The sequence below is a fragment of the Hypanus sabinus genome, chromosome 28 (assembly GCF_030144855.1).
Source record: "Hypanus sabinus isolate sHypSab1 chromosome 28, sHypSab1.hap1, whole genome shotgun sequence".
Classification (NCBI taxonomy): domain Eukaryota; kingdom Metazoa; phylum Chordata; class Chondrichthyes; order Myliobatiformes; family Dasyatidae; genus Hypanus; species Hypanus sabinus.
In genome coordinates this window covers 17,318,908-17,390,996 of record NC_082733.1, presented here as the reverse complement: position 1 = coordinate 17,390,996, position 72,089 = coordinate 17,318,908, and the positions used below count along the sequence as shown (strand labels likewise).

General features: G+C 41.0%; 1 protein-coding gene across 1 annotated transcript; it reads right to left on the bottom strand.

The window, feature by feature from the left end:
* Positions 1–43,910: 43,910 nt before the first annotated feature.
* On the bottom strand, positions 43,911–71,833 carry idh2 (isocitrate dehydrogenase (NADP(+)) 2). Its single transcript, XM_059952668.1, has 11 exons — positions 71,592–71,833; positions 63,818–63,909; positions 61,036–61,201; positions 56,683–56,843; positions 55,136–55,279; positions 53,816–53,952; positions 49,659–49,810; positions 47,435–47,547; positions 46,706–46,803; positions 45,009–45,101; positions 43,911–44,274 (listed from the first exon to the last, which is right to left on the bottom strand). Exons 1-11 carry the CDS (start codon positions 71,695–71,697, stop codon positions 44,187–44,189), a joined length of 1,350 nt encoding a protein of 449 aa, XP_059808651.1. The 5' UTR covers positions 71,698–71,833; the 3' UTR covers positions 43,911–44,186.
* Positions 71,834–72,089: the final 256 nt, after the last annotated feature.

Below are 72,089 nucleotides of genomic sequence, written 5' to 3'. Positions count from 1 at the left end.
ATGCGCCCAAGACTTTTGCGCAGTACTATATGTACTTTGATAACAAAGTTACTTTGTACTTTGCTCCTATCACTGTGAATGTAATAACAAGTTAATTTCCATTTCTGACCCCATTTGATTGGCTGTCCACAAAGAAGTACCATGCTTGGATCTACTAAATCTGAATTAATCTTTAAAAGACTGTAAGTGTTCATGCTTAATTACTGCTGGAGTGAAACCCACTCGCTATTGGGGATAGCTCAATAACTTTTCCCATCGATTCATCTTTGTGTGATAAGGGTCAAAACATCAAACACCTTCACCTAAGAGGACAAATAACCATATAACTATATAACAATTACAGCTCGGAAACAGGCCATTTCGGCCCTTCTAGTCCATGCCGACGCTTACACTCACCTAGTCCCACTGGCCTGCACTCAGCCCATAACCCTCCATTCCTTTCCTATCCATATACCTATCCAATTTTACTTTAAATGACAATACTGAACCCGCCTCTACCACTTCTACTGGAAGCTCATTCCACACAGCTACCACTCTCTGAATAAAGAAATTCCCCCTCGTGTTAACCTTACACTTTTGCTCCCTAACTCTCAAATCATGTCCTCTTGTTTGAATCTCCCTACTCTCAATGGAAAAAGCCTGTCCACGTCAACTTGATCTAACCCCCTCATTATTTTAAATACCTCTATCAAGTCCTCTCTCAACCTTCTACACTCCAAAGAATAAAGATCTAACTTGTTCAACCTTTCCCTGTAACTTAGGTGCTGAAACCCAGGTAACATTCTAGTAAATCTTCTCTGTGCTCTCTCTATTTTGTTGATATCTTTCCTATAATTTGGTGACCAGAACTGTACACAATACTCCAAATTCGGCCTTACCAATGCCTTGTACAATTTTAACATTACATCCCAACTCCTGTACTCAATGCTCTGATTTATAAAGGCCAGCATACCAAAAGCTTTCTTCACCACCCTATCCACATGAGATTCCACCTTCAGGGAACTATGCACCATTATTCCTAGATCACTCTGTTCTACTGCATTCTTCAATGCCCTACCATTTACCATGTATGTCCTATTTGGATTAGTCCTACCAAAATGTACCACCTCACACTTAACAGCATTAAACTCCATCTGCCATCTTTCAGCCCACTCTTCTAACTGGCCTAAATCTCTCTGCAAGCTTTGAAAACCTGCTTCATTATCCACAACGCCTCCTACCTTAGTATCATCTGCATACTTACTAATCCAATTTACCACTCCATCATCCAGATCATTAATGTATATGACAAGCAACATTGGACCCAGTACAGATCCCTGAGGCACACCACTCGTCACCGACTCTCTGGCATCTCCCATCTAGCCACTGTTGAATCCATTTTACTACTTCAATATTAATACCTAATGATTGAACCTTCCTAACTAATCTTTCATGCGGAACTTTGTCAAAGGCCTTACTAAAGTCCATATAGACAACATCCACTGCTTTACCCTCGTCAACTTGCCTCGTAACTTCTTCAAAAAATTCAATAGGATTTGTCAAACAAGACCTTCCACGCACAAATCCATGCTGACTATTCCTAATCAGACCCTGTCTATCCAGATAATTATATATACCATCTCTAAGAATACTTTCCATTAATTTACCCACCAATGACATCAAACTGACAGGCCTATAATTGCTAGGTTTACTCTTACAACCCTTTTTAAACAATGGAAACACATGAGCAATGCACCAATCCTCCAGCACCATCCCCATTTCTAATGACATTTGAAATATTTCTGTCAGAGCCCCTGCTATTTCTACACAAACTTCCCTCAAGGTCCTAAGGAATATTCTTTTTTATTATTATTTTTTTAAATTAGTTTTTCAAAACATTTTACAAATTAAAAACCCCAAATCCCAATGAGGAACATTAAAACAGTGCAAAATTAAGCATACAATAACAATATACTACAAAGGAAGAGAGTTTAGCAAAAAAAAAGCACCTGAATTAAAGACAAGTAAGCTTAGTGTCCTCCCCAAGCCCCACAACACAAGAAAAAACAACAGCAACTCCAGACCAACCACAACACAATATAGAGAGTAGAAGTCAGGACAGCCAAACTCCCAGATTGTGAATACACTCAGCAACAGAGGATAATAATGCCTTCTACCAGAAAAAAAAAGGAACTGAAAGCAAGGGACCGAAAAGAAAAAAAAACCCTAGTCAAGATGAAGGTTATGAAAGTACTCGATAAAAGGACCCCAGACCTTATGGAACTTTAGATCCGAATTGAGAACTGAATAATGAATTTTTTCGAGGTCCAAACAGGCCATGATGTCGTTAAGCCATTGAGCATGAGTGGGCGGGGCAACATCTCTCCATCTGAGGAGGATCAAGCGTCTAGCCAGGAGAGAGGCAAAGGATAATATTCGGCACTTGGTCGGACCCAGACATAAATCTGTCTCGCCCCAAAAACCAAACAGAGCAATTAAGGGGTTTGGTTCTAGGTGCTGATTCAGAATACATGATAACGTAGTGAAGACATCTTTCCAGAATTTCTCCAAGCTAGGACAGAACCAGTACATATGGATGAGAGAGGCCACGCCCCTCTTGCATTTATCACAGAGCGGACTAACGCTAAGGTAGAATCGAGATAGTTTAGATTTGGACAAATGGGCTCTATGAACAATCTTAAACTGTAAAAGGCAGTGGTGAGCACAAAGAGAGGTTGAGTTAACCAATTTGAGAACTGAATCCCAGCTCTCCTCAGATAAGGAGATATTTAAATCCTGCTCCCAGGCCATTTTGATTTTATCCATGGGGGCCCGTCGTAAGGCTGCTAGTTTATCTCGGATGATTGATATTAAGCCTTTACCTATTGGATTCATGGAAAGAAATAGGTCCATAGCATTTTTCGCAGGCATTTCAGGAAAGTTAGGAATTAAAGGAGCAATAAAGTGTCGGATTTGGAGATATCTGAAAAAATGAGCATTGGGCAGATTGAACTTAACAGAGAGCTGCTGAAAAGAAGCGAAGCGATTATCAATGAAAAGATCTTCAAAATGTCTAATGCCCTTCCTATACCAAACCTGGAATGCTGAATCGTATGTAGTAGGTAAAAAAAGGTGATTATGAGCAACAGGGCTGGAAACGGAAAACCCCTGGAAACCATAGCATTTCCTGATCTGAGCCTATATACGCAAAGTGTGTCTAACAAGAGGATTAGTTATTGATCTGGGCAGACTACTAGGGAGTGCAGAGCCAAGAAGTGCAGAGATAGATAATTCTTTAGTGGAGCTCAGCTCCATCGCCACCCAGTTAGGGCACTCGGGTTGGCCATGGAAGAAAGACCAGAAGGTAGCACAACGTATATTTGCTGCCCAATAATATAAACGAAAGTTAGGTAAAGCCATGCCACCCTCTTTTTTAGATTTTTGGAGATGGATTTTATTAATTCTAGAGCGCTTATTCTGCCACAGATATGACAAAATAATAGAGTCTAAGGAATCAAAAAAAGATTTAGGAATAAAAATTGGGATAGATTGAAATAGGTATAAAAATTTGGGGAGAACATACATTTTAATAATATTAATACGACCTACCAAAGACGTAGATAGAGGTGACCATTGTACCAGACTCTGTTTTATAGCATATGAAAGATTGGCAAAGTTTTCACGAAAGAGATCTTTAAACTTCCTTGTGACTGTAATTCCAAGATAAGTAAATTGATTATGGACTACTTTAAAAGGGAGATCATGAAATGTTAGTTCTTGTGCTTCTATATTAATTGGGAGAAGTTCACTCTTATGTAAATTAAGTTTATAGCCAGAGATCTGGCCAAACTGGTCAAGAAGTGAAAACATTAGAGGTAAGGATGTAGACGGATTTGAGAGAAAGAGTAATAAGTCATCAGCATAGAGAGAAACTTTATGCTCAACACCCCCTCTCCAAATCCCGGTCAATTCAGGGCAGTTTCGAAATGCTATCGCCAGAGGTTCCATAGCCAAATCAAAGAGAAAGGGACTTAAGGGGCATCCCTGGCGGGTGCCACATTTGAGATTAAATACTTGGGATTTCTGAAAATTGGTTAAAACAGAGGCAGTAGCCTAGGGAATATTCTGTCAGGACCCGGAGATTTATCCACCTTTATATTCTTTAAAAGCGCCAGTACTTCCTCCTCTTTAATTGTCATAGTTTCCATAACTTCCCTACTTGTTTCCCTCACCTTATACAATTCAATATCCTTCTTAGTGAATACCGAAGAAAAGAAATTGTTCAAAATCTCCCCCATCTCTTTCGGCTCCACACATAGCTGACCACTCTGATTCTCTAAGGGGCCAATTTTATCCCTCTCTATCCTTTTGCTATTAATATAACTGTAGAAACCCTTTGGATTTATTTTCACCTTACTTGCCATAGCAACCTCATATCTTCTTTTAGCTTTTCTAATTTCTTTCTTAAGATTCTTTTTACATTCTTTATATTCCTCAAGCACCTCATTTACTCTATGCTGCCTATATTTATTGTAGATCTCCCTCTTTTTCCAAACCGTTTCCAATATCCCTTGAAATGCATGGCGCTCTCAAACTTTTAACCTTTCCTTTCAACCTAACAGGTACATAAAGGTTCTGTACCCTCAAAATTTCACCTTTTAATGACCTCCATTTCTCTGTTACATCCTTCCCATAAAACAAATTGTCCCAATCCACTCCTAAATCCTTTCGCATCTCCTCGAAGTTAGCCTTTCTCCAATCAAAAATCTCAACCCTGGGTCCAGTCCTATCCTTCTCCATAATTATATTGAAACTAATGGTATTGTGATCACTGGACCCGAAGTGCTCCCCAACACATACGTCCATCACCTGACCTATCTCATTCCCTAACAGAAGATCTAACACTGCCCTTTCTCTAGTCGGTACCTCTATGTATTGCTGCAAAAAACTATCCTGCACACATTTTACAAACTCCAAACCATCCAGCCCTTTTACAGTATGGGCTTCCCAGTCTACGTGTGGAAAATTAAAATCTCCCACAATCACAACCTTGTGCTTACTACAAATATCTGCTATCTCCTTACAAATTTGCTCCTCCAATTCTCGCTCCCCATTAGGTGGTCTATAATACACCCCTATAAGTGTTACTACACCTTTCCCATTCCTCAATTCCACCCAAATAGTCTCCTTAGATGATTCCTCTAATCTATCCTGCCAGAGCACCACTGTAATATTTTCTCATACAAGCAATGCAACAACTCCTCCTCTTGCCCCTCCGTTTCTGTCACACCTGAAGCAACGAAATCCAATCACACCCCTCCTGCAGCCATGTTTCACTAATAGCTACAACTTCATATTTCCAGGTATCAATCCATGCTCTAAGTTCTAAATAACTAAATCACTGACACAGGAGAGAGGAGAAAGAAAAGACTGAGCTGAAAATAGTACAATTGGTGTTGAGGGATGGGGCGGAGTGAAGTTTATGCCAATCAAATCGTCACAGTCATAGAAAAGTACAGCACAGAAGCAGGTCCCTTGGCCCATCTAGCCCACGCCGATCCATTTAACCTACCTACTGCCATCAACCTTTACCGGGACCATATCTCTACTGTCCATGTACTGTACCTATCCAACTTCTCTTCCATGTTGTAAACAAAGGAAGGTCAGAGTAGCCCTTAGCAGAAAGTAAGGAAGAAGTAGGGATAATCGATCTCCAGTACGCAAGTACAAACTCCTTCCAGTGACTAAAGTCAAAATCAAAGTTTTTTGTCGTCTGATATGTACACTAGCAGGAGTTACTTTTTAACTCATCTATAGCTGAAGTGCTCTGTATCCAGGCAGGGTTTAAAGTTAAACGCTGCTTGCAAGACAATTGCAATGGGGCAACAGCCTATACAGGTGGAAACGAGATATCTTTGGAGTGAGTTACGTTCAGTCATAATTATGGAGAGGCACTGTACATATGAACTGAGAATTAAGCTTTCACGGAACTTGAAATATAATGGTGCATGGAGTTTTGTAGTTTATGCTAAATAATATTTGTTATTTCTTTGTAACAGCTTGCTTTTATTTGCAGTGCTTGAATTTATATTATTTTGTTTGTAACATTTATTCAATATAAAAAAATTATTTAAAAGAATTCTGGGCTATTCTATTCTGAGGTCCTAGATGGGTTGAGGACAAGATAACCATCTCCAGATTTGGTACTCAATATGAGACCTGACAGGGGAAAGGAATGTAGGGTAAAGCAGTATTCTGGTGAGAAATTGTTGCTCTTAACTTGGAATGTAGCCTCATGTGTAACAGGTTGTCAAAGGCTTTCCAAAAGTCCAAATATACAACATTTGCTGCATCCCATTTATCTATCCTCTGGGTAATCTCAAAGAGTTCCAACAGGTTCAATAGGCAAGATTTTCCCTTAAGGATGCCATGCTGACTTTGTCCTATCTTGTCCTGTTTGTCCAAGTACTCCATAACCTCATACTTCACAATGGACTCCAACATCTTCCCAACCACTGAGGTCAGGCTAACTGGTCTATAATTTTCTTTCTGCTGCCTTTCTCCTTTCTTAAAGAGTGGAGTGACATTTGCAATTTTCCAGTCCACTGGCACCATGCAAGAGTCCAATGCTTTTTGAAAGATAATTATTAATGCCTCTACCATCTCTACCACTAACTCTTTCAGAACCCTAGGGTGCAGTTCATCTGGTCTGGGTGACTTATGTACCCTTAGGTCTTTCAGCCTTTTCAGCACCTTCTCCCTAGTAATAGTAACTGCACTCACTTCTCTTCCCTCACACCCTTCAACATCTGGCACACTGCTAGTGTCTTCCACAGTGAAGGCTGATGCAAAATACGCATTTAATTCATCTGCCATCTCCTTGGCCTCCGTTATTATTGGCCTCATTTTCTAGCAAACTATATCCACTCTCATCTCTCTTTTATTTTTTACATACTTGAAATAGCTTTTATTATCCACTTTGATACTGTTTGCTAGCTTGCTTTCATATTTCATCTTTTCCCTCCTAATGATTCTTTCAGCTGCTCTCTGTAGGTTTTTAAAAGCTTTCCAATCCTTTATCTTCCCAGTTTTTTTTTGCTTTGATCTATGCCCTCTCTTTTGCTTTTACATTAACTTTGACTTCCCTTGTCAGCCACAGTTGTACTATTTTTCCATTTGAGTATTTCTTTGTTTTTGGAATACATCTGTCCTGCACCTTCCTCATTTTCCCAGAAACTCAAGCTATTGATGCTCTGCTGCCATCCCTGCCAGCATCTCCTTCCAATTTACTTAGGCCAACTCCTCTCTCATACCATCGCAATTTCCTTTACTCTGTCAAAATATTGCTATGTCAGACTTTACTTCCTCCCTATCGAGTTTCAAGTTGAATTCAATCATATTGTGATCACAGCCTCCAAAGGATACTTTTATCTTAAACTCCCTAATCACCTCCATGGAGTGTCACCTTGTCAAGATGGAGAAGCTTGTGTGGTCTTGAGATCCCGAGAGCGACGCCGTCTGGAGCTACACTCCTGGTAGGGTCACCCATGGCGGTAAGGTCAAGGGTGAGGTCCCTGGCAAAGAGCAATCCAACCAAGACTGCAATGGTAGGACCGGCGGACGAAGTTACTCCGAACTCAATGGCTGTGAAGGCGGATGAAGGCTGCAACAAATCTATCAACTCCAATCATTGTGGTTTCCATGCCAATGGAATCAGTTGGTTGATTTGTGAAGTATCGTGTGCTTCTTGGAGTACAACATCAAGTACACGTTAAACAAATACACACACAGGCGTCTTCGCTCTGTGGGCCAATACGGAAGAACTGTCAAAGCCAAGATTGGACTCATAAGCCACTTGAGAGCCGATAAATAGATCAACAGAACGAAGACCATCATCCTCGACCTTGAGAGATAGCCAAGATGACGATTACATCACACCCAATCCAGTATAGCTGATCTTCTAGTAGGCTCAACGACAAACTCCTCTAAAAAACCCATCTCATAGGCATTCAACAAATTCGCTCCCAAGTTCCATTGCCAACCTGATTTTCCCAATTGACCTGCACATTAAAATCTCCCATGCCTATCACAACATTGCCCTTTTGACACGGCTTTTATATTTCCTGTTGTAATCTGTGGTCCACATCCCAGCCACTGTTGGGAAGCCTGTACATAATTCAAGGGTCCACTTAATGTCAGAGAAATGTATACAATATACATCCTGAAATACTTTTTCTTTGCAAACATCCATGAAAACAGAGGAGTGCTTCAATAGCAATTAAAGGTTAGAACACCAAAGCAACCCCCCCACAGCTGCCCCTCCCATGCTTAAGCAGCAACAAAGCAATGATCCCTCCTCCCCCACCAGCAAAAAGGCATCAGCGCCCCCGCACCGAGCACTCAAGCGTGCAGCAAAGCATCAATAATGACACAGACTTGCAGTGCCCCAAAGACGACTCATTCACCCGGTATTCGACATACCACAGGCTCTCTCCTTATTGAGGGAAAAAGAGGTGTCTCCGTTTCACAACGAGAGGGAAGACAACAAACAACTCACTGATTTACGATGTTAAAAGTCTGTTGCGTTGCTTTTTCCTAGCTCTGTGCCCAAAGAACTCAGGTCTCTGGGCACGCAGCCAGAGATCTTCCGTCTCCCGCGACACATTGGTTTGCTGCAGAGGCACTGACCTCAAGTCCACCCACCTCCAAAGCCACCAAATCCCTGTGGCCATCATACTGGGCAAGGGAGAGCAGTACAGTTCTTGAGGGGGATGGACAGATTCTGAAAGAATCCTGCTAAAGGTTCAAGATATGATTGCCCAACTCTTAGAAAAGGTGATTATTCAGGCTGCAGGTAATTGCAACACCACTCATGGTGGAGGTACGCTGAGGGAGGGGTAACATTAGCTGAAATTCTCTGAGCAATGATAAGGCTCTAACACTCAAAATCTCAATCCCTGTATGATAGCCACAGTAGATTGACAAATAAACCTGATTGTAGGAGGAAAAGAGGGAAGGATCAAGGTACAGAGGCATTACAGATGTTAATCTATTTCAGCTAAAAAAAAAACAAACACCAGGTGTCGGGAGGATTTATGAGAGATATACTGTCCAAGAACCACTCTGGATGAAAGTAAAGCCATGGAAAAGTTGTGATGGGGTCAGAGGGGCAAAGGCTTAAAGAATGAAAACAAATGATTAAAAAAAATAGATTTATTTGATCATTGCTTGTGAAATCACTGGGTCAGTGAATCTACGTGGGAGAAAGATATGCGGCCATTCCAGCATTTTGTAAAAGAAGCCCAGAGTGGTGTTCAGGGGAAGAGTGTTTGCCCAATACCAACAGGATCGGGGTTGAATACTGGGAGAAGTAGAAGTAGAATCTGCGAAAACCCTTAAGGAAATGGAAAGAGATTTAGTAATGGTAAATTCACCTCAAGCAAATTTATTGGTTTGACCCATTGAGAAACTAGTTGGATCACAGTGAATGGCAATTGCATTAAGCAGACAACAGTACAATATCTCCAACAGACTTAGTTTAAGTAACATCAGAAAGGAAGATCAGGATAATTTTGTTTTTACCTTTATAAACTGCAGTGTGTTCTATTGGAGAAGCAAGAAAAGACAATTGGAGAAGCCCTATGAACAAACTGCGAAGAACATCACCCTATTGGCCAATAGGGTGATGCTAGAACCATGTAAGCAGCAAGCAAGGGGCAAATGTGGAGATATGCTGGTAGGACTGTTTGCAGCACTCTGAAAGGGATCACAGAAAATGATAAACCTATGGATTATATTGTACAACAACCCATGAAAGTAAAATGGATTCACATCAACAGATAATGCTGTAAGCATTAGATAAGTAATAGATTTCAAAGGAAGCCCATCAAATAATAAAAACAGAGGCCTAATGAAGATGTTGAATGGCAGTACAGGCAAGCTTTGTATTACTGGAGGGAGGGGCAGTGTTCCTAGAAAAACATTTTTGCATAATGCCCCCCCCCCCCCATTTCTTATTGAATCCCATGTAATAAGTAGAGATGCATTTTTTACGGATGTTTTTTATTCACATGGGTCCATGATCTACAGGCAAGGGAAATCTGAAACTGGAAAGTTGTAATCACTTTTTTTCCCCTGGCCTGGACAGTTTATTTAATATAGAAGAAGAGGGAAGGGGCGGGGAAATTTTAAAAATATCACCAGAAGGAGAAATCAATGTTCATGCTATCAGGTTGGAGGCTACCCAGATGGCATTGCTTTGAGGTGATGCTCTTCCAACCTAAGAGTGGCCTCCTCATGCCAGAAGAGGAGGCAATGAATCAAATCCCCCTTCCCCCTTCTTCTAATCACCTATCAGGCCTCTTATCTCTTCTCCTTACCTGCCTATCACCTCCCCTGGTGCAATTCCTCCTTCTCTTTCTCGAATGGTACTCTCTCCTCTCCAGCTCACTGCCTTTTCCGCTTAATCATCTCCCCGCTTCTTATTTCATTCCCCCTCCTCCACCCACCTGGCTTCACCAATCACCTTCTAACTTGTACTCCTTCACCTCCCACCCCGCCCCCCCCCCCCACAATCTCCCTCCTTCCTTTTCAGTCTTCACGAAGGGTCTGAGGCAGAAACGTTGACTGTTTATTCAAATACACTCAAAAACTTCTATGGGTGTACCGTGGAGAGCATTCTGACAGGCTGCATCACTGTCTGGTATGGAGGGGCTACTGCACAGGACCGAAAGAAGCTGCAGAGGGTTGTAAATCTAGTCAGCTCCATCTTGGTTACTAGCCTACAAGTACCCAGGACATCTTCAGGGAGTGGTGTCTCAGAAAGGCAGCGTCTATTATTAAGGACCCCCAGCACCCAGGGCATGCCCCTTTCTCACTGTTACCATCAGGTAGGAGGTACAAAAGCCTGAAGGCACACACTCAGTGATTCAGGAACAGCTTCTTCTCCTCTGCCATCTGATTCCTAAACAGACATTGACCCTGTGAACACTACCTCACTTTTTTAAAATATACAGTATTTCTGTTCTGGCACATTTTTAAAAATCTATTCAATATATGTATACAGTAATTGATTTACTTATTTTTTAAATTTTTTTCTCTCTGCTAGTTTATGTATTGCATTGAACTGCTGCTGCTAAGTTAACAAATTTCACGTCACATGCTGGTGATAGTAAACCTGATTCTGGTTTCCTGCCTGACATGCTGAGTTCCTCCTGTATTTTGTGGGTGTCCCTCTGGATTTCATGTGTTCAGAATCTCTAGTGTTCAGTTTATATTAAATTTATTTTTCAGTATACACTTTGTTGTATTTCTTTATATTAAAATAAAAATCAAATTTCCTGATCAGACATAACCAAGCTGATTAAAATGATGTTATTAAAATATGAGACTTATTTAGATTGGTAAATCAAAGCACCACGGTTCCTAAAACCAGATTCACATAAACAAAAAACGGCAGACAACTGGCTGATAATGGATTAAAACGCATGGAATTCACGACTTTGCTTACAAACACAGGTTACCTCCACAGAATTCCAAATGCCCTTAAAAATGAGATGAATAGTTCGAACAATTCATAGGGAATCCAGATTGAATGTAGGCAGAGGAGGAGTGTTGTTTTAATTAACTAGAAATTATCAATAGAAGGGGCTACCTTGTCAGTTCCAAAGCAAATCTCTGATGTGATTCTCTTCCCCTGTGGTATTTTTAGACAAGTACGTCACAGAAAAGGGCCTTTTGGCCCAACTAGTCCATGCCAAACCAATTGAACTGCCTAGTCCCATTGACCTGCACCCAGACCAGAGCCAGCCATTCTTCAGCTATTTATGTACCTATCCAAATTTCTCTTAAAGATTGAAATCGAACTCATGTGCACCACTTGTGCTGGCAGCTCATTCCTCACTCTCACAACACTCTGAGTGAAGAAGTTCCCCCTCATGTTCCCTTTAAACTTTTCACCTTTCACCTTTATCTCATGACCTCTCGTTGTAGGCCCACCCAACCTCAGTGGAAAAAGCCTGCTTGCATTTACCCTGTCTATACCCCTCATAATTTTGTATACCTCTATCAAATCTCCCCTGGATCTTCTGCATTCCAAGGAATAATTCCTGGCCTATTCAGTCTTCCCTTATAACTCAGATCCTTCAGTCCCAGCAACATCCTTGTAAATTTTCTCTGGACTTTTTCAACCTCACTTCCATCATTGCTGTAGATAGGTGACCAAAACTGCACACAATTCCCCAAATAAGACCTCATCAATGTCTTATACAACTTTGACATAACATCCCATGTCCTGTACTCAGTACTTTGATTTATGGAGGCCAAAGTGCAAAAAGCTTTATGACCATATCTACCTGTGACACTGCTTTCAATTAATTATGGACCTATATTCCCAGATCCCTTTGTTCCAACGCAACCCTCAGTGCTCAACAATGACCTACCCTGGCTGGTTCTACTGCAGTGCAAAACCTATCACTTGAAAGCACTAAGTTCTATCTGCATTTTTCCAGCAGGCCCAGATCCCGCTGCAGGCTCTGTTTGTCTTCCATGCTGTCCACTACACCCCTGACCTTGGGGTCATTCACAGTTTTGCTGATCCAGTTTACCACATTACCGTCCAGATCACTGATATAGATGACAAGCAACAATCGGCCCAGCACCCATCCCTAAGGCACACCACTAGTTGTAGGCCTCCAGTCAGAGAGGCAACCGTCTGCTACCTCTGTCTGGCTTCTCCAACAAAGTCAATGTCTGATCCAATTTACTACCGCATCTTGAATGCCGAGCGACTGAACCTTCCTGACCAACCTCCCATGCAGGACCTTGTCAAGTGCCTTGCTAAAGTCCAATTAGACAATACATCTGTTGCCTTGTCTTCATCAACTTTCCCGGTACCTTCATCGAAAAACTAATGTTACATACCCGTGGGTATCTTATACTTGTCACGTGACAGTGGTGATGAAGATATGCTGGACCTAAGGTAGTGGTCTTGTGGTGGTGGAGTGATGACATTTTCCCACCAGTACAGGTCATGTGACAGTTTTTTTTTTACAGGGTGTAAAAGAAGGACCCCTCCCTGTGAGGAGGGGCAGTTCATGGCTGGATTTGCCATTTTGGCTCCATGCCACTGTGTGGTCCAATATTATGACGCCGTTTGGTTGAAAGGTGGAGTTTTATTTAATGCCTAAAGTTTAAAAGGTCATTGCCGGCAGTTTCTTTATAATACTGCCATTTAAAAATCAGTGGAGAGTGAAGATCAGAGTTCGGGAGCTAAAAGATCGAGGAAAGTCGATTTCGACGGAGAAACAGGTTCAACCCTGTTTGATCCTCATTCAGAAGGAGTTTGTTGGCTGTGCCCATGTTAACCCCCACAAATAATAGTAGAAAGGTTGGGTACAGTTTTGTAAAGGAAAGGTCAGTGCCTTTAAGCCGTTTCATTTTCATCTTCGTAAATTCTCTGGGAAAAGTATAGTTCGACTGGGAACCGCAACAACACGATGTGAAAGAGAATTTAAATCGTCTAAAAAGTCTCTCCTTTAATGGACTGTAAGCATTTTGAACTTTTGCAGTACTACTTTGAAGAACTGTTTTTGCAACATCACTTTAAGAACTGTTTAAGCTTCATTGCTTTAAGAACTGTTTAAGCTGCCGCACAGCAGCTGATTTCCGGTTATGTTAGTTGTTTGTTTACTTTTGGAGGTTTGTTTTTCAGTGTTTAATAAATGTTTTATTTGTTATAAAAAAAACCCTGCCTCACTTATATATTTATTGTTGCTGAATCCGTAATACTAAACTGTATAAAATTGGTTAGACATGACCTACCATGCTAACTATCCCTAATCAGTCCCTGTCTATCCAATTACTCATATATCTGGTTCCTTAGAATACCTTCCAATAACTTACCCACTACTGACATCAGGCTCACTGTCTATAATTGCCAGGTTCATTTTTAAAGCCTTTCTTAAACAATGGAACAACATTAGCCGTCCTCCTATCCTCTGGTACCTCACCTGTCACTAAGGATGATTTAAATATCTCTGCTACTGTCCCTGTAATTTCTGCACTTACTTTCCCAGGGTCCAAGGGTACCCCATGTCAGGCCCTGGGATTTATCCACACTGATTTTCCTCAAGACAGCAAACACCTCCTTCTCTGTAATCTATACAGGGTCCATGGCCTCCTTTGCCTCTCTTCTATAGACTGTCTGTCTCCCAAGTAAATACAGAAGATCTCCCCTAACTCTTTTGGCTCCATCAGATTATCATTCTGATTTTCCAGAGAACCAATTTTGCCCCTTGCAGTCCTTTTGCTCTTAACATATAGAATCACTTAGGATTCTCCTTTGCCTTGTCTGCTCAGGCAAACTCATACTTTCTTTTAGGCCTCCAGATTTCTTTTCTAAGTGTTCTTTCGCATTTCTTATGCTCCATTAAGTACCTCATTTGTTCCTACCTGCCTTTACCTGCTGTGCACCTCCATTTTTTTCCTAACCAGGGTCTCATTATGTCTTGAAATCCATGGTTCCTCAAACCTGTTATATTTACCTTTTAATCTGACAGGCGCTTTTAAGTTTGGTACTCTCAGAACTTCACTTTTGAAGGCCTCTGACTTACCAGGTACACCTTTGCCAGAAAACAGCCTGTCCCAAACTGCATTTACCAAATCCTTTCTCCAGTTTTACAATCTCAACCCACGGACCAGACCTATCCTTTTCCATACTTAATTTTTTTTTAACCTGTTCCATAGATATTTTATTTCAATGAATAAGTTGACATGATGCACCAGTAAGACTGATATTGTTTCCAGTACCAGTTCCTTCAGGAAAAGAGTATATCTAATTGGTCTGTATGGCTCCTGTTCTAGATCTGATGTTTAAACAACTTGCGATTCTTTGTCCATACTTAATTTGAAACTAATGGCATTGCGGTCACTGGATGCACGCTTCTGTCATCGGCCCTGTCTCATTCCCTAGTAGCAGATCAAGTATCGCACATACTCTATTGGGACTTCTGTGTCCTGATTAAGGAAACTTTCCTGAACATGTATGACAAACTCTAATCCCATCTTGTCCTTTTATAGTATTGGAGTTCCTATCAATATGTTGAAAGTTAAAATCGCCTACCATAACAATAGTCCTGCCAAAGGGTCTCAGCCCAAAACATCAACTGTACTTTTTTCCATAGGTGCTGCTTGGTCTGCTGAACTCCTCCAGCATTTGTGTGCGTTGCTTGGATTTCCAGCATCTGCAAATTTTCTCCTTACTATGAGGGTTGATTGATAAGTTTGTGGCCTAGGGTAGAAGGACTCAATTTTAGAAAGCCTAGCACATTTATTTTCCAATATAGTCCCCTCCTACATTTACACACTTAGTCCAGCAGGCATGGAGCATACGGATCTTGGACCTCCAGAAAGTGTCCACAGCAGGGGTGATTGATAAGTCTGAAGCCTAAGGGAGAAGGAGATCAACTTCAATCTTTCTGCATGATCACTGAAAGAGTTGAACTGCATGTGCATGTAAGGAAAGCTGTGTAACTCATCTCCTTCTACCTTAGGCTATGAACTTATCAATCACCCATCTGTGGACACTTTCTGGAAGTCCAAGATCCGTATGCTCCAGGACCGCTGGACCAAGTGTGTAAATGTAGGAGGGGACTATGTTGAAAAATAAATGTGCTAGGTTTTCTAAAATTGACTCCTTCTACCTTAGGCCACGAACATATCAATCACCCCTCATATAACAATCTTATGTTTTTTGCAACAATCTACGATCTGTCTACAAAAACGTTACTCTAAATCCCAAGGATTTTTGGATGGTCTATAAAATAGCCCCATTAACGTGGCCACACTTCTCTTTTTCCTCAGTTCCACCCATAAACCCTCTCTAGATGAGTTCTCCAATTTGTCTCGATTGAGTGCTGCCATGACATTTTCCCTGAGTAGTAACACCACCCCCCGCCTTTTAATCCCTCTTGCTTTGTTGTGCATAAAACAATGGAACCCCAAAATACTGAGCAGCCAGTTCTGCCCCTTCTGCAACTAAGCCTAACTAATGACTATACCATAATCATCTGTTTATTCATGCCCTGACTTCATCTGTCTTTCCTACAGTACTTCTTGCATTGAAATATGCGCTGCTCAGAACATTAGTCGCACCTTACTCGACCTTTTGATTTCTGACTTCGTCTGAGGTCTTACAACATCAGTCTCCATAAGCTCTCCACTATCTGTTCTGACACTCCAGTTCCCATCCCCCTGCAAGTCTAGTTTAACCTCTCCCTCTGTGCAACACTAGCAAATCTTCCTGTTAAACTTTCCTGTCAAAACTTTCTCTTCTGTACAGGTCACACCTTCCCTGGAAGAAAGTCCAGTGATCCAAAAATCTGACACTCTCCCTCCTACACCAACTCCTTAGCCACATGTTAAACTGGATGATCTTCCTTTTGTCAGGCCTCACTAGTGCCAAGTAGCAATCCTGAGATCACAATCCTAGCTTGAGCTCCTGTCCTTTAACTTAGCACCTAACTCTCTAATCACTTTGCAGAACCTCATCACTCTTCCTCCCTGTGTCATTGGTATTTACATGGACCACAACCTCTGGTTTCTCACCCTCCCACTTAAGAAAGCTGAAGACTCGATCTGAGATGGTCTTGGCACCCGGTGGGGGGAATCATACCATCCGGGAATCTCATTATTGTATACAGAACCTCCTTTCTGTTCCCTTAACTAACGAATCCCCTATCACCACTGTTTGCCTCTTCTCCCCCATTCCCTTCTGAGTCACAGAGTTAGACTCAGTGCCAGAGACCTGACTCCCTTGACTTCCCTCTGCTAGGTCATCCCCACTGTCAACAGTATCCAAAGCCCTATTGTTGAGGGGGATGGCCACAGGGGTGTTCTGCACTGGCTGTTTAAACCCTTTCCCCTTCCTGACTGTCACCCAGTTTCCCGTGTCCTGCACTTTGGCTGTAACTACCTGTCATGTCTATCACCCCCTCGGCCTTCCAAATGACCTGTTCATCCGGTTTCAGTTCGAACTCCTCAGCAGGGAGTGCTTTGAATGTACTTCTTGCAGATGAAATCGTCAGGGCTACTGGAGGCCTCTCTGCCACCCCGCATGCCTAGCATCCAGACTGCTCTAACTGAGCAGATATAAAGAAGGGAACAATAATACAACTGGGGAAAAATCTACCTACAGCTTTTTTGCCTTTTCTCACTCAAACCTCTTCTTGCTGAAGCCTCAAATAATCACTTTATAACACTGTCCGCTCTAACAATGGCTGCTCCACTTAGCCCTGTCTTGTTTATATTTGTTCTTACCAATCAATCCCAATCGATGACTGGCTGCTGTTCAAACATCAAACTACCGTGAATCAGACCTGAGTGAGTTACACCTTCTCACATTTCTGATTGCCAATTGACCATTGCTCAAATTACTGCTGGGAGGCTGCAAGTCACAAAATATATTTTGTGTTTATTTTTCACACATACATTCCATGAAAGTAATTTTTTTATTCCATGCCTTGAACATGTTATATACCCATATAGCCCCACTCTCTCAGGGAATGGGCCAGAGAAAGGCCACAACGAGTCATATAAATGGAACCAAAATGGAGCAATTTTGGTTCCTTCCATTTGTATGGGGAAGAATGGAATAACATCCCTCTTATGAATAGTGTGGAGGGCGATGCTAATGGTTGGAGCTAATTAGTTCTCATTACCTGAGGAGAGTGACTTTTTCAGTCATCTCTTAATCTAGCACTAGAGCCATTATCACTGTTTATTTTGTTGTCCATTTTGTATATATATAGTTTTAGTTATGTACAATTTATGTTAATTTAAGTTTATGTTGGCTTATTTTTGCCCTTGTCATGTAATGTACTGTGATGCTGCAGCAAAAAGCTAATTTTCAAGGTATTTACACCCTAGAATGTATGTCCATGACAATAAATAAATATGAACTTGAACTAAGGGTTGTATGTCACATATCATTATAAGAATAACTGAGCTGTTTTTGGCAGAGTGGAACCGGGAATCAAAAGTCCCCAAAATGTTTTTTTTTACATGGAGTTTATTAGGTGGGTTTCAAACTGAAATGATGGCAATTCCTTCTTCTCCCTCCACTGAGGTTGCTTGACCAACAAATTGTTTGTTGCTGCTCTTTTAAAGGTAAAGATAAACTTATTTGTCCCACGTACATTGAAACACCGTGAAATGTGTTTTGCATCAACAAGCAACACAGTCCAACAGCTGCAAGTGTCGCCATGCTTCAAATGCTAACATGGCATTCCCACAACTCTCTTATCCTAACTGAATGTCTTTGGAATTGATAATGTAAGAGGCTGCAGACCTGTTTCCCTTGTTTGGTGGTGAGACAGGCGACGAGGCAGCTGCATGGCCTCAGTTGTAATGAGGACTAGGCCTCAAGCCACAGGATTGCCTGCTGCTGCAGTCCAGGAGAGAAGATGCTGGTGATGGTGTAGTATGGCGCCCATGCTCTGTTGGGTGCTGGCCTCTCCCATTGGTGCTGCCCTCTAGGGTTCAACAACGGAATGACAGGCTGGACTGCCAGGAGTTGTACCATCAATTTGCATCTCACCCTGCGTCTTGGACTATACATGTGTTTTCTTGTGTAACGATGTGTGTGTGTGTGTGTTTATTTTTCTCACTATTTTGAATCTATGTTATGCACCTTGGCCCCACATATGGTTCGACTGATAATTAAACTTGATTCGATTTAATCTGTTACGATATGGGAGGAACCCCACACATTCAAGTGGAGAAAGTACAAACTTCTTACAGATGGTGGTGGGAACAGAGCCCCCTGTGGTGATCACTGGTACTGCAAAGCTATTTCGCTAACCGCTATGCTACCATGCTGACCTTTTAACAGTGAGGTCAGCTCTAGGAAAGGGAAAACAAGTGTCGGGAACTTAGCTTTAGTATAAATGATAGAAGTGAAAGGAGGAAATTTGTTTTTTTTTAATAAAATTTGTGGTTTTATATTATACGGGGAAAGCCACCAGCATGGATTTGCTTAATATTGAAATGCTGCAGATAAAATACAAATAAGGTTGTGAGTGGAAACAGCAGTATCTACGAGATTGATTGAAACCGGGTCAAAGAGGCAACTTTGTGTTTTGCTGACCGGATAAAAGCAGATGGTGTGAAGGTAGATACTATCGTGGGCATTTGGTATTACGATAGCAGGAAAGCAAAACATCAAACCAGGGCAAAGTATCTGTTAGTAGTTACATCAAAGGAAGCGATTCTGGGTGATATGGTGGCACATCAAATAGAGTTGCTGCCTCACAGCTTCGTAGACCTGGGCAGTGCCCACGTGGAGTCTGCATGCTCTGCCAGTTTTGCTCCTGCCACCCTAAGGAGTGCTGGGTGGAAGGTTGTCCTCGGTGGGGCAGGGTAAGTGGAGGGCTGGGAGGGATTCGTAGGCATTTGAGGGAGAGGAGGTTACAGGAGAGTTAAGTAGGGGAATGTGATTGGAAGGAATGTTCAGAGAGCTAGCACAGACTTGATGGAACTAACAGCCTCCCATTATCATCAGGCAATATAATAAATAAAATACCCCTAGTGTGTGGGAGAATCTGGGAGAAGTTGAAGGGATGGTGGGGAGAATAATTGGATCATTTTTAAGTGGCTGCTTGAAGGTCAATGCAGACGTGATGGGCTGAAGGCCCCACATTCATGCTGTATCCCTCCATGAATCCGAAAACCAACAAAATTCTTGATACTCTTCAAAACACATACTTGGACCTTAAATGGCCTTGTATTAATCCTAATCAATCAGACATTCTATCCAGAATGGCTTTATCTTTCAGTTCCATATTAAATTTGACTGTAACAAAATGGCTGAGTTGCTTCAAAAGACATCAAAATGCGGAAACAATTGGTTAAAGAGTTTTGGGGAAACACACGAAATTCGTGGGAATTCAGAACTTTGGAAAATCAGTTTGAAGAAGTGGATAGATCATAGATTTCACCGCCTGCTGTGGTCACAGACCAAAGCCCATAAGGGAACAGGAAGTGAAGAAGTTTGAATAATGGTATATAGATGAGAGCAAGCATAGCAGGAATGGGTTAAAATGAAATAGATGTAGTAGCAACAAAAAGTGAATTAAAGAAAGCAAAGCAGCAGGTTAAAAGTACCATACCAAAGCAATAGTTTAACACAGCAAGTTTCATATGTAGACATTAAAATAGCTTAACAATTTTACAAAGTTTACACACCCTATTTTGGACATGGCTAGAAAGTTGAACCATCACAATAACCAAGGTGGAAATGCAGTTCTGGGGCATTTAAAAGTTCTAAGTTCAAAGTAAGCTTATTATCAAAGCAAGCAAATGTTTCCTTATACTACTTTGAGATTAATTTCTTGCAGGAATTTACAGAGAAAAAGAAGGACAATAGAATTTTACGAAAAACCATACATGAACGAGGACTGTCAGACAACCACTGTGCAAAATAAGTCAAGCTGTGTGAATAAAAATAATATTGAGGACATGAGTTGTAAAGTCCTTGAAAGTGAGTGTAGGATCCGTTCCGAGTCATGGGGAATGAAGTTATCTATGTCGGTTTAGGGGTCTGAAGGTCATAGGGTCATGACTGTTTTTAAACCTGGAGGCAAGTGACTTAAGGATTCTGCACCTCCTACCCGATAGCGGTAATCAGATGAGGGCAAGGCCTGGTTGATGGGTAGACTGTGATGAAGAATGCTGATTTCTTGCGGTAGCACTCCATTTAGATATATAGATACTATATTGATCCCAAAGGAAATCACAGTTTCACAGCGACATAACAAGTGCACAGATATACAAATATTAGAAGAGAAGTAAGAAAGAATAAAAAATAAGTTACCTCAAACACTAACATGGGGGGGTGGGGGGTCATCACTTGCCCAGCTATAGGTTGACTCATTATAGACCCTGTTGGCTGAGGATAAGAATGACTTCATTTAGCGCTCTTTGGTGCAGCGCGGTTGTCTTAGTCCTCTTCACCCAAAGTGGAGTGCAGAGGGTGAGAAACATTGTCCAGAATTGCCAGGATTTTCTGTAGGGCCCTTTGTTCTACCACAGCCTCCAGAGTGTACAGTTTGACTCCTGTAACAGAGTCAGCCTTTCTAATCAGTTTATTGAGCCTGTTGGCATCACCCGTGTTGATGCCATTGCCCCAGCACACCACAGCATAGTAGATTGTACTGGTGACAACACTTTGGCAGAATGTGTGAAGGAGAGGCCTGCATACTCCAAAGAATCTCAGCCTCCTCAGAAAGTAGAGGCGACTCTGGCCCTTCTTGTACACAGCCTCTGAGTTGGTGCTCCACTCACGTCTGTCGTCCAGGTGCACCCCCAGGTACTTGTAGGTCCTCACCACATCCACATCCTCACCATCAATAGTAACAGGGAGCAGGGCAGGCTTAGTCTTCCTAAGGACCATCACCGTCTCTTATTGATGTTGAGCTGCAGATGATTCAGCTTGCACCATATGTCTCCACCAGGCCTTAAATTCATCCTCCCGTCCTCCCTTTACACACTCAACTATTGCTGAGTCATCAGAGAACTTCTGCCCATGACATGACTCTGCAAACTAATAACCATGGAGGATCTGCAGGCAAATTCTCTGGAAGGAAAACAAATTTTGTCTCGCAATCTATATCAGGGAAATACAGAGTTGTTAATTCAGCTTACAGGGAAACAGGAAGTACACAGTAACCACAACTGCAAAATATTTTATCTATGGAAGTAATCTTGACATGCTCAGTGTACATCCAATATTTATAATGTGCCCACTCAGGTAATAGGACATGGAGTCTTACAGCCTGTTACAAAGGACATAGATATTGATGTAATTGACTATTTTGAACCGAAGTATTTGGCAAAGAGAGTATTTGCAAATTTGAATAATTTACAGACCTTCTGGAACCTGGAGCCCAGGCCAAAGTGACCAAACTCCAGAATGACTTCAATGTCACCCAGCATGACTGGTGAGAATTAAAAGAAAGGCTAATTTGCAAAAGCCAACTTCTGACATTTTGGCAACTGCCATGTACTCAGAACACAATAGCTGAGAGAGAAATTCCTGAATGAGAATATTTGTCTCAAGTGCTGGCTGGGATCCAAATGGCCGTCGTGATCTGTTTGCTGTATCCAGCTGTCACGATGTTGAAAAGATGAACCGAGGTCAGTGAGAGAGGACATGATTCAGCACGACTAGGAGCAGTTCCATTAAATGTAACCAAGTTAGGACATCAGTCCCTTGAAGATAGATTCCTGTAACAAGGTTTCAAGTACACAATTTATTCATGATAAAAACTGACAACATTCCATTTCCTTACTTGCCATGAGGAACTACAGGACTCATGAATACACTTTCGGACTCTGAGCTGAAGGAAATGAACTCGCTCTCTCTCTCTCCTGTGAACCATTGTGACTTGGTTGGCCACCAGTCTTATGAATCTACAGAGATAATTCAAGCAGGTTTGTATTCATCCCCAAAGTCCATAAGACCATAAGATATAGGAGCAGAAGTAGGCCATTCAGCCCATCAAGTCTGCTCTGCCATTCAATCATGGGCTGATCCAATTCTTCCAGTCATCCTCACTCCCCTGCCTTCTCCCCATACCCTTTGATGCCCTGACTAATCAGGAAGCTATCTATCTCTGCCTTAAATGCACACAAGGACTTGGCTTCCACAGCCATTCGTGGCAACAAATTCCACAGATTTACCACCCTTTTACTAAGGTCTTTGGCAATATTTTATTTCCCAGAAAATTTCAGGTTGTTTATTTCTCCCTGCTTCTGCTAATTTCTTCCGAACTATGGATGTCGTCACTTCATGTAACAAGAGACATCAATGTTTTACAGCATTTTACATCTGGCAGTTTATTCGAATATTTTGTACTCGTATTTGTATGTATTTATATTAGTTCAACTGTAGACTTCACTTAGTCTCAAACTTTTTAAGAATGTTTAGGGTTGGATGCTCCGTGAGACTTGACTAGTTACATTACACTGGATCAATTCAAACTCAACCCAAAATACAGTACCTATCATGTAACCTCTCAAAAGCGCTTTTACTAAAATTAGTAGCTGAAACTTTGGCTTTCATTTCCATGTCACGTCACTAAAAAATATGAATTTGGAACAGAAGCCAAGCCCCTCAGGAGTAAGGTAAGCAGGGAGGGTGTTTTTAACTTGCATACAGCTCTGTGAGATGAGGGGTAGAAGTGAATGGAGAATCGATGGTTTAAGACACAGCAGAGTGAGGAGTACCTTCTGTAGTGTTCTCGCTCGGTGTGTTAAGATAATGCTGAGCTAAACACCGAGTTAAACCTTTGTCAATGATGAAAGGATCCCAGTAAGATTAACCGTTTACTGTTCACTCTTCCACATTAATGTATGGTGAAAACTGTTGATAAAACAATACAAGATTTGTACAGCATTTGTTTCCTTCTTGATATTACATTACATCATAAATACTTGCAAGGTAAAACTACAACAACTACATTACATTAAAGTGCAGCGTACAGTCAGAATCTACCTATGTCATTGACTGCTTTAAATACTCTTCAACGCAAACTATCCACAACTCTTTAACTAACGAAAACATAAACATTAACGACCGTTGTTACTTTTAACAGGATCGGCATTAACATGTTAATTCAACATATCGATTATCTCATAACTCACAGCGTTGCCTTCACAATGTTTCTGGTGCGTAGAGAGAAACCATTGCTGCTGCTGCTTGTGCTCACACATGTCTCGACCCCCACCTTCCCATTTCTCCAAACCGGTATTTTCCCGCAGGACGCGGTGAAACCGGATGTGACGTCGTCGCATGCCGCAATATCTCACAATGAATTTACTATAAACAATCCTAGCTTTAACTAGAACGCTAACAAACGAATTACTAAGTGAAAATATTATAAAGTAAATAACTGCCATAAAGGCAACACGCTCCCCACTTGACCTCCGTAAGGTCACAATGAGCATAAGACAAAACTTTAGTCTCTAATCAGTCCTTAGGTAGAAGTAGAATGACTTCTGTAACAGGCCTTTGGTATATTTTCACATCACCTTAGTCGGTAGTTTTCAACTCAACCCTTCTGACATGTCCGTCCCTGCCAGGGAATGTAGTGAGACCAGAACCGATTTGCTAGAGCCTGGACCTGTCTCCACTGCTTTAAGTACAAATCCTTATCGGAGAAGTCCCCTGGTGGAGGGGGAGCTCCTGCCTTCTGCGTAAGGAGCATTGATGACGAGAGTATGAAGGGGTTTTCCGGGTCAGAAGACACAGGCAGGAGTGGTCGTGCATTTATAATGGCTGTGACCTCTGCCATTAGCGCACACAGTACCTCGTGGGTCAATCGGGTGTGTTGCTGCATCTCAGGTTTCCTTTTCAGGGTTTTTTGCAAGGGTGTGAACCGCTTGACTGCCTGCTCTTTGTTGTTTGGCAAGCACTGGCGTGGTTCTCTGAAAGGCAATGGGGCGACCCCATTATTTGCTTCATCTCTGAAGACCTTGGTGCCCTTTGTTTTTAAGAAAATGGCATCTTGAGCTGATTGAGCAAGTTTATTATCATGCTCAGTTTGAGCGAAGACTGACTGACCCAGCGTCTCGTCAGTTACTTTACGTTTGTTAAAGCCTTGTCATGCTTCCTTAATACACGGGACACTTGTGCGGGGTTGAAAAATTGAATGGCGGCCACTCTCTAGCACATTGGTCTTGAGTGTGCTAACCGTCGGTTTGTGTACATTGCCAGGGCACACCTCTCCTATCACCACCCAGCCTAGATCCAGGCGTTGCGCAAAGGGGGCGTCGTGCGGCCCATTGACCTGCTGCCTAACCTTGTGCACCCGAAGAACATATTTTCCTAATAGCAGGAGTATTTCTGCTGTTGGATCCAGTTCTGGGATGTGTTTGGCGATGTGGTGGAGATGCGGCTGGTGTAGCTCCGCACTTGGCGTCGGGATCTCAGTGCGGTTATTCAAAATTTCATTGCACTCTAAGAGTGGAGGGAGACAGATGACAACTTTACCATCCAGGGACTCGAGCTGGAAGCCTTCTGCCTTCCTTCCTTGAGTTTCCACGTTGCCTGAGCAAGTTCTAAGGTAGTATGGGAACTGCTCACTCTCAATGTTGAACAATTTAAAGAACTCTGGACTGACTAGTGAGCGATTGCTCTGATCGTCCAGAATTACATAGGTTTTGATGGCCTTGTCTTTGGCTCCTTTAGGGTACACCTTAGTGAGGCAGATCTTTGAACAAGAACGGCTTGACTGAGCTTGACCACAAACTTCTGTACAGCTCGAGCTGACAACAGTTGTCCTGGAGTGAGCCTCTCTCTCCCCGCCGTCCTGTTGTGGGGGTGAAGGAGCGTTGTCGGTTTGCGGTAACAGGCCAGGATGCATGGCCCCATCGTGATTAGTGCTATCACATTCCGGACACTTCATGGCGATCGTACACTCTCTAGCAAAGTGAGAGGTGGAGGAACAGCATTTAAAACATATTCTTTTCTCCTTGAGAAGGGCCATCCTCTCTTCAAGGGGTTTTTCCCTAAACATTCTGCATTTTCTGAGGGGGTGGGGTTTGTTATGCAATGGGCAATTCTTGCTAGGGTCGTGGTTAGTTGTAAAGACTTCAGTCTTAAGCACTGAGATGGGTTTATCAATGTTGAAATTATTCGAAGAGGATTTATCTGGCTTGGTGTAAACTGTACTGCTTTCTTGACCCATGAGGCTAGGGTCGTTTCGCTTCTTCGCCTCCCTGCACACAAATCTAGTGAAATACTCAAAGGGAGGAAATCGACCATTGTGGTCTTCTTTGTACTCTGAGGCAACAGACACCCACCTGTCCTGCAGCCCAAATGGAAGTTTGTCCACGATTTGTCTAATCCAGGTTGGAGTATCTAGGTATACTAGCCCAGTTGAGTAGCCATCTTCTTTGGCGCCTTGAATCTCCATGAGTAAATCTCCGAGCTCCCTTAACTTAATGTGATCTTTGGTTGACACCTTAGGAAAGTTTTCCAGATGTCGGTATAGCGCCGCTTCAATAATTTCGGGGGCCGCAGAGCCCTCCCGAAGTCTCTCCTATGCTTTGCGTAAGGCTAGCTCGGGGTTGTTGATGTACACTGAACGTATGTGTGTCACCTGTTCGCATGATTCTTTCCCCAGCCATTTCGCCATAAGATCCAACTCTTGGGTTGCTCTGAGCTGGACTCCGTCGATAGCGTTGGTGAATGTGGAGTACCATGCACGGTAATTTTCAGGTTTATCGTCGAACTGGTACAGTCCTGAAGTGACGAGATCTCGTCGTGCTAAATACTGTGCCAGGGGTTCAATTGCAAGTGGCCTGCAGCCTGGGGAAGTATGTCGGTGGGTATATGACCGAGGGAGTACCTCTGTTATGGACTTTGCTGTTCTGAATTCAGCCTTTGCCTCTCTTCTCGCCAAATCTTGTAAGTTTGGTGTTAAGAAGTATTTGTCATCAGCCCTTTCATTCTTGACTTCATCGCGGAGTTGCAAGGGTAAATTGTCTTCCTCGGATGGATGTGATGCAATTGGGTCTCTCTGAGACTCCTCATGACGTGGGGCGTTATCAAATAAGTATGGAGTGGAAGAACGAATCTTCCAGTCTGTTTGAGATTGGACATAGTCACTTGTGCGTTCCAATCTGGTCTTTTCTGAAGTAGATTTTACGTCAACCAGATCTTGCATTTCTTCAGCATCTTCTATGAATTCTGCTTCCACCCTGGCAGCTTCTGCTTCTCGTTCCAGCATCAGCATTTCTAACTCTGACGCTATCCTTGCCCTTTCCAACTGGTTTTGGGCTTCTCTGGCAGCCGCTTCCTTCTGGTTTTCGGCTTCTCTGGCAGCCGCTTCCAATTTCAATTCTGCTTCTTGTTTGGCGTAGCGCAGTCGCACCTTGGCGGCTTCTGCCTTAGCTCTTGCATGGGCGTCCTTACTTGATGATGTCCTACTGCCCCCCTCGCTGGGTGACAACGACTTGACGCTGGATTGAGTTGTCATTGCAGCACTTGAAACACCTGATAATGCCGCTTTTTCACTGTAGTGTTCTCGCTCGGCATGTTAAGATAATGCTGAGCTAAACACCGAGTTAAACCTTTGTCAATGACGACAGGATCCCAGTAAGATTAACCGTTTACTGTTCACTCTTCCACATTAACGTATGGTGAAAACTGTTGATAAAACAATACAAGATTTGTACAGCATTTGTTTCCTTCTTGATATTACATTACATCATAAATACTTGCAAGGTAAAACTACAACAACTACATTACATTAAAGTGCAGCATACAGTCAGAATCTACTTATGCCATTGACTGCTTTAAATACACTTCAACGCAAACTATCCACAACTCTTTGACTAACGAAAACATAAACATTAACGACTGTCGTTACTTTTAACAGGATCGGCATTAACAATTTAATTCAACACATCGATTATCTCATAACTCACAGCGTTGCCTTCACAATGTTTCTGGTGCGTAGAGAGAAACCATTGCTGCTGCTGCTTGTGCTCACACATGTCTCGACCCCCACCTTCCCATTTCTCCAAACCGGTATTTTCCCACAGGACGCGGTGAAACCGGATGTGACATCATCGCTTGCCGCGATATCTCACAATGAATTTACTTTAAACAATCCTAACTTTAACTAGAACGCTTACAAACGGATTACTAAGCGAAAGTATTATAAACTAAATAACTGCCATAAAGGCAACACACCTTCACTTCTTTATTTATCTATCTATCTATCTATTTATTTATTTACTTACTTACCCACCCATTGCAAAACTTTGTTTTCTTGCAGGAACAATTATGATGAGCTACGTTGACCTTCATTAGGATTTTCCATTTTTTTGCTTATCCACTTATAAACAATGCCAGCCAGAGTTACTGTATTAATCAGTAGATTCCCCATTGAACTCTGCAACAGAAGTCATGTCTTGTGTGTTAACAACCAGCTTATTTTCCCCTTCCAGGTTCATTATGGCCTTTGTTTTCTGTTCCCTCAAAAACTTGCACTTCAGAAGTACCTTCACTTCTGAAGTCGTTCAATGCAAACTTGCTAGCTGTGCAAGCTCAACGGGATGAGAAGCAACCTGCTGAACATTAGAAAGTGTAACCTTTTGTAGGAAGAAAGACAAGTAGATTTCATAAGACTCCTGTATCTAGTCAGAATCTTTTCGGACAGGGGTTCCCAATCTTTCTGATGCCATGGAGCCTTATCATTAACAGAGGGGTCTGTGGACCCCGTGCTAGGAACCCTTTGTTTTAGGAGCTATTTTATTAGGGGATTGTTGCCTGCTCCCTCTCCAGCCACCCAAGTGCTCTGAATTGAATTCAATTGACTTTCTTACATCCTTCATGTCCATGAGGAGTAAAATTCTTCATGTTACATCTCCGTCTGAATGTTCAATTTATAGTAATTTGTAATAAACACTATGTACAGTCAATATAGCATAGAAATACAATTGTATCAGAGTGAAGTAACCAGTCTGATGGCCTGGTGGAAGAAGCTGTCCCGGAACCTGTTGGTCCTGGCTTTAATGCTGCGATACTGTTTCCCGGATGGTAGCAGCTGGAACAGTTTGTAGTTGGGGTGACTTGTGCCCCAGTGATCCTTCTTTTTATCGATCTGTACCTGTAAATGTCCTGCATAGTGGGAAGTTCACATCTACAGATGCGCTGGGCTGTCCGCACCACTCTCTGCAGAGTCCTGTGATTAAGGGAAGTACAGTTCCCATACCGGGTGGTGATGCAGCCAGTCATGATGCTCTCATTTGTGCCCCTATCAAAAGTCCTTAGGATTTGGAGACTCATGTCAATCTTCTTCAACTTTCTGAGATGGAAGCAGCGCTGTTGTGCTTTTTTCACGACACCACTGGTATGTATGACATTGTTGGCTGTGGCGTATTTGAAATATGGAAGAAAATGTCGAACTCGAAAGAGTCAAGGACAGTGGAAGCAGACAGATCGATTGTCTTTGTTCTTGCTATGTGCTTAGAGATGGAGGCTGCCATTTTGTAGAACTGTTTTGCATGCTCCATTTTGTGTGTTAGTTCTTTGGCTTGATCAGTGCTTTGAAGAAGACACAATAATGCTTCAGGAAATCTGCTGGACTAGATAGAGATAATTTCTGAATAAGAAGTTATTTGTGAGATGTTCTTTGGCTGGATATAACATGCAGATTTTTGACAGTTGGAGTCAATATCTGTTTAGCATGAATCAAGCTCGTTGCTGATTGAGAACAAAGAGGCATGAATTACTGATTGCCACTTGCTGGGAAGAGGGCATTAATGGATGCTGGCTTGAAGCAGGGGCAATAAAAAGGTGTTAAAGGCCAGATACATGAGCCACAACTAATGACGCTGGATTGCTGCCTTTGAATTGTTAAGAAATTAATATAAAAGTGGTCACTTTGATTGCGCTATCAGCGATAACTCCAGAGAATCACCATCGCCAGGAAGAACCCCCATGCCAGGAGCTGGGAGAAGAAGGGATCAATCATCTTGCCAATGGAGATCCCTTATTTCAGTGTTATAAATTGGAAAAGTGGTTTGAGTGAGTGTTGGTTCAAAAGGAACAGTAGAATTCATGTACTAAGTTGTTGGCCTGGGGTCAACATAGTTCCATTGTTGTTTGTGCAGAGACAATAAAGTACGAGCTTCCATTAATTACGAGTCGCATACAGGTATCCCCCGCTTTATGAAAGTTCACTTTACACCACTTGGCTTTTACAAAGGACCCACATTAGTAACTGTTTTCGCTAACCGAAAGAAATCCACAGAGGATTTTCACTTCTACGAAAAAAGGCGAAAATAGCGTTCAGCGTTTGTTTTGCAGTGAGCCGTTATAGAGGCAGTGTGCACCCCGAGCAGCGAGAGTGGCGCCGCCAAGCGCCTTCCCCGGGAACTACACTCAGCATCAAGCTGCATAGCTTTGAACTGCCTGAGATTTTCACTACGATTGACAGAGCTGCGATGATTGCAGAAAAGTATGACTTCAATTTTGAAAGGGCATGTAGGTTTAAGACAGGTTTGCAAAATGTGTTGAGTGCTTACGAAGAACTGCACGCTAGAAAAATATGTGAACCTTCCAGTGTGCTCGCTGTCTTCCTGATTCTGATGTGAAACTACACTGTACATATATTATTTCTACTTTATATAGGCTGTGTATTTATCATATCATTCAGATTTAGATTCAGTTTATTGTCATTTATAAACCACATATACAATGCAGTTAAAAAATGAGACAAGGTGCTGCGGAATGATATCACAAAAAAGCACAAAACAGACCACACAAGAAAAACCACATAACGTTTGGTAATCCCCAATCCAGGGTCCGGAGAGGCTTGCTTTTACTATATGTTCGTGTTATTTTAGGCTTTATGTGTTATTTGGTATGATTTGGTAGGTTATTTTTTGGGCCTGAGAACACTTAAAAGTTTTTCCCATATAAATGAATGGTAATTGCTTCTTCGCTTCACGACATTTCGGCTTACGGAAGGTTTCATAGGAACGCTCTACCTTTGGATAGCAGGGGAAACCAGCAGTGAGTTTCCTAACCTAGCTCCACTGACAAATGGTCAACAATGTGTCATTTCCTGGACTGGGTATGCACTAACCACTTTGATGTACCATCAATAACTCTCTGAGACATGAGGCAAGATATCAGCTTTTATTGACTGGAAGAAAGAACAAGCAGCAATTGACCACCATACTACATCCTGGAGACTGAGGACAGGGCTCAGGCCTCAATCGCCTTTATACCGGGGTCTATGGGAGGAGCCACAGGAGCAGTCAATGGGGGTGGGGGGGGCGTGTCCAGACAGGTATATGTAGTTCACCACACACTTTCACATTGCAGTCCACATCTTCCATTGCCTGCTAGCTTTCTTGAAGTCTGGGCAATTATCCAGAAACTGCCCAGCTAAATAGTCACATGTCGTGACAAAGGGTCTCGGCCCAAAACGTCGACAGCGCTTCTCCCTATAGATGCTGCCTGGCTTGCTGTGTTCCACCAGCATGTTGTGTGTGAAGGTGGTCAAGTTATAGGGAGAAGGAAGGAAAATGGGGTTAAAATATTAATGATGATTGACTGGTGGAGCAGATTCAATGGACTGAATGGCTCAATTCTACTCGTATCTTATGGCTTGAGATGTCTACTGTGTTGCAAATTTCTGGTAGATGATTAATGGTAGCTGGCATTCTAATGACGAAACACCAAATTCAAGTTGAAATGTTACATTTGCCTGTCATAATTTGCTCCAAAGGCTGTTACAGAGATTGTTAGAATACATCGGTTGTGTGAAGAGCTCCATCTGCTGGCGGTTATGTTTGAACCTTCATTTCCAGGCAGAACATATTACTTCCCCAGATTGGTCTGTGACCAATCATGTGATTAGAGCAATAGGCTTTTGGGTGTACTGTACATGTTACAAAAATATCTAGTTATTTGAAAGTGTAACAAAGTCTATAAATGGCAGAACACTGCATGTTCTTCCACATATACTTGGCCCAAATCGTAAACACAAGAAATACTGCAGATGCTGGAAATCTTCAAAGTTCAAAGTAAATTTTTATGATCAAAGTACATATATGTCATCATATACAACTCTGAGATTCATTTACTTGTGGGCATACTCAATAACTCCATAATAATCATATTAGAATCAATGAAAGACTGTACCAACGAGTGTTCAGCTGGCGTGCAAAAGACAACAAACTGCAAATACAAAAAGATGAAAATAATAATTAATAAATAAGCAATAGATATCAAAAACATGAGCTGAAGAGTCCTTGAAAGTGAGCCCACATGTGTTGTGAGAACATTTCAATGGTGGGGCAAGTGAAGTTGAGTGGTTCAATAGATCATAGATTCAATTTAAAGTCACAGAAATGTATGTAATATACATCCTGAAATTCTTCTTCTTCGCAAACATCCACAAAAACAGAGGAATGAATAACGGTTAAATGTTAGAACCTCAAAGCCCCTCCTGCTCCCCCTCCCATGCATAAACAGCAGCAAAGAGACAATACCCCTCCCTCCCTCACCAGCAAAAAAGCATCTGCACCTCCACCGAGCCCTCAAGCGTGCAGCAAATCATCAGTAAAGACACGGACTTGCAGTACTCCAAAGATTACTCGTTCACCTGGTAATTTGACATACCACAGACCCGCTCTCTCTCCCTAATAAGGGAAAAAGAGGTGTCTCCGTTTCACAGCGAGAGGAGAGACATAACAAAACAACTTGCCGATTTATGGTGTTAAAAGTCTGTTGCGTCGCTTTTTCCCAGCTCTGTGCCCAAAGAACTCTGGTCTCTGGGCACACACCCAGCAGCCAGCTCACTGTTTTCGATTTTCCGTCTCCCACAACGCACCAGGTGGTGGCACTGACCGTGTCCGCCTACCTCCAGAGCCAGTAAAATCCGGCACCCTGAAGGCGTGTTAGTCTTCTAGGCCGTGTCCTTGGCATATCGAAAAACGGCCGGTCGTAAGTCCCTGAGAGTGGGTCCCATTCCTGTAAAGTCAACGTGTAACTCCCAATCAGGGTCTTCAAAAGAACTCTGAAAAGGAAAAAAAGATTAGAAATAGAGATGTTTCTGAAGATGCAAGCGAAGCAGTTGCCATTAGGCGTCATCATCCTAAGCTCTTTGATTCAAGAGCCCGATGGTTGAGAGGCTCCAACAGCTTCTTCCTGATGGCAGCAACGAGAAGAGAGCATGTCCTGGGTGGTGGGGGTCCCTGCTTTTCTGTAACAACAGTGTGTAGATGTGTTCAATGGGGTGGGGTGCTTTGCTGCATCCGCTACTTTTTGAAGGATTTTCCATTCCATGGCATTGGTGTTTACAAACCAGACTGTGATGCAGCTCGTCAACATACTCTCCACCACTCATCTATAGAAGTTAGTCAAAGTTTTAGATCTCATGCTGAATCTTCTCAAATTCCTAAGGAAGCAGAGATCCTGCAGTGCTTTGTTCATAATTGCACTTTCCTGCTTGACCCAGGACAGGTCCTACGAAATGACATCATTGAGGAATTTAAAGTTGATGACCCTCTCCACCTCTGATGAGGACTGACTCATGGACATCTGGATTCCTGCTCCTGAAGTCAGTAATCAGCTCCTTGTTCTTGCCGACATTGAGTGAGATGTTGTTGTTATGGCACCACTCAGCCAGATTTTCAATCTGATTTGTCACCACCTTTGATTTGGCCTACGACAGAGGTGTCATCAACAAGTTTGAATATGGCATTGGAGCTGTGCTTCACCTCACAGTCTTAACTGTAAAGTGGGTAGAGCACAGGCTAAACACGTGGCCTTGTGGCATATCTGTGCTGATGGTGATCATGGAGGAGATGTTGAGCAACACACTCAAAATTCTGGTGGAACTCTGCAAGCCAGGCAGCATCTATGGAGGGAATAACAACCAATGTTTCAGGCTGAGATCTTCCATCACAACAGCCCTGAAGAGGCTTTCAACCTGAAACATTGACTGTTTATTCTCTTCCACTAACGACCTCTGGCTCGTTGAGCTGCTTCACCATTTAGTGGCGTGCCCCACACCAGTGAGCTGCTGAATCTCTGTATGCAGAAGAGTGCACTGAAGTATCATTTTTAGTCTTTGTTACACTGTCAACCAATGAGATATTGTTTATGAGCATGAGCTACTGATTCACAAATCTAGCAAACTAGTTTCAAAACTGGCATTGAGTGAGCGGAGAGTGTGTGGATTTCCCATTGTGCTGGTTAATGGTAATTTATGGTTGCCCATTCATCAAAATGTGGATGGGTGACAGAATTAAGGCAGGGAACTTATTGGGCACAAGAGAGGGGTTACTGGGGAAAGAAGGCGAAATGGAACTGAAACCTGAGACAATAACTCTTTCACTTCCCATAGATGCTGCCTGGCCTGCTGGGTATTTTCAGTATTTTCTGTCCTTATTTTAGATTTTGAACATCTTCAGTTTTTTTTTTCAATTTGTATTTCCAGAACTTAGTGCGTTGTAATTTGTAACTGCAAGACTTTGACTTTTACCAAAAAATGCAATACAAATTTGGAAGAACTCAACAGGCCAGGTAGCATCTTTGGAGGGAAATAAATTGTTGTTTTGGTTGTGTCCCTTTATCTGGACTGAAAAAAAAAATGGAGGGAAAGAGTGGGGAAAGAGCTGGCAGGTGAGAGGTGGATCCAGCAGGTGGGAGAGGGTGTGATGAGGGGGAGAATGACATCAGGAACTGGGAGGGGATAGGTGGAAACAGGTGGGGGGGGGTGATATGAGGAGGTGAATGATGTCACGGTCTGGGACATGTGATGGGTGAATGTGTTAAAGAGCTGAAGATGGTGGAATGTGATACAAAAGGGAAGGTGGAACATGGAAGAGAGTTGTTGAAGGAAAATAGAAACAGAAAACCCACAGCGTAATACAGGCCCTTCGGCCCACAAAGCTGTGTTGAACATATCCTTACCTTAGAACTACTTAGGCTAACCCATAGCCCTCTATTTCTCTAAGCTCCACGTACCTATCCAGGAGTCAAAGGTAAGAGTGAGAGGCTGCATTGTTCAACAGGAGAGAGAAGAGAGAAAAAGGGATAAAGGGACAGAGGCGGAAGTGGTTACCATAAGCTTGAGAATTCAGTGTTCTTGCCACCCTTTTGAAGATGACTCAGGCATATTGAGGTATTGTTCCCTGAATTTATATTTGGTCTTAGGTGGGAGGATAGGGACAGATGTATCACTGTGGGAGCGGGAAGTGGAACTGAAATAGCAGACCTCCAGGTGATCCCAGTCAGCATGCTTATGGGGCACATATGCTTCATGAAGCAAGAACCTAATCTACACCCAGACTCCTTGACAGAGGCCACAACTGGAGCAGTGTCACTGCGAGATTCACGTGAAATATGGTCTCAGTTAGAAGTGCTATTTAGGGCTCTGGATGGTGGTGAGGGAGGTGTAACACTTCTGCTGGTTACAGGGGTAAGTGCCTGGGGAGGGAGGATAAACATTGAAAAATCAGTGCAAGATAGATTCAGAAATCAGAATAAAAGGAAACTTCAAGGATTTGAGGAAGAGACTAGTTAGAATGAGTTAAAACAATGGTGGATTAACTAGGAACAATGACATGGGATCATAAGACAGGAGCAGAGATAGGCCATTCAGCCCATCAAGTCTGCTCTGCAATTCCATCATGGCTGATCCCAGATCTCACTCAACTCCATACACCTGCCTTCTCACCATATACTTTGATGCCCTGACCGTTCAGGAAACGATCAATTTCCTCTTTAAGTATACCCATGGAATTTGCCTCCACCGTAGTCTGTTCCGCAGAGCGTTCCAGATTCACTCTCTGGCTAAAATAAATTCATCCTTAACTCGATTCCAAAAGGTCACCCCTCAATTTTGAGGCTGCGTCCTCTAGCTCTGGATACCCCTACCCATCCAACAAGTCCTTTCAACATTTGGTAAGCTTCAATGAGATCCCCATGCATTCTTTTAAATTCCAGCAAGTACAGGACCAAAGCTGTCAAATGCTCCTCATATGTTAACCCCTTTATTCCCAGAATCATCCTTGTGAACATCCTCTGGACTCTCTCCAATGACAACACATCCTTCCTGAGATACGGAGCCCAAAAATGTTGACAATAGTCCAAGTGTGGCCTGACGAGCATCTTAAAGGCTCAGCATAATCTCCTTGTTTTCATATTCTATTCCCCTTGAAATAAATGCCAATATTGCATTTGCTTTCTTTTACACAGACTCAACCTGTAAATTAACGTTCTGGGAGTCTTGCACAAGAACACCCAGGTCTATCTGGACCTCTGATGTTTGAACTTTCTTCCCATTTAGATAATAGTTTGCACTATTGTTTCTTTTACCAAAATTCCCCAACACTTTATTCCATCTGCCCCAAAACTTCCAATTTAAGTCCTGCTGAAAACACATTGCTTCCTCTGCAAACTTTGCCACAAAGCCATCAATTCCATTATCCAAATCACTGATAAACAATGTTGTGGTCCCAATACTGACTCCAGAGGAATATCACTAGTCACTGGCAGCCAACCAGGAAAGGCCCCTTTTATTCCCACTTGCTGCCTCCTGCCTGTCAGCCATTCCTCTATTCATGCCAGTATATTTCCTGTAACACCATAGCACTTTATCTTGTTAGACAACTTCGTGTGGCACGTTATCAAATGTTTTCTGAAAATCCAAGTAGATGCCATCCAGTGCTTCTCCTTTGCCCACCCTGCTTGTTACTTCCTCAAAGACATACTTGTCAGACAAGATTTCCCTTTACAGAAACTATGTTGACTTTGACTTTTTTTTAAATCATTAGTCTCCAATTACCCTCAAACCTCATTCTTAATAATAGACTCCAACACTTTCCGTACCACTGAAGTTAGGTTAATTGCCTATAATGTTCTTTCTTTTGCCTTCCTCCCTTCTTAAAGAGTGACATTTGCAATCTTTCAATCCTTCAAGGCCATGCAAAAATCAATTGATTTTTGAAAGATCATGCATCCGTTATCTCTTCAGCAAGTTCTCTCAGGACTCTGGGATTTAGTCTTTCTGGCCCAGGTAACTTATCTATCTTAAGACCTTTGAGTTTACCCAACACTTTTCCCTTTGTAATAGCAATAGCACTCATTCCTGCTCCCTGACACTCGAGGACCCAAGGCATACAGCTAGCATCTTCCATAGTGAAGACCGACACAAAGTACCCATTATGTTAATCCGCCATTCCTTTGTCCCCCATACTACCTCACCAGCATCATTTTTCTGTGATCCAGTATCAATTCCAACCTCCTTTTTAACTCTTTATAAAACTCTAAAACCTTATGGTATCCTGATTTATTATTGGCTAGTTTGTCATCATATTTCAACTTTTTCCTTATAGCTTTTGCCTTTTGTTGGATTTTAAAAGCTTCCCAGTCATCCAACTTCCCATTCACTTTTACTACCTTATCTGCCCTTTCCCTGGTTTGTATTCAGTCCTTCACTTCCCTTGTCAGCCACGGTTGCCTACCCCTGCCATTTGAGAACTACTTCTGTGGGACACATCAATCCTGCTCCTTGTGAACTAATCCCAGAAACTTCAGCCATCTTTGCTCTGTCTTCATCCACACCAGTATCCTCCTCCAATCCACCTGGGCAAGCTTCTCTCTCATGACCTCTAACTTCCTTTATTCCATTGCAATACTGAAACATGTCTTCCCCGTGGATTGTCACCTTGTCATGGTGGAGGAGCTTGTGTGGACCTGAGATCCTGAGAGTGATGCCATCTTGAGCTATGCTCCTGGTAGGGTCACCCATGGTGGCAAGGTCAGGGGTGAGGTCTCGGACAAAGAACAATCCAACCAAGACCTCAATGGTGGAACAGGCGGATGAAGTTATTTCAGACTCAACGGCTGTGAAGCCGGATGAAGGCTGCAACAAATCCAACAGCTCCAGTCATCATGGTTTCCATGCCATTGCAATCAGTTGGTTGATTTGTGAAGTATTGTGTGCTTCTTGGAGTGCAACGTCAAATACACACAAACAGGTGTTTTCACTCTGTGGGCCAATATGGAAGAACTTTCAAAGCCAAGATTGGACTCATAAGCCACTTGAGAACCCATAAATATAATATCAGATCTTGGAGGCTTAACGCTACTTTGCTTCAAGACCCAGAATTTATCACCTACATAAAACAGCAAATTGACTTGTTTTTCTCAACAAACTATACTGAAGAAATCGACAGAGGAATACTTTGGGACTCTTTTAAGGCTTTTATCCGTGGACAAATTATCTCATATTCTGTTGGTAAAAGAAAACAAAGATATTTAGATATTGCTTTATTAGTGGATAAAATCAAGGAAATTGATAAGATTTATTCCGTGACTCCTACCAAAGAACTTTATAAGAAGAGAGTTGAGCTTCAAATGGAACATAGTTTACTATTATCTTCTTCAATTGAAAATCAATTAATTAGGACCAGGGCTCAATTCTATATTCACAGTGATCGAACTGGCAAACTGTTAGCTAATCAATTAAAAGCTATTTCGACTAAGCGACAAATTATTAAAATTCGCAAACAAGACGGTAATTTAACTACTGATCATAAAGAAATTAATAATACTTTTCAAGATTTTTATAAATCTTTATATCAATCAGAATTTGATGGTGACCAGTCCATGATAGATAATTTTTTTAACAATTTGAATATTCCTAAACTGATTGATGAAGACCATAGCCTGTTAGATGCTCCTATCTCTATGGTGGAAATAGGAGAGGCTATCTCATCAATGAATTCAGGGAAAGCTCCTGGTCCTGATGGTTATATAGTAGAATTTTTTAAAACTTTTTCTTCTTTGCTCTCTCCTTGGTTATGTGAAATTTTTAATGATGCGTTTGCTAAGAAGAGATTACCTCAATCTTTTTATGAAGCTAATATCTCTCTAATTCTTAAAAAAGATAAAGATCCTACTTTATGTACATCTTATCGCCCTATATCACTATTAAATGTAGATTCTAAGATTCTTACAAAAATTTTAGCCATTAGATTAGAAAAAGTACTATCACAGATTATTTCAGAAGATCAAACTGGTTTTATGAGGAATCGGTATTCCTTTTTTAATGTTAGAAAATTGATTAATATAATTCATACTTCACCACCCACAATCCCAGAACGTGTTATTTCATTAGATGCTGAAAAAGCTTTTGATAGAGTTGAATGGATATATTTATTTAATACATTGAGAAATTTTAATTTTAGTCCTAACTTTATATCATGGATTAAATTAATATATCATAAACCTGTTGCTTCTGTTCTTACAAATAACTATAGATCCTCTTTTTTTCAATTATCTCGTGGTACGAGACAAGGCTGTCCCTTAAGTCCTTTATTATTTAATATTGCATTAGAACCTTTAGCTATTGCTATTCGTGAATCTCCTAATATTTTTGGTATTACCCGTAATGAGAAGTTATACAAATTATCACTTTATGCTGATGATTTGCTGTTATATATTTCTGACCCTGATAGGTCTATTCCCGCTATTTTATCCTTGTTGGTTCAATTTGGTATTTTTTCTGGTTATAAACTAAATTTAGATAAGAGTGAATTATTTCCTTTAAATGCACAAACTTTATTGAGTGATAGGATACCATTTAAAGTTGTTACTGATAACTTTACCTATTTAGGTATAAAAATTACCAAGAAATATAAAGATTTATTTAGACTGAATTTTTTACCTATGCTTCATCAAATTCATCAACTTACTACAAGATGGTCTCCTTTATTTTTATCATTAATTGGTCGGATTAATGCTATTAAAATGATGATTTTACCGAAATTTTTATACTTATTTCAAGCCTTACCAATTTTTATTTCTAAATCTTTTTTTGATAACATTGATTCAAAAATTTCCTCATTTGTGTGGCAAAATAAAAACCCTAGGTTAAGTAAAAAGCAATTACAAAAATCTAAAAAAGATGGTGGTTTAGCTTTACCTAACATTAGATTTTATTATTGGGCAAATTATATTCGTAATTTAATGTATTGGAAACTAGATTTGGATTCACCATTGTGCCCACAGTGGGTAAATTTGGAATGTAATGAGGTAAAGGGATATTCTCTATTCTCTGTTCTCGGTTCTTGTCTTCCTGCTGATTTAGTTAAATTTAATAAACAAATATCTAATCCTGTTATTAAACATACATTACGAATTTGGTTTCAATTTCGTAAGTTTTTTTACTTTGAAAAACTTTGTTCTTGATAGCCCTATCTTACTTAATTTCTTTTTCAAACCCTCTTGGACAGATCAAGCTTTTAACATATGGAAAAGGAAAGGTATAAAATGTTTTCGTGATCTTTTCTTTGAAGATACTTTGATGTCATTTGACCAACTTTCCAACAAATTTGAATTACCTAAATCTAATTTTTTCAGATATTTACAAATTAGAAATTTCTTACATAAAGTTTTACCATCTTTTCCTAATTCAACTTTAGTGGATTTTACAGATTTGATTTTTACCTTAAACCCTTGTCAGAAGGGATTAGTAGCTTTTATTTATAATATGATTATGAAGATACAACCAGAAATATCAGTTAGAATTAAACAAGAATGGGAAAAAGAACTTCGATATAATATATCAACAGATAAATGGGAAAAAATTTTGCAAATGGTTAATTCCTCTTCTATATGTGCTAAATATGCTTTAATACAATTTAAAATTGTACATAGAGCTCATATGTCTAAAGATAAACTCGCTCGATTCTATTCTCATATTAACCCTCAATGTGACAGATGTCATTCAGAAGTGGCCTCATTGACCCATATGTTTTGGTCATGTCCCACTTTACATAACTATTGGAAGGACATATTTACTACTATTTCCTCAATTTGGAATATAGATTTACAACCTCATTTTATTACTGCAATTTTTGGCATACCAAATGAAGATGGTAATCAGTTTTCCCCTTCAATCAGACGAATGATTGCTTTTGTAACATTAATGGCCAGAAGGTCTATATTACAAAATTGGAAAGAAGTAAATCCTCCTACCACGTTTCAGTGGCTTTCTCAAACTATTTCTTATCTGAGCCTGGAAAAAATTAGAAGCACTATTTTTGACTCATCAATTAAATTTGAAGAAACTTGGAGACCGTTTATTCGACATTTTCATATGAATTAATTTGGCCTTTTCCAGACCTTCTTTCTGCTTATTCATGTTCAGGTATGGAGTTCTGGAGCTTTTTTTGACACTATCATATACTTGTAAGCTATTACTATTGCCCATGTTAGTTTAGTTTAGTGTTTTATTTTTCTTAATATATACTTTTTTCACATATTTTCAAATTTTTTCTTCTTTTAATGGTTATTTTTGTTTTTTTTCATATATAATCATATGGACGATTGATTAAGGTATTTTTTTCTGCTGATGTTTAATAGGATATTGTTATCTTATTATCAACGTGACTTCAAGTCTATTGTATTCATAATTTACTCATTATTATGTTATTTTTTTTATATGTATATATGAAAATCAATAAAAAAATTGAAAAAGAAAGAGAACCCATAAATAGATCAATAGAATGAAGACCATCATCCTCGACCTTGAGAGATAGCCACGATGGCGATTACATTACACCCAATCCAGTATAGCTGATCTTCTAGTAGGCTCAACAACAAACTGCTCTAAAAAAAAACATCTCATAGACATTCAACAAATTCACTCTCAAGATCCATTGCCAACCTGATTTTCCCAATTGACCTGGAAATGGAACAAAGACCATCATCCTCCACCTGGAGGGATAGCCACGACGACGACTGATACATGTGACTTATCATCACGCCATTTGAACCCAAGTTGTCCATCATTCCAGACAAAGTTTCACGACACTGCATTAGGGTCTAACTTGGCAGTCAGGTCCAAATTGCCACAAGAATGAGCATCAGGAAGAATTCACAGATCTTAACATTTTAATATCAGAATTCAAATTCAGATTTATCACACGTACATCAAAGCATGGAGCGACACATCCAGAATGTCCTGGGGCAGCCCGCGAGCTTTACCACACATTCTAGCACCAACATAGCATGCCCACAATGCTTGGCAGAACTACACAGAACACACCAAGCAACAAAAATGAAGCAAACGCTGTTTGTTCCTGCCAGCCACACACTTCTATACATATATCCCAGGTCAGGCCATCTTCAGCAGTCTTATGGATTCACAGACCCAGGCTGTGCTCTTTGGATCTCAATCTAGGCTCCCAATCAACCTTTGGCCTTGATATTCAGCATCAACTCAGGACTCGCAGATGATAAAGATTGAGGAGAACATTGAATAAGGGCCTAGACTCCAGGCTCAAATGGTGGTCTAGTTGATGATGTGAGCATGTACACTCTGGTTCTGTCAGTCTGACATCTGACCACATTCTTGCCTCTGGTCTTCAAATGCAGAGTGAAGGCTTAGACTCTGGCCTGTGCTCTAATTGTTCCCACAACCCTGCCCCTAAACTCTAGCCTGGTCCAACTCTCCTCTTGGCCCCCAAAATCTCTTTTTAAAAAAAAAGATAGATCTGAGTGCAACCTCAACTGAGACTGCAGCTTGATGACATCTTGAGGAATACCATGTAGCAAGAATCACACTTAACTGAGTCTATTATCAGACATAACCCTCAATTTAATAAACAGGCAATTCAATAGCTACCTTTCTTTGTTCCAGGACCTCAGCTGCACACACTTGCATAAATGCAAATTCATGTACCTCAGTGCAGTTCTGAATCCACCCTTGTAGGTGTGATAGAAACTGAGTGTGTATGTAGGCAGAGCTAACAATTAGACAGATACATGTGACTTATCATCATGCCATTTGAACCCAAGTTGTTCATCATTCCAGACAAAGTTTCACGACACTGCATTAGGGTCTGACTTGGCAGTCAGGTCCAAATTGCCAGAAGAATGAGCATCAGGAAGCATCTGTCTCTTAGACAGAGACAAGAGAGAGGGAGAAAAAAAAAAGTAGTTTAGAATAAAGCACTTTTACTGGATTTCACAAAACACAATTGCCATTAAGCATGCTTCTTACCTAGATCTTCTCAATCTTGTTTCAACACCTCCTCCAAAACATTCACTTTACAAGTTATCATGCCTTTTTCATCAATCATTGAGATCTATCAAGCTCCAAATTGCCACTGTTTTCAGGGAATTCAGTTCTTCAGGAAAATTAATGGATGTTTGCTGGGTGCCTACACAGCACAGTACTCAATTCCATTTACAAAATGTAGCAATAGCAATCCACACCCACATCTAGCAAGAACTATATGTTTAGACATGGAATTTTAACTGGCAGGACATATTAGGTAAACAGTCAGCAATGCAAAATCTATACACCAGCCCTTTATTTATGTATATGACCAAATAATCCCTCTATCAACATTCTAAAGGTTAGCATTACCTTTAAGCTCAACTGGATCAGCTACATAAACACTGCAGATCAGAGCTTGGAGGGCTTGCAGCAGGTCACTCACTTCCCAAGACTTAAAAGCTTTTTTCATCTACAAGGTGCAGACTAGAGAGCAACAAAATACTTTTTTTTTGCCAGAATGAGTGCAACACCATTAAGGACACAGCAGCCAATTTGACTGGCACCTTCAAGCATCCTGAACAAATATTTCTTCCACTACCATTACAACTGTGAAGTGTACCATCTATAAATTACACTGCAATTACTTACCAGTTTTCCTCCCACAGCATCTCCAAAAACTTCTACCTTCAAAGACAACAGATGCAGTGGATCACCACCCAGGATGCAGGTTTCCCCAAGTCAAAACTACGGTAATTTGTATATCTATCACTATTCATCTACTATAGATAAGCACAAGTCCTGGAACTCCATATACTCGCTATTATTGAAATATTCTTACAATCTATGATATCAATAAGGACTTTATCTCATGTTCTCATTATTTATTGCTATTTACTTATGTTTGCATTTACAGAGTTCGTTGTCTTCTACACTCTGGTTGCTCTTTCATTGATACTGTTAATAGTTACTATTCTATAGATTCGTGAGTATGCCACAGGAAAATGAATATACACTTTGATAATAAAATTTACTTTGAACTTCTGAAGATTGAATTTGGGCATTGCAATGTCAATTTTCACCCAAATCAAGTTTAAAGATAAGGGCCTCCACAATACCTTTCAGAACACAAAGAAATAATTGACAATTGTCAATCTATTGAAAATGTGGCAGTTGCTTTGATTGAATTGGACGAATTAGCTGCTAAAACCAGATGCAAACTCAAGCTAGGTGCAATTCATTACAAATATTTATTATTGTAAAACACTGTTCTTCATGCACTTGGCAGTAAATGTTCTGGAATAATAATCAAAATAAACACAAAAATAGTTACACTTTAAAAGGGAATTTTTATTGCTTCTTGTTAATTAATGCCAACTTCATTCCTAGTGACAAATATATTACAGATCTTAAATGAATGGTTCACAATACAAAACTCACATCAATCCAACAAGCTTCTGTACAATGTCCTCCCAGACAATGCTGGGGAATCATATCCTTAATAAATTTAAAACTTAAAAAAATATGTAATGACTGGCTTTTTTCCCTTCTATTGATGTGACTTCATTAAGTTAAAAATGAGGTAAAATGGATCCTTTAGACCATCTACTTCTTGCCTAGGGCTTTGTCCAAGTTGTTCTTTATGGCATCCAAGAAGTCAGTAGTGTTCACATAATGCTCATTCAATCGGACACTACAGAGGAAAGTAGAATACATTCATTTAAGCAAAATGGAAGATAAACACTATAAAATTGCATTAAGCTTTCATGTATCAATTATCAGTTTTGTCCCATATCTATTAATTTCCAGATTTTCCCATTTATTTAGCCTGTTTGTGACATTTGACATCTACAACCACTAAACTTCATCAAAAACTCTTTAGTTAGCAATGATGATGCAATAGTTAACAGGTGACCCAAATGCACTTCCACATTACGTTCCCATTTCCAACACAAAAAGCTGTATATGAACAACTTGTGAAGGACTAAAGCAGTGTTTTCCCTTGTTTCTTATTTTAAAGCCCAAGCTCAGCACTTAATCTTCCACTCTTACCCCCAATTTCTATCTGTAATCATTGGGCCAAACAAATGAAACCCCCAGTTCCCCTAGTCTAAACTAAGAGTTTTTCTCATGCACCTGTTGGCCAGTCCAGTCTGGATTGAAATTTAAATTCTCCAAGAGAATCCCTGAATGAAAACATATTAGCTAAGCTCCAAGATTAAGCCTTGACAATATGACTAATTATTGCAGTCAGAAAGCTAGTCTGGTTGCAGATCTACGTGCAGAAATAGGCCACAGTCACCTCTGGCATGAACAGTACAGATCAAACAGTTTATTCTAAACAACTTTGTATTGACAACATAATTATGAAGTGATAAAACCTCAGGAAAGACTTGGAATAATGATTAATTGAAATTCTGAACTTACTGGCTGAGACCATGGATACAGCCAGCAAGATCCTTTGTCATGACACCACTTTCAACAGTTTCAACGCAAACCTGCTCCAGTGTCTGAGCAAACCTGTTAAAATGAAAAAAGTGTTACAGTACATTTGAACTAGCAATTAAAATATTACCAGTTACGAAGTTTCACTTGACTGCACTGAAGTTAATGTTGCTGTAGATTAAAAAGCCCTACACCCAACTAATGAAGTGCTAGATTTGCGACAGGCATTGTTCACCCTAGCAACTACCAGATGTGGTAGTTGTACAAGACTCAAAGGATTAACCCATGTGCACTATGCAAGATGAGAAGGTCATCAGTTTTTGAGAAAATTTGACAATCTCAGCGGCAGGGTGTGATAGGCAGCAAAGGAATATTGCCAGGGACTAGGCAGCAGTATCCTAATCTCAGCTTTCACATCTTTTTACAGCAGGTTGTTGCCTGGATTGGGGAGCACACCTTATGAAAATAGATTGAGTGAACTCAGCCTTTTTTCTCCTGGAGTGATGGAGGATGAGAGGTGACCTGATAGAGGTGTATATGACGATGAGAGGCATTGATCGTGTAGATAGTCAAGAGGCTTTTGCCCAGCGCTGAAATGGCTAGCACGTCAGGGCACAGTTTTAAGGTGCTTGGAAGTAGGTACAAAGGAGGTATCAGGGGTAAGTTTTTTTTAAAAAAAAGTGGTGAGTGTGTGGAATGGGCTGCTAGCGACAGTGGTGGAGGCAGATACGATAGTCTTTTAAGACACTCCTGGACAGGTACATGGACTTCAGAAAAATAGAGGGCTATGGGTAATCCTAGGTAATTTCTTAAGCATGTACATGTTCGGCACAGCATTGTGGGCCGAAGGGCCTGTATTGTACTGTAGGTTTTCCATGTTTCTACCTGCCTCTGAGCTACAGAGAACAGATGAGGGACTTCCAATCTGCACTTGGAAGATCTCCTCCAGGCATGAATATGAAAACAATTTCAACTCAGGCCAGTTAAAATACAAAATGTAAGTACTCAGGTTGGTTTAATATTAATGTTAATATTTAATATTAAACATAATGTCCTATCTATAACACCTTGTAATGTTGGCGCGTGGCCTAGTGGGCAAGGCATCAGACTAGTAACCTGAAGGTCACTGGTTGGAGCCTCAGCTGAGGCAGCGTGTTTGTGTCCTTGAGCAAGGCACTTAACAGCACATTGCTCTCTGATGTCACTGGTGCCAAGCTGCATGGGTCCTAGTGCCCTTCTCGTGGACAACATTGGTGGCGTGGAGAGGGGAAGGCCTGCAGCTTGGGCAACTGCCGGTCTCCCATAAAACCCTGCCCAGGCCTGGGCCCTGGAAACTCCAGGCGCAGATCCATGGTCTCTCGAGACCGACGGATGCCACCACCACAACACCTTGACATTAATAATCAGCCAGAATCTGAATTAAATACAGATTTCCCATGCCATCTTCAATTAGGAGGTAGCATTGGCCCAATCATGGAGATAGATGCAATGACTCCTGAAGGGTCAGATATGTAACAAAAGCATTGATCTCCAATCCAAGCTCACTGAGGGATGCCACATTATAAAAACAGTACAAAATAATCTCTGAGGTTAATGGTTAAAGATCAACAGTGAGACATATATCAGCATTTTTAAAATGTCATTCCAAAGTATTTATAATTTTAATGTATGATCTTTACCTAATAAGCTCCTGATTACCATCCAGCTTTCCACGGTGCTCAAGGCCTCGGGTCCATGCAAAAATACTAGCAATAGGGTTGGTGCTGGTAGGATTGCCCTACAACGGGAAGATTAAGATTAGTTCTTTCCAAACAATCCTGCAATTCTACATCATTGAAACCAGTTTCTTCAGTTGGTTTCATAGAAGGGCAATCAACCCACAGAAATAGTGAAATTCAAGAAAATTGTTTAGTTATTCAGAGGTGAAAATAAATTAGAGTTAAGGATAAAAGGAATGGAATTAATTTATCATCTTTTAAAGAACCAATACAGACACGACAATGGTATCACAGGGGGGGGGCAGAGCAAGAATTTAGATAATAAATCCACATAGTAAACATTTGTAGAACGATTATGTAAAAGCCTATATTTAATATATATACACTAAGGGCTCCCATTTGGATGTATACAGTAGGAGAGAATTGTAGTTAACATGCACTTAATTTTGATTTATGTAAGGATTTGTTTGACTTTGATTGACTTTGTCTTTTGCAATGATTAAGCCCTTTGTAAAGGGAATTCTGAAAGGATGATTTATTTTTATTTAAACCATTCAGGGACATTTATGAACACTAGGCAAGTGCAAATCAAGAAAGCAGAATCATGCTGACACTGCAAAGTAAACCAGCAGTGATTTTCACCCCCAATGCCAAAGCAGTTTGCCCATTCATCAACCTCACTGGGCCTACCTTCTGGTGCTCCCTGTAATGGCGCGTGACTGTGCCATGAGCTGCCTCTGCTTCAATGGTTTTGCCATCAGGACAAACCAAGACAGAAGTCATCAAGCCAAGAGAACCAAACCCTGAGGGAAAACAAGACAACTTGTATAAACAAAGTCAGCAGATGCTGGCAATCCAAAGCAACACTTACAAGTTGCTGGAAAAACTCAGCAGGTCAGGCAACATCTATGGAAATGAATGAACAGTTGACGTTTTAGGCCAAGACCCTTCTTCAGGACAGGAAAGGGGGATGACACCACAACAAAAAAAATGGGGGGAGGGGGAAGAAAGAAGAGAGAAGGACAGTTAGAAGGTCATCTGGCTTTATCTATCTTCCCTTTCTCCTCTGGTCCTCTCTCCTCTATCAGATTCTTTCCTCCCCATCCCTATACTTCTTCTACCCTCCTGGCTTCACCTATCACATTTTAGCTATCCTCCTTCCCCTCCCCCAACCATTTTATTCTGGCATCTTCCCCCCTTCCTTTCCAGACCTGTAGAAAAATCTCAGCCCGAAACGTTGACTGTATATTAATTTCCACAGATGCTGAGCTCCTCTAGCATTTGTTTGCATGTGACTAATGTATAAACTGTACCTGTAGATTAAAGGTATACATTTTTAAATTAGAGAAAGCTGTACAATAATATTTATGTTACAAATTTTAAGGTTACAACACGAATTACATCCAACACCATGTTAAGCTTATTGGCAAAGAAAGCAAACTGAGCACTCAAATGAAGAATGCATTCAATCATTAAAGTGGTGTAGAATTTAAACTACACTTCTAATTTTGGTATGAAGTTAGATGTGTATTGTTTGGGACAGCAACATTAGTTCCTCCATTTTTTCTTACTGCTTTGTACTCAGCCTCATCCCTCCCAAGGATTTACGCATACATACTTATGAACATGAACACAGTCAGGACAGAACAAAGTTACACGAAAACCTTGTTAACATAGTATTTGCAGATGAATCAATTCAGGAAACTTCAAAAGGGAATCAGAATCAACCACAATAGCAGTGTCAGATGGTCCAAATTTGTTCAACACTTGCTAGGATTAACAGAACTCATGGACTTTATACACAACAGAATACAACTTCAGAACCCAGATTGTCAGAAAAACATGAGAACCAATGTTGGATGTTAGCCGAAGCATTATCAGCTGGTCAAAAATTCATCTGGCACTGAAATATGGGTCAGTGATTGGCTAGAATATGCATATCCACAAGCACAACTCATACAAAAAAGATGAAATATTAAGATGTACATCAGGTATAAAAATCTCAAAATATTTGTGGCAAAACAGGAATTTTTGGAAAGGCCATAACTGGGCATGATGGCAAATCATCAAACAGCACAATTTAAATTTGCCTTTAATCTTGCTCTAGTTTTTAAGGCAATAATAAATTTGTTACAGTTCTGTGTTTTTATCATTTATCACAATTGTGTTAGAACTAAGGAAAAGGTCAATCAATTCCCTGAACATCCTCTGCCCTTTCACAGAATCACGATTGATGAAATCTTGGCCTGACCATAACCCACCCCCCAAAAACACACACCCTAAATCTCTCTTGGAATCCCAACCGTCTGTCTCAGCCATGACCACATTCAATGGTCCTGCCTCCATTACTCTCTGGATCATTACTCTTAAGGAACTTCTCATATGTCTACTTGGACTACAAGCAGCAGCTGTGTTCATTCAAGATTGATCCAAATATCACCCAGCTCTGCCAGTCCTCAGTATCTACATGGGCCAGAACTGGATTTCTCCACCACACCGCCCATACTGCATTCCTTTGAACCCAGAAAAACGCCAGAGCAAATTCTGGATGGTGGGAGAAGGAAGATTTCCGTATCATTCCTCCTTCTCAGTTCCTTCCTTTTAGGCAACCAACACTTGCATCAATTGGTACATTTAGAAAAGTGAGAACTAAATAATGTTAATTTCCATTGGGGACAAAGCTAACTAAATTTTGAAATTCTCTCCAAGTGAATAAAAATAATTGAATAGGTACATGGATAGGAAGAGTATGGAAAGATGTGTGTCAAATTCAGACAAATAGGTCTAGCTTAGTGGGCCCCACAGTTGGCATGGATGAGCTGGACTGAAGGGCCTGTTCCTACATTGTATCACTGACTCCAAGAATCCAAAGAATGATATTATCTTAGTGATGGTTAAAATAACAGGCATTCACCTTGAGCTAGAATATCAGATTGCACATCACCATCGTAGTTCTTGCACGCCCAAACAAATCCACCAGAGGATTTCAGCACTTGTGCAACCATATCATCAATGAGACGGTGCTCATACCAAATACCAGCCTTCTCAAAGTCGGCTTTGTACTTCCTGTGGGCAAAAAAAACACACACACTAATGTTATTTACAGAACACAAAGGTAAAGGAGAATGAAATAATTGTTACTCCAGATCCTGGATCTATCGATCGGATGAATGGATGGATGGATGGGTGAGGACAAACAGTCCATGAACAGGGTGGGAGGGATCCTTCATGCTATCACTTGCCCTTTTCTAGTATCAACACGCAGGTGAACTGGGAGAATCAGGTAGGTGCTAGACCCCAGGATAGGGAGTTTGTGGAGTGTCTAAGGGATGTATTTTTGGAACAGCTTGTGCTTGAGCCAACCAGGAACGAGGCTATTTTGGACTTGGTGATGTGTAATGAACAGGAATTGATAAGTGATCTTGAAGTAAAGGAACCATTAGGAAGTAGTGATCATAACATGATAGTTTTTATCTACAATTTGAGAGGGATAGGAGCAGATCAGAGGTGTCAGTGTTGCAATTAAATAAAGGAGACTACAGAGCCATGAGGGAAGAGCTGGCCAAAGTTAAATGGGTGGATGCCCTGGCAGGAAAGACAGTGGATCAGCAGTGGCAGATATTCTTGGGCATAATACAAAAGATGCAAATGCAGTTCATTCCAATGAGAAGGAAGGATTCAAAGAGGGGGAAGGGGCCACAGTGGTTGACAAAGGAAGTCAGAGATTGTATAGCGTTAAAGAAAAAGAAGTATGACAGGGCTAAGATGAGTGGGAATACAGATGATTGGGAAAGTTTTAAGGAACAGCAGATCTTAACTAAAAAAGCAATACGGAGAGAAAAAATCAGGTATGAGCTCAGTCTAGCCAGGAATATAAAAGGGGATAGCAAAAGCTTTTTTAGCTATGTGAAGAGAAAGAAGATAGTTAAGAACAATGTTGGCCCCTTGAAGAATGAATTGGGAGAAATTGTTATGGGAAACAGGGAAATGGCAACAGAATTTAATGCATACTTTAGATCTGTCTTCACCAGGGAGGACACAAGCAATCTCCCAGATGTATGGATGGGCCAGGGTCATAAGATATCAGAGGAATTGAGATAGATTGACATTAGGAAAGAAACTGTGATGAGTAGACTGGTAGGACTGAAGGCTAATAAATCCCTGGGTCCAGATGGTCTGCATCCGAGGGTTCTAAAAGAGGTGGCTCAGGAAATTGCGGATGCATTGGTAATCATTTTCCAATGTTCCTTAGATTCAGGATCAGTTCCTGAAGATTGGAGAGTGGCTAATGTTGTCCCACTTTTCAAGAAGGGAGGGAAGGAGAAAACAGAGAACTATCGCCCTGTTAGCCTAACGTCAGTCGTGGGGAAGACGCTTGAGTCCATTATTAAGGACGAAATAGTGGCACATCTAGATGGCAGAAATAGGATTAAGCCGAGCCAGCATGGATTTACCAAGGGCAAATCATGCTTGACTAATCTGTTGGAGTTTTTTGAGGGTGTAACAAGGATGTTAGACGAGGGTAAGCCAGTGGATGTTGTGTACCTAGATTTTCAGAAGGCATTCGATAAGGTGCCACATAGGAGATTGGTGAGTAAAATCAGAGCTCATGGCATTGGGGGCAGGGTTTCAACATGGATAGAAAACTGGTTGGCAGATAGAAAGCAAAGGGTAGCAGTGAATGGGTGTTTCTCGGACTGGCTGGAGGTGACTAGTGGGGTACCACAGGGCTCTGTATTGGGACCACAGCTCTTTACGATTTATGTCAATGATTTAGATGAGGGCATTGAAAACTATATCAGCAAGTTTGCTGACGATACTAAACTGGGTGGCAGTGTGACATGCGAAGAGGACGTTAGGAGAATACAGGGAGACTTGGATAGGCTGAGTGAGTGGGCAGATACTTGGCAGATATCATTCAATGTGAATAAATGTCAAGTTATCTACTTTGGAAGCAGGAACAAGAGGGCAGAGTATTGTCTGAACAGTGTAGAGTTAGGTAAGGGAGAAATGCAAAGAGACCTAGGAGTCCTAGTTCACCAGTCAATGAAGGTGAATGAGCAAGTGCAACAGGCAGTGAAGAGGGCAAATGGAATGTTGGCCTTTGTTACAAGGGGAATTGAATACAAGAGCAAGGATGTCCTTTTGCATTTGTACAGGGCCCTGGTGAGACCACACCTGGAATATTGTGTAGTTTTGGTCTCCAGGTTTAAGGAAGGACATTCTGGCAATTGAGGAAGTGCAGCGTAGATTCACTAGGTTGATTCCTGGGATGGCAGGGCTGTCTTACGCAGAGAGATTGGAGAGATTGGGCTTGTACACGCTGGAATTGAGGAGATTGAGAGGGGATCTGATTGAAACGTTTAAGATAATTAAAGGATTTGATAGGATTGAGGCAGGAAATATGTTCCAGATGTTGGGAGAGTCCAGTACCAGAGGGCATGGATTGAGAATAAGAGGTCAGTTATTTAAAACAGAGTTGAGGAAGAGCTTCTTCTCCCAGAGTGTTGTGGAGGTGTGGAATGCACTGCCTCGGAAGACGGTGGAGGCCAATTCTCTGGATGCTTTCAAGAAGGAGCTGGATGGATATCTGATGGATAGGGGAATCAAGGGATATGGGGACAAGGCAGGGACTGGGTATTGATAGTGAATGATCAGCCATGATCTCAGAATGGCGGTGCAGACTCGAGGGGCCGAATGGTCTACTTCTGCACCTATTGTCTATTGTCTATTATCTTTCTACATACATGTCCTCAATGGTAGGTAGGCTGCCAACAGTGATGCATTGGGCAGTTTTGATTAACTGTAATAGAGCCTTCCTGGTTACAGCAGTGCAGCTTCTGTAAAACGCTGTGTTAGCATGTTAGGATGCTCTCTACTGTGCACTTGTAGGTCACGAGTACTGATGTGTATAATCCGACTCTATTCAGCCTCCTCAGAAGTAGGCATCGGTGAGCTTTCCTGATTGCATATAATGGTCCCAGATAACATGACAGGCTGTGTGAGATGTGCACTCAGGTCCTTGAAACTGCTTGCAGTTTCCACTGCTGAGCTGATGTAAAGAGGGATTTGAGTTCTGAGTTGATACCTATCTCCTTTGTCTTGTTGACATTGAAGATTACTTTCTTGGAGCCTGGCCTCAAATTCTTCCACCTCATCATAGGACTTCACATCATTATTGATGAGCTTTACCACTGTTGTGTCATTGGCAAATTTAACAATGTGATTACTCAGGTGTTTGACCATACAGTCATGTGCGAGTACAGTGTACAGCTGTGTTGAGAATGATAGGATAGGAGGAGCAGGTGGTTGGTTATAAAGTCCAACACCCAGCTGCACAGGGGTATATTTAGACAGAATAGGAGTTTCTTCACCAAGGTCACTGGGACAATAATGTTGAATGCTGAGCTGAAATCCAGAAACAGCATTCTAACACAAGCGTTCTTGTTTTCTAGGTGTGCCAGGGCAGGTACATGACAGATGCTACAGCATCTTTCGAAGAGTATTTCTATCGGTAAGCATTTTGGTGACAGTACAGTGTGGCAGGAATGGAGTTTTTGATATGTGCCATTTTCAGCTATTCAAAGCACTTCATAACAATTGGCACCAGTACCACCAGGTGGTAGTCTTAGTTCTGGAGGTGTGGAGCTCTTTGGTACACGGATGAATGGTGGCTGATTTGAAGCATGTGGAGACAGCATTGTGCTGCATGCCTTGACGAGTGTATAAAAATTGTTTAGAGTAATTTTAATAATCACACTACCACTAGGTACAAGTATAACACAGAAGTGACTCAGTTCCCTTTCTGATGATCTAGCAATGCTGAAACTGCTAATTCTTCTCCTGTTCTGAAACTTTGGACAGGTCTGGAAGAATATGCCATTTCCATTCATCAGCTTTTCCACTAGAAAACTTAAAACTAGCAGACAAGTTTGGAATGGCAGTATTTAAATTGTTTAATTGTATTGGCACACATGTTAATGTTAGCGCTTCAAGAATGTTTAAAATTTCAAACCAGTTTTAATTTGGATAAACATGATGTTGACAACATGATGTAAGACAACCACTTACTTTTGAAAGATGTCTTCAAAAATGTCCTTGAATCGGCCATCATAAGCCTTTAGAATAGTATTCTTTGTACTCATGTAGAGTGGCCACTTCTTCTGTAGAGCATACTGAAAGCAACTGTGTGCAAAGCCACTGATGGACTAGAGCAAGCAACGAGAGTTAGACTGATTGAAAGGTAGAAACAGTCAACCTCAAACTAAACATTTCAAGTTCATTACCAACCCTATGACAGAATACAAGACTGATTTAAAGAGTGCATCTGTGTTCCTGTTCATTTTCACTGCAATCCTCTGTAAAGGGGGGGTTTCTTCTTTTTCTGTTACTGCGTATGTTAATCAAAATGGCTTCTTTGTTTTGTTAAAAGTAAGAATGCTTCTTTGTTGCGAGAGAGTGCTGGAAGCTTGTTTGGATTAAAATTTACTGATAACAAGAATTGTATTCCTTTGTAAACCAATTGGGATTAATGTTGTTCTGAGTCTGTAAGCTATTGTTGGCGGGCTTTTGGGGAGTTGGTGCGAGGGGGTGAGAGAGAGAGGACGCGATGCTGTAAACTGGGCGAGGAATGGACCCCAAGCGGGGGTCCGAGGCCAGGAGATACCCCGAGGAAAGGAGATGAAGCTAGATGTGCTTGGTTGACCACTTCGGATGGTCCTGAGCTGCGAGTCGAGGAGTTCAGAGGGAATCGAATGGTGGCCAGAAGACTTCTATAATTGAGTTCCAATGGTTGTGCACAAAGTGGTTTGGACTTTGATAAGTTTGGCACCTTTTCTTTATTTTCTTTTCCTTCATATATACTGTATGGTTATTAATCAGTTATAGTAATCTTTATAAATTGTAATCATTTAATCACATATGGTGTCCTGCTTGTTCTTTGGTGAGGTGGGGACATCACACAGCATCCACACCAGCTGATTACCCAGTTTGGCGGGGGCCGAAGGCTGCTCCCCCTAGACGAGAATGAGCTGAGCGAGCCTGAGGCGACCCAGGGGGTTTACACCTCCAATTAGATTAACTAAAATTAGAGGCATCCCTTCACAATCCTCAGTTTAACCTGTGAGGCACTATCAGCCATAAATACTTGTATTATTTGTAACTTGCCAAGGGAACTTTAGAGATCATAAAATATTTGATGGCTCAACACCAAAGTTTTTGTGCTATGTGAGCCAATTTCAATGAATACAGAAAGCTAGTGCACCTTTGAGTAATACAGTAAGCAAGAGCTTTGCTATCTGGAGATGATCAAGAACTGGAAAACCCAACACTTGACTGCCAGCAGATTTTTCCCAATGGTGAAATAACCATAATAGGAATTTGTGAATTTACCTCATCTGTGTTGTACATGCCCATTCCGACACCTCCTCCTGGAAAGTCATACACCTCCCACTCTTTCGCAGAACTGGCATCCTTTGGAGTGAAGACCAGCTTGAATTTTCCTGGTTTGTCCACCACAAAGTCAGTCGCTTTGTACTAAAACAAAATAGACAGGATGTACAAAAACCTGAGCAATTTAAGGTTATTATTCTTGTAGCATGGGATTGAGTATTTTATCTCCAATTAAAAGATTACAGAATGCAAAACAAAATTTATGGATTTTGCAATGGGTACTCTGGATTGAAAGATGATAGAATTTAAACTGATGAATTACCTATCTGAAATGGTGTACACAGAAATTAGTTAGCATTTTTTAACTTAATTAGGATGCCAAATAAGTTTATTGAAAAGATCAATGCAAACTGTTTTACATCAGACAAACTACTAGAAGCAATAACCTCTTAACAAGATATATTAAAGCAGGGTGGTCAATGGAATTAGGCAGAATAAATACTGTGGACATTCCTAGAGTGGTTGTGTTTCCTGAATCACCACACCAAAGGCAATTTTCCCCTTCTGATCCTCTAAAAAATCTAACCGCACCAATTAAAACAATTTATCCAGTATGTATATTTACATCTGACAAAGATTGATCTATTCATTTGAAACCCAGTTTAAATCAATTAAGAGTGTTCTAAAAAGCAACATGCGAGTCTCTCAAGGAAATCCTCAAATCATTAAACTTCAGAAACATTCAAGACTTACTAGTGGGAATTAATCTGGAGTACTTTCAAGGCAATTCATACAAATGAAAATCCGACCATAGCATTTCCCCTGAACACCTGCCAGAAATGTTCCATCCTGACAACATTCTAAAATTCAAAACTACAAGTAATAAGATTTTCAAAACATAAAGCTCCTCTGTGGAACCGAAGAAACTGGTTTTCTCAAGTTATGCCTTCCTTTCTCTATTGGCCCCGTTACTGCAATTGTTAGTAGGGTATTGGTCCTTTGCAAGATAAAGGTAATTAATTTTAAAAAAGCATCATGCACCACTTCATTTTCTTATTCTTACTTGTCATCGTCATCCATTCATCCTATCATCAATCACTGGGCATTGTAGGTCATAACTTGCACCTGTTTCATTCAATGCCACTTCTTTACAGCCAAAGGGATTTCTCAGCTTCAAGTAAGCTGTACTGCAGGTATTTTGGCACTTGCCAATAGGCCATTCAACCAGACTCCACACACATCCCCACTGTGTTGTGCAAAGCAATGAAACAGAGGCAAGCAATAGAAAACATTCAACCTCAGATGCTGACTTAACCTATTGGTATTAAAGCAACAATGGAATTTTTTGCCACTATCAATTAAATAGGAAAACATTGGAATTTACTGATTGTTGTATCGTGGCCTTTTCAACACCAAAACTCACACAATTCTAATAAATACTGAAGCTTTAAAAAAATAATCTTTTTACAGAGCAGCTTGAAGGATTGATTACAGACAATGTCATTCAAATTATTTTAACTTAATTACTGAGGAGTAAAGTGACATACCTGATCACCATGTGCATGCCTGCCAATAGTAATGGGCTTAGCCCAACCAGGAACAAGTCGAGGGATATTGTTACAGATAATTGGCTCACGGAAGACTGTACCACCCAAGATGTTTCTGATTGTACCATTTGGACTCTTCCACATTTTCTTCAGTTTAAATTCTGCAAAACAGATCATTCAGTGAAAATATTAACTCAGTATCTTAACCGAAAGAATGGCCAGGAGCTGATGTGCACTCTGATTCCAACATCTCACATGCTTTGCAACGTAAACAGGACACTCTAGTCATCTGTTGCCCATTAAACCATCTCACCCAAATCCCATCAGTCTTTTATTCCTTTCACAATTTGACCTTCACTAACACTCCCCTCCCCCATTTCATACTTCAAATATGCACTTAATTGGACACATACCAATTTTTTGGCATTTACTTCTAACATTGGAGACCATTTGACTCATTGGGACTACATCAGCAACTGGGCTGGGAGGTGGGGGGGGAAGGAAGATCAATCACATTCCCACTACACTGCTCTGTAACTTCAACTCATTCTATTATGCCCATTAATTTCCCTTTAATTCTTTTGTCACGCTCCTACATCAAGGCATAGCCAAGTAACCTTTTAACACAAGTTGGTGAGATGGGAGGAAGTGGAGTATCAGCCAAAAACCACATGGTTATTTGAGAATGTGCAAACACCACACACACTAAGCACCCATGATTAGGATCAGGCAGGCCGGGATCCCTAAACCTGCAAGCAAGAAAGTGCAATCCATACAGTCTTTACATAGATGGATGCACCTTTGCATAACGAGAATTTGCTATAACTTTAAGAGCAAGAAAAACTTGCAACCTGGTAATGATTCGGACAGTATTATATTTTTGTATCATTATTAAATGGCAACTTATTTCCAAGAAAAATTGGTATAACTCCCACTCAGATTTGCTCTATAGTTCTGATGTTTCATACCTCCCAGTGAATGGCTTCAAATTTAGGATAAGCTGGTATTACTTTCCTGCCTATTTCATTTCTGAATATTCTTCACTAGTATCACTAACAGTTATCCCAGATCAACATCATGCAGATGTTATGTGTCCTTGAATGAACAGTAGAACTATTAAAACAATTGCTTGAACTTGTTTGCTTAAAGTCAATCTTTTAAAACTGTAACATTGGTAAAAACCCTTAACAAAATCAGCTTGCATTTGCTTTTAACAGTAGTTACTTTGGCTAGCTATCTGCTGATATACAGTACTGTGCAAAAGTCTGAAGCACATGTAAAAACATTCTGTAAAGTGAAGGTATTTTCAAAAATAATGAAATGTTTCAAAATATCAAAAAAATACTATAAAGAGCAGTAAATGGTAAATAACTAAATCAAATCAACATTTGATGTGACCACTCTTTGCCTTAAGGCTGCATCAGTTCTCTTAGGTACACTTGTTTTATAAGAAAAAAAATCAGCTGGTAGGTTGCTTCAAGCATCTTGGAGAACTTGCCACAGTTCTTCTGCAGACTTTGATTGTCTCAGGTGATCCCAGACAGCCTTGATGATGTTGAGATCAGGTTATGTGAAGGCCATAACACTTGCAGCAGAACTCCTTGTTCTTTTTTTTCGCTGAAGATCGTTCTTTATGACCTTGGCCATATGTTTGGGGTCATTGTACTGCTGCAGAATAAAGTTGGGACCAATCAGCTCCCTGATGGGAGTTTGTGATGGATGAAAATCCACTTATACTTCTCAGCACTGAAGACGCCATTAGTTCTGACCAGATCACCAACTCCATTTGTAGAAATGCAGCCCCAAACCTGCAGGGAGCATCTGCCATACTTCACTGTTCACTGCAGTGTCTCATTCATATAATGTAGCTTCTATAAACTATCTCCTGCTTGAGCCAAAAATTTCAAATTTTGACTCGTTAGTCCAGAGCACTTGCTGCCATTGTTCAGCTCTCCAGTCCTGTGTTTGGGTGCATAGGTGAGTCTAGTTCCAGTTTGGAGGAATGGCTTTCTGCCAACAACGCTTCCATGAACACAGCTCCTACCAAGACTTCTCCAGACTGTTAAAGAGCGCACTTGGGTGCCAGAGAGTTCAGAGTTGATAGCAGTGTTGGGCTTCTTCTGATTTAAAAGGGATGTCACTTTGAATAACCTCTCATCTGCTGCATTTAGTCTCCATGGCCGACCACTGTTTCTGGTCCTCAACCTTGCCCATTTCTTTGTGCTTCTTCAGAAGAACTTTGACAGCGTATCTTGAAACTCCTGTCTGTCATAAAAGTTCTGCTTGGGAACAACCTTGCTGATGCAGGATGACCACCTTGTATCTTGTTGCTATGCTCATTCTTGCCATGGAGTAGGAATTGATGATTTGAAGGTTAAACTGTCACATCTGCCACACGCTCACTTTTAGTTTGTCCTTTGCCCAGTTTGATTCCTCCTACACATGTTTTGTTTCAGTTAATCAGTTTACTTCATTCAACTCATGAAGTAATTGATTATTAGCATCCTGTTTACTTTTGTTTACTCATGCACTGAGCTTGATACCTACAAAGTAATCAAGTTTTTATTTGAAAAATGGTTTATTACTTAATTTGTTACTTTCTTTAATGAAATACAAACATTTCTCCATAACATTTTTTTTTGGAAAATGGAATACTTGGAAATCTAAAATTTGCTCTTTTCTTTTGATATGATAAGACAACAAAAATAGACATTTAAAACAGAACTAATATAAAAGACCAAGGGTGCCTAAGACTTTTGCACAGGAAAGTACCCATCACTAGTCAAAGTGGAGTAAGATTGAAAGCTTAAGGTCTGGTTCAGTAGTTAATTGATCCGCAATATCTGAAGGAAAAGATAATTCAGACTGCTGCAGTCTTTCAATGACCTTTACAAATACAAATATAATTAAGTTACTGATATTTCATAGGTTAATACCTATTTAGGACTAATGGATGAGCAGACAATCCAAAACATGGAGAATGCCCAATAGTTCATTTAATATTGGCATCTTCATACCTTTTAGTAAAGGGAAAGGGCAGAAGATCAGCCCACTGGCAGGTGGCAAAGAGTAGGAATAAAGGGGGCGTTTCCTAGTTGGCTGCTAGCAACTAGTGCTGTTGGTCTTCTACTTTTCATATTACATGTTAGTTATCTTGATGATGGAACTGATGAGGAAGCAGGAAATCCACACAAGGATTTGGACAGATTAGGAGAAAGGGTAAAGTAGTGGCTGATGGAACAGAGTATAGGAAAGTATATGGTCATGCACTTTGGTAGAAGTAAATGCAAAGACCATTTTCTGAATGGACAGCGAATCTAGAAATCAGAGGTGCTTGGCAATCCTAGTGCAGGATTCCTTAAAGGTTGAGTCAGTGGCAAGGAAGGCAAATGCAATGTTAGTATTCACAAACAGAGATCTAGAATATAAAGGCAAGGTTGTAATACTGAAGCTTTACAAGCACTTGTCAGACTGCATTTGGAATACTGTGAGCAGTTTGGGGCCCCATAAATAAGGATGTGTCGGCACTGGAAAGTGTCCAGAGAAATGATTCCAGGAATGAAAGGGCAGTGCAGTGCTTGATGGCCCCAAGCCTGAATTTGTTAAAGTTTAGAGGAATGAGATAGATCTCATTGTAACCCCCTAATATAGAAAGGTCTAGACTTGACATGAAAGGATGTTTCTAAAAGTGGGAGAAACTAGGACCAGAGGGAGTAGCCTCAGAATAGAAAGATGTCCCTTTAGAACAGAGACGAGTGGGCATTTCTTTAACCAGAGGGTGGTGAATCTGTGGAATTCATTGCCACAGATGGTTGCAGAGGCCAAGTCATTGGTATATTTAAAACAGATATCAATAGGTTCTTCATTTGTAAGGTGTCAAAGTTTATGGGGAGAAGGCAAGAGAATGGAGTTGTGAGGGAAAATAAATTGGCCGTTACCAAATGGTGGAACAGATTACATGGGCTGAAAGGCTCAGTTCTGCTCCTACATCTTATGGTCTTATTACATCAACTTGAAAGAGCAGCCAATCCTTTCATCAAGGCAGTAACAGTGAAAGGCTCTAACAGAGCACTGAAGTGCCAGTTTGAATTAAACTTCTAAGCATTTGAAATAGCTCATGAACTCTCATCTTCAGATTTAATGCAAGGCTACTACCACATTACTATATCCAACTACTGGCAGGGTCAGCAAATTTCAGAAGTTAATTAAAGAGGCATCACAGGTCATAATTATGCAGTGACTATAATGTAAATCTTGAACTGAAACACTTTCAGCAATACAAATTACAAGAAATAATACAAATTAGTATTTACTTAGAAGTACAAACTTAAGCTGAGAGGATAAAATATTTACCTACTACTCTCTCCTCATCGGGGGTAATTGTAGCACACTTAACAGCAACATGATACTTTTGGGTTGCTAATGCAGAATCAATGGTAACTTGATCATTTGTAGCATCCCGATGTGGCAATCCCAGATCAAAGTATTTCATCTCCACATCAACATTGGAAAGGATGAGCTGCAGAGAAAAAAAAAATTCTCTTAGGATTAAAATATTGCAATCCTGCATACTGTTTGAGTAACAAGGAATAGTGTCACAGGAAAGCAACACCCATCAAGGACCCCCACCACACAGGACACACTCTCTTCTCACTGGTACCATTAGCAAGAAAATACACAAGCCTCAGGACTTGCACCAACAGGTTCAGAAACAGTTATTGCCTCTAATTCATCAGGCTCTTGAACCAAACAGAGTAACATCACTCAATTTCACTTGCCTCATCAATGAAATGTTCATACAACCAACAGACTCACTCTCAAGGACTCTTCATCTCATGTTGTCAATATTTATTGCTTATTTATTATTATTGTTTCTTCTTTTTGTATTTGCACAGTTTGTCTTCTGTACTCTGATTGAACACCCTAGTTGGGCAGTTTTCCACTAATTCTGGTATAGTTATTATACTATAGATTTGTTGAGTATGCCCACAAAATATGAACCTCAGGGTTGTATATGGTGATATGGAGTTTGATAATAAAATTTACTTTGAACTTTACAAGGTTTGCATATATACAAAACATATCAGCTATCAAACGTTTTATTAAACTTAGTTAGTTTTATGATTTAATAAAGCACTAATTTTACAGTGCATTATGACTGTTCACATGCAGATTCCATCTGCAATTCCAAAGCATGCATTTCCTTCATAAAAAGCAATAACTGATTTCTGAATCCAAGTGAGTTTCTCCTAGTCATTCTGATTTCCTCCATCATCCCAAAGCAGAGTGGGTTTGTAGGTTAACTACCTTCAAAAATTGTTGTAAGAAAATACAGCAACTTACCCAGTCTGAACATGCTAAATAGTTAATTTGCAAACTCACGAATCAGTCCATCTGCATTTTTCATCCATATTATTATCAACAGAATAACACTACTCTTATCCCCACCCTGCTCTATAGTCAAGCCAATTACAAATCCAGTACTTACACCACAATGATGGAGAGCTAAAAACCAGCATCCTAGTAGGAAGATGAATATCACAGACTTAATGATAACAAAGTTAGATTTTAGCCTTTGATGGTCAAGAACATCTCAACCTTTACTACTTGGTGTACTTGTGGACCTCTATGCATTTTGGACCTTTTACACTGTATCAATATGGACACACATGTTCCTTTTTCACCATACAACTTCCACATATCCAATTATGGTGCTCCAATCTCAAAATTTTGGGGGTCTCCTTTCAAGCACTCTGTCAATGATCTGGTCCAGACCACACTTTCCTCTAGCTGATCAGTGAGAACCAAATCCACAAGCCTTCTGCATTCCTTTTTACCCAGCCCATGTTCTTATCAGCTCTTTCTAAAACAATTTGAGCATGTTATCTGACCACAGAACCAAACTTTCAACCACAACTTGAATAATATTTGTTCCAGCCTCACTTCAGCTCATTTTCTACTAAACCCTTATTTGTTCTTTTGTCCATGGTTACATCATTAGACTCCATCTGCATACTCAAGTTCATTCAAAAATATTGTCAATCTCCCTTCAGGAACAAAACTCTACCCATCCAGTTTAAATCTAAATGTATTCATTCAATGAATCAACTCTTTAGCTTCCAGCTAAGCACAGATATTGATTATAATCAACGTTCTGATGACAAGCTCTGCCCTCTTCAGGGATGATGCATGCGCATGTCTAGTCCTGTGGTATTTATACCCCTGTAGTCCTTCCCTCCTGATTGTTTAGTCCTCATAGAATCAGGTTTCCATTCACCCACCTTGTTTACAATCAAATTCCAGTTCTTACTTTGAGACCCTTATCTTTGTTAAAATTATTTTCTAGTTTTATTTCAATGGCTTCCTTTACCAGGCAGTCCCAAAAGCCATTGGCATGGTACAGTAGTTTAGTGCCGAAGTCAGTCCTATGTTCTGCTACCGCCAATTTCTCTGGGTAACCCAAACAGATACACTCCTGTGCTCCCTGATGGGGGTTTCCACTGAGTGTCCCATCTGGCCAACATACGCTGCTCCACATTCACAGGTAATCCTATAAGCTCCAGCTGACCCGAATCCCAGGTCATCTCTGACCAGCATAAGCTGTGATTTAAGCTTCCTTAAGGGTCTATGGATGGTAATAATTTGGTAGTTCTTTAGGATCCAGACAATCTTTCCAGAAACCATGGAAATATAGGGAAGACAGGCTGCAGCAACAGGTTCCTCTTCATTGCAAGGTTTCCTAGTTTTTCCTACCAGCCCTTTTAGGCCCAATTGATTTCCTTCACTTTGTAGCCATTCTGTAGGAATGTCATGTGTAATCATCTTATTTCCTTGGGGTATTCTTTCAAATTCTCTGTTTAAATACCTTCGTGGTTTAAATTAGTAACATCGAAATATTCATGTCCCAATCTATGAATACATGGCTATGGCACACAGTACAGAGGACACACAATCTTAGCTGCTTGCTAACATCTTGTTAGAAAAGTGTTTATCCTTCAACTAAAAGAACAAACCCAAAGAGAATTGTTACTTTTTAAAAGAAAAACTCCAATCTTCAGCCTACTCCAAAGCTCTTGACATCAAAGAAATTACTGAATAAGGACTATCACCAGGTATATGGTCAAAATTATCCTACCTTCTCCTTGATAAAAGCCCAAATGATACGAGTCATCTCATCACCATCCATTTCAACCACGGGGTTGGTCACTTTAATACGCTTGTCTGCATCTGTTCAAATAAAGGCAATTTAATCACGTAATCCAATCATTTAACTACTAGAATTTAAACTATTAAGAATATCTTGCTCTAAATGGGTTTATATGCTGTAATAATTCTTGACATGTGTAAAAAAATTGAAGTTCATACCCGGTCTTTGAAAAGCTTACAAATTAGGATCCTGGTGTAATAACACAGATCTATAGTACCTTAAAGTACTCAGCCCCCAAAACTATTTTCACACTGTACTCTCATTTCTAAATTTAAGATATATTGAAGTAGAATGTTTTGAGCTAATCTACAAAAGATTGTGCATCATGTCACATCAAAAGATATTCCAAAACATGTCGATTTACTAAAAATTAAAAACCAAAATTGTGAGGCTGAAAATATTCATCCCCTTTGTACTCAATATGCTAACTTTCCTCAGGTACAATATACTATAGTACCTTACCAATTCACCCGATTTGTTGATGCAGTGATTTCATAATTAATGCCCCCTCTCTCTGTAAGATCCAACAGTACAGTAGACTTTCAACAGATCAAACTAAAGTGAAAACAAAGAAAGCATTCAAGACAAGATAATAGAGGAGCACAAATCTGGGGAAGGGCACAAGGCCACCTCAAAAGCACTGAGCATACCATAGAACTCAGTGCAGTCCATCGTGAAACTGCATGGGCCAGGCTGCCCTATAAACTTAATCATCGGAGAAGAATGGCACTTGTAAGAGGAGCTACTGTGACGTCAAGAGACACTCTGAGTGAGCTGCAGAAGTCAGTGGCTGCAACTTGAGATGGCTCAATAATCTCCAAGGCCTTGCACAGAATGGGTATTTATGTAAGGAAGAAGTCCTGGCTAAGAAAAACATACCCTTGCCTATAAAGACTTTGCAAAGCACTACTTAGAAGATACTATAAAGATGTGGAAGGTCTTGTGGTCAGATGAAACTAAACTGGAGTTCTCAAAACCAAGTGGCATGTGTGGCATAAATCTCACATTGAGCATCAGCCAAGGTAACACCATTCCTACTGTAAAGTATGGTGGAGGTAGTATCATGCTAAGGGACTGAAAGTCTGGTATGGATTGATGGGAGTAGAAAGATCCTGGATAAAAACCCGCCAGTCTCTGTCAGGAAGCCTAAACTGGAGAGGAAGTTTGCCTTTCAGCAGACAACGACCTAAAGCACACTGTCAGAGCAACCATGGAGTGGCTTAAAATGAAGAAAATTGATGTCCTTGAGTGGCCCAGTTAGATTCCTGACCATAACCCAATCAAATATCTCTGGCAAGACCTCAAGTTTGCTGTCCACCGCCGCTCCCCAATTAACCTAGCACAGCTTGAGCAATTTTGCAAGGAGGAATGGGCAAATCTTGCTCCATCACTTTGTGCAAAGCTATTAGGGTTTTATCTAAAACATTACCAGCTGTAAAAGCTGTGAGAGGTGGCTCAATTAAGTACTGAGCTGGGGAGGGGGAGAATGAATACTTCTGAACAGTTGACATTTCAGTTTTTGATTTTTCCTTTTTTGTGCTTTACAATTTCCCTGTACTTTGGGCTCTACTATGAAAAAAGGGCCAAGAGATTCACAAATAAAAATATCTAAGAGTTAAATTGATCAAAATCCCTAGATGTAATAATTATGTGAACAAATGTTTGGGGCTAAATACTTCTACAAGGCACTGTACAGATGTCGGTGAAAGGGCAGGATCTGCAAATGAACATGTTAAAGAAATGACATTCAAAAAGATGAAGGTCACACCTGGGAAAACATTGGTTAATATTGGTTAATCATTGGTTAATAGTGCCAAATTTAATAAGTAGTAACCGCAATACAATTGCATTGATTGTTCTAGTCAAGTAGTTCCTAACAATATGCTGAGTAAACCTACGGATACGCATCATTGTGGGTCCTGGAAACAAGGTAACACAGATAAAATGCTGGAGGAACTCAACAGGCCAGGCAGCATCTATGAAAAGAGACAGTTGACATTTCATGTCATAGATTCTCACAGCTACCTGAACGATACCTCTTCCCACCCTGTTACTTGTAACCATCACCGACCTTATTAGCTCTGGGGACCTCCTATCCACTGACACCGACCTCACAGTTCCCGCACCACGCAACTCCCATTTCTACCTCCTACACAAAGTTCCACAAACCTGCCTGTCCAGGTAGACCAGCTTGTTCCTGCCCCACTGAACTCATATCTGCATACCTGGACTCTGTTTTATTCCCCCATAATTCAGTCCCTTCCTACCTATATCTGTAACACTTCACACACTCTGGCTACTTTCAATGATTTCAAGTTCCCTGGCTCCCATCATCTTAATTTTCCTATGGATGTCCAGTCCCTAAACATCTCCAACCCCCACCAGGAAGGCCTCAAACATCTTGTTTCTTTCTGGACACCAGACCCAACTGGTACCCCTCTGACTAGTGGAACTTATCCTCACTCTGAATAATTTCTCCTTTAGCTCCTCACATTACAAACAAAAGGTGTTGCTACAGCACTAGCATGGGTCCATTTTAATCCCACTTCTTATTCCCATACATCAATCCATGTCCTCCTCTACTGTCATGATGAAAGCACACTCAGGTTGGTGGAACACCACCTTATATTGGGTAACCCCCCAAACTGATGAGATTTCTCAAACTTCCAGTAATGGCCCCCCCCACCTCATCATTCCCCTTCCCCTTTTCCTTCTCTCATCTCATCTCCTTGTTCACCCATCTCCACCCTCTGGTGCTCATCCGCCTCCCTTTTCTTTCTTCCATGGCCTTCTGCCCTCTCCTATCAGATTTCCCCTTCTCCAGCCCTGTATCTCTTTCACTCATCAATTTCCCAACTCTTTACTTCATCCTCCTTCCTGGTTTCATCTATGATGTTGTGCCCCCCTTTAAATTCTACTCATCTTTTTTTCTGCAGTCCTGCAGAAGGACTTCAGCTTGAAACATTGACTGTACTCTTTTTCATAGATGCTGCCTGGCCAGCGGAATTCCTCTAGCATCTTGTGTGTGTCGCTTGGATTGATTTCCAGCATCTGCAGATTTTCTCTTGTTTGTGCCTGGAAACTGGGTAATCAACTGAATATAACGCTAAATGTCATTTTCAAGCCAGATAAATTTTTGGCAATTCCTGAATACTTCAAGTATTAAAAAGGTAGTATTCATTGTTTATAAAAATGCATCATCCATCCTATACAACACTACAACAAATATTTGAATTCAGATGTTATCGAACATCTGAAGATTAAAAATTGTAGTTCTGCCTTTGCTTAAAAATGAAATATTCCTTCACAAATCTCAGAAAAGCTATTGCAATCCAATGCAAATTTTGCACCTCCATTGAATCTTTATGGATACGGACAATATGCATATACTGCACATCTAAGACATTCCATAGCACTATTTCTGCCATCAAAAAAAAAATCAGCAAACAATACCAAACATGCCCTCTAAGGAGGAACTCTGCATCTAATTCTTCTATTTCTCTCTCCAGCAAAAAATACACAGCAACAACCTTGGAACTGTGGATTCTCCAACCTCAAGTGAAAGCAGGATTCCTCTCTGTGTTTAAAATATAGCTGACATCAAACCATGTAATGGACTTGATGTTTAGTTGGGAATTTAAAAATTCTCCACAGCTTCAAGGTTATTGCAAATCTTAAAAGCGATTAAACTCCGTAATACATGACTGCCTTGGCACAGAGCCAGTTCTATGTTCCCAGGATTACTCTCAACTTCCTCCCTTCACGCAAGGTTAAGATTGGAAGACATTCACAAGGTGACATTTCAACGTTGCATTTCTTGCAGCAACAGGCCAATATCCATAAAAAGAATAAAGTCTGTAAAAGGATTTGACTTCCAAGTGGTTTATCCAGATCTTGTCAAAGATTGGCAAGATTTTCTGATGTCAAAAGCAAAACCTGTACATCAGATGGCGAGAAACTACCTTGCTGAGAGACATTATTAATGACAACTTAAGAAAGGTATTATTTCCCTCAGAGAATAAGCAAGAACTGCTTTAAAACAACAATGGCTCACTAGAGCAGACCATCAAGATGCAGTTCCTCACACAAAATAGAGGAAATCTGGATCTCTCCCTTCAAGAATGGGGAGATGGTCAATGAAAAATTCAAAATTGGCTAATTAGTTTGTAATAGGTATTACAGGCTAGGAATGGTCCAACTGAATCCTAAAGCAGATTTGATATTCTGATTCACACAATCAAGAAATGATAAGTACTGTATATAGTTAGAATCAAGGTAAACTCTACATCCAATTCTACATTCAGGGCTCATACTTAAAATCTTACTTCATTAAGGAGGAGGGTCAAGAAGTTAATTTCATTACAAAATAACTTCCAGAAATACTAGAATATGTATTACATACTTCATGCACTGCTTGCTGTGTTAATTGAGAAGCTGTAGTTCAGGGAGCAATTTTTGCACAGATTTAAATATCTCAAAATGATAATCAAGTCAAGTCAATGTTGTAACCTGGAAGAAAAAGAATCCACATACATGACAGAAATTTAATAATGTCAATAGTATGAAGTTTATTAGATATACAAGTGGGAATGTGCAAGTTTCTTCAGAGGTCCACTTAGTCCATATATCTGTATGCCTCACACTGACCTCCAGAACATGCTTTACAAGGTTGAAGAGGGTTAAATGGGGTAAATAAAGAAGCCGCTCTCTTCTGGTTACCGACCAAGAGCAGGTAGTCACAAACTGGAAAAAAAATAGAGCTAGGCCATTTCAAAGCAAATTAGACAGCAATTGTACAAAGGAAAACAAAAAGCATTCTCTCTTCAAAGCAATGGCCGCTGCATAATTTCAAATTTTCAAGGGAACAGATAATTTTGTCAGATTTAGAATATTAAGGGAACATAGTGAAGGTACTTATTGATAAGCAAATTAACATATTGACAGCAACCTGCTCAAGTTGAATGACCTCTTCTGTTACCATTGTTACAACTGGTCACACAAAGGGCAACACAGTAGTATAGTGATTACTGTTAAGTTTTACAGCGCCAGTGACCCAAGTTCAATTCCTACTGCTGTCTCCAAGGAGATTGAATGATTTCCATGTGACCTCTGGCTGCTCCAGGTTCCTCCCACATTCCAAAGACATACAGGTTAGTATGCGATGTAGATAGATAGATAGATACTTTATTCATCCCCAAGGGGAAATTCAAACATTTTTCCGGTGTCCCATACATTTATTATAGCAAAACTAATTACCTACAGTATTGAACTCAGTATAAATATGATATGCATCTAAAATCACCCTCCAAAAAAGCATTAATAAATAGCTTTTAAAAAGTTCTTAAATAGTTTACTAAAGTGCATTGAGTGGTAACTTAAGCTCAGTCCTAACCCCGGCACTTTAACATGTCTTGCCCCGGTGGTTGAATTGTAGAGCCGAATGGCGTTGGGGAGTAATGATCTCTTCATCCTGTCTGAGGAGCATTGCATTGACAGCAACCTGCCGCTGAAGCTGCTTCTGTCTCTGGATGGTGCTGTGCAGAGGATGTTCAGGGTTTTCCATGATTGACCGTAGCCTACTCAGAGCCCTCCGCTCTGCCACCGATGTCATACTCTCCAGTTCTGTGCCCACGACAGAGCCCGCCTTCCTTACCAGCTTATTAAGACGTGAGGCGTCCCTCTTCTTAATGCTGCCTCCCCAGCACGCCACCACAAAGAAGAGAGCGCTCTCCACAACTGACCGATAGAACATCTTCAGCATCTCACTACAAACATTGAATGACGCCAGCCTTCTGAGGAAGTACAGTCAGTTTGGTAAATAAAGCTAATCTCTCACTTGTATAATACTTTTGATTAAGGTAGGGGCTCAAATCTTCAATACCCTTTACATCACACAAGTGGATATGTATGTTTGAGTGATATGAAGGGTTTTGCTGGAAAATGTTTTCTAAACTCCCTGCACAAGTCATCTTTTGAAAATTCACCAACTGCTGCGTGAGAAAACTAAAATTAGAATGTGGGTGGGATTACTGATTGAATTTTCCAGTATTCCTTGGGACCAACAGACAAAAAATGTCCACCTGTGGAAGTGGACTCAAGTCAAATGTCAGCAACACTAAAAATTAACTCCATTTGATGGTTGACTCAGCAGAAGAAACAGTTGAAAAATTACCCCCTTCCAAAGAAAACAGCTTTGCAAGGAGGCCATTAATAGTTATTCAATTCATTCAAAAGCAAAATACTGTAATTATTCAAATCCAGCATTTTTCAGATAAAGGCTTAAAGATGTGGCAATTCCTATTAGGTAAATGGCTGAAGAGAGACAAAGTTAAAGAATCAGGCTACTGACTCTTCCATCAGTACAGAGTAAAACTGGGAGACAAAAAATTAAGATACAGGCATGGGAGGTCATGGGAAAGACACACATTTGATTAAGTGACAGCAGAAAGGTGACAGTCCAAGACATAACAGATCAATAGCAAGATTAGTGAACAATAGAATGCCTGCAGATGCATAGAGAATAGAACAGTTAGAAAAAGGAAAAAAAAATGCTGATTAACAGTGTAAAACTGTAATTTGCTCAGTTAAAAGATGAGGTGCCATTTTGAAACATTTGTATGAAATGGAGGATAGCAAGAGCTAGAAAGCAAGAGAATAAAAGTGTAACCCACACTTGAGGATAGAATTATCACGCCACCCTTCAACTTAAAAATAGAAGCCAGGCCTGCAGTCAGCTGGAAGATTTTAAATCTCTTTATCAACCAAGAGCCGATTCAAGATCAGTCTGGAATAGGCATTTTATATAAAAGAGGCCAGAACGAAATTGGCCAAAGCACCAAATTCCAACACAAGTGATTTAACCACAGGATCTGGCAAAACAAAAGCCGCAGTTGCACCAGGCTGACTCTCATTCATGAACTTGAAATTCAATCTGCAGCATCCATTCACAGCCTATATTATCCAAAGATACTAATACTTTAAACAGATTTTCCCAGCCGACCGTGATCCGTAAGCAAAATCGTTTTCTACCATTGACTTAGTTAGACTTAACTCGCTAAGTGAACAACCAAATCTGATTAACACTAAAAGTGCTGGCCGAGCAAAAGTTATGAAAGCTATTTTAACCATTTTATTTGGGAAGCTTTCAAACCGAAGCAACGAATTGTAAAGCACAAGCCCCTTCCTTCCATGAAGGGTACGTGCACAATTAGAAGACGAAATGTCAGCGAGTAGCGGAAAGGGAAGGGTGCCTTCTCAAAGCGGATTTAGTGGTACAGAGGGAAGCTGAAACCACTTTGAACTGAGGCCACGTCCGTGGGTAGCGAGAGGGGCGAAGAGGCCGCTTTGACAATGGCTACAGCGCCCGAGGCACCGAGGGCAAGCCGGCGACCTTGAGCTGACCTCCGGGGAAGGGCACCGCAGCGGCGATCAGGACGGCCCCCGGAGGACACCTCACCCCCTCACAACCGGATCGGACCCCCTACTCTCGGTATTCTCCCATCCCTACCAACTGTCACCTTAGTTCGGCTGGAGCGGGACAGCGGATAGAGGGAAAGTGTGTGGGGGGGGGGTATATCGGCGAACGATGGTGGGAGGGGGCAAGGAGGGGGTGGAAAGATAGGACTGTGTGGTGGGTGAGCAGGGAGAGGGGGAATGGGTGTTTCTTCCCCAGCCGCCCCCCGCCGAGCCGGCGAGCACTTACAGTTGCGCCGTTGCCCGATTTGACAGAAGACCGGTGCCATCGCGGTGGGCTGCCGAGACACGCCGAGCCCCAGCCGGCTCCATGCCTTCAGATAAGCCGCCATCATCGATCCCGCTTTTCTGTGTGTTTTTTTTAAAAAAAGCACCCCCCCCCCGGTTTCTGTCGGAGAATCGGCAGACAAAACCCCCCCGGACTTCCGACTGTCCCGACCCGACCGTGCGCGCCCGGCTTTGTACGGACAGCCAGCCGGCTTTCTCCGCGACGTCTGACGTCGGCGACGTGGCGGCCCGCGTGCACGCACCCAGCGTCCCGCCAAAGCGCGACCTATGCCACGTCCAATCAGGGGCCGACGAATTGCTGGTTGGGGGTGGCGGGTGGGGGGTTGCCGCGAGCTGCCGGCCGGAGAGGAGAGGGTGACGTCATGCGCGTGCCCAACCGGCAGATTTATATCGCGGCGTTGGTGCTGTCATTTCTGCTACTCCGATTTGGCATGTCTTC

What these genes read in the sequence shown, in the direction of transcription:
- idh2 (XM_059952668.1), bottom strand. Translation starts at nt 71,697, where the DNA reads ATGATGGCGGCTTATCTGAAGGCATGGAGCCGGCTGGGGCTCGGCGTG. An exon ending in TTTGAAGACATCTTTCAAAA is followed by an intron (nt 49,811 to 53,815) that starts GTAAGTGGTTGT and finishes TTTTGCCCACAG; the next exon opens with GAAGTACAAAGCCGACTTTG. An exon ending in GGTAATCAGGAGCTTATTAG is followed by an intron (nt 45,102 to 46,705) that starts GTAAAGATCATA and finishes TCATTTTAACAG; the next exon opens with GTTTGCTCAGACACTGGAGC.